At 36.3% G+C, this 72,089-nt stretch overlaps 3 protein-coding genes across 3 annotated transcripts; 1 reads left to right on the forward strand and 2 right to left on the reverse strand.

The window, feature by feature from the left end:
• The first annotated feature begins 5,303 nt into the window (after window positions 1–5,303).
• Window positions 5,304–7,592, forward strand: LOC141661514 (rac-like GTP-binding protein ARAC7). The gene is made up of 8 exons (XM_074468535.1): window positions 5,304–5,541; window positions 5,683–5,770; window positions 5,882–5,991; window positions 6,271–6,334; window positions 6,442–6,506; window positions 6,596–6,661; window positions 6,801–6,907; window positions 7,248–7,592. The coding sequence occupies exons 1-8, from the start codon at window positions 5,440–5,442 to the stop codon at window positions 7,279–7,281; spliced, it is 636 nt and encodes a 211-aa protein (XP_074324636.1). The 5' UTR covers window positions 5,304–5,439; the 3' UTR covers window positions 7,282–7,592.
• Window positions 7,593–26,319: 18,727 nt separating this feature from the next.
• LOC141660495 (uncharacterized) lies at window positions 26,320–27,075 on the reverse strand. The gene has a single exon (XM_074467481.1). It carries the CDS (start codon window positions 27,073–27,075, stop codon window positions 26,320–26,322), a length of 756 nt encoding a protein of 251 aa, XP_074323582.1.
• A 9,503-nt stretch (window positions 27,076–36,578) lies between these two features.
• Window positions 36,579–37,319, reverse strand: LOC141660497 (secreted RxLR effector protein 161-like). Its single transcript, XM_074467482.1, has one exon. It carries the CDS (start codon window positions 37,317–37,319, stop codon window positions 36,579–36,581), a length of 741 nt encoding a protein of 246 aa, XP_074323583.1.
• Window positions 37,320–72,089: the final 34,770 nt, after the last annotated feature.

Genomic DNA, 72,089 nt, shown 5'->3' on the forward strand with positions numbered 1-72,089 from the left:
CAAAAAGACATCACTTATTTTTTATGTGATGTAAAAAATGCTTTTAACATCAGTGACTTTTCTGACTGATGTCTAATGTGCGATGTCTAATGCTGATTTTCTAGTAGTAAAGGTATCTACAGAATGCTGATACCATGCTGCCAAATCTAAAAATCAACTCCTCAAAAGATGACAATGATGATGATGAGCGGAAGCATGATAAATAAAAATCTTCTAGCTCAAATCCAAGTCAATCTTCAAGAGCAACTGGCAGCAATGACAGGAAGCAAGATGAGAAGAAAGGTGATGACAAGAAGAAAGGGGATGAAAGGAGAAGGAAGAAAAGACAAGATGGCTCAGAACCACAACAACAAACCCTAAAATCCAAAGCAATCAAGCTCAACCCTCCAAGCCAACTAACTCAAGAACCAAACCACCTCAAACTTCCAAGCCTAAATTCTTATACAAACAAACTGCCAACACCTTTCTGAAAATATCAATCACCTCAAACCAAACATCTCTAAAGAAAATCTCAAAGCTACCTTCTATTAAGCCACCAATCAAACTTCACTATAAATCTGTTGGGAGAAAACCAAAAAAAATGCAAGTTACTGAGAGGGCCATCTGGAACTGCTTTAATCAAAGTGATTTTCTACCTCTAACTGGTGCATCTCAGATGAAGACTACTTTCAGCAATTAGCTGAAGAAATGGTCAGAGTTTGAGTTGTATCATTAAGGGAAGTAAAAATCTACTATCAGGATGGAACCTTCACATTTCTTGGAAAAGGCTTAATGGACATATTTTCACCCATAGAGATCAAAATAGTGATAAGATTACTGAAGAATAAGAATTCTACAACTAAAACATAGAGATCTGTTTTAGCTAAATGGTTGGTAGAAAGGGAAGAAAGAAGAGCAAGAAATAAGGCTGAAAGTGAGGAGAGAAAAAGAAAGTACGTTGAGGAGATAGATATGTATATTCAAAAATCTGAAGATCTCAAATCAAAGGGGATGGGCAGAATTACCAAGGATGGATAATTTCTCAACATCAAAATTGGCAAATTCTCAAGAATTAGGGTTGGTTTCTTGAATGGTTATTCATTAGCAGATAAACTCAAACTTGTTGAAGCTCTAAGAGGAACACCAATCATAGAAGAACTGGAAGTACTTGTAAAGTTAGAGGACCTCATTAGAGAAGAAACAGGAGATGAGAAATTTGATTAATGATTGTATCTGTTAAACTCAAGAAACTTCTTATGTATAAATGTTATATTTCTGTCAATTTGTATGTAAAGTCTAATTGTTCATTGTAGTTTGGGGTTAGTATTGTTACCGGGCATGAATTTGTGATAAACAGTCTTATCACAAATTGGGGGAGATTGTTGTGCAAGACATGCCTTTACTATAACAAGACTAAGTCAAATTGACAGCCCTAAGTAAGTTGTATGATAATCTAAGTTTGCATTCTGTATTGTATTATTTGATTTTGTAAAAATGTAAATAGATTAGACTGAAGTATTTTTCCAATAAACAGTCTCAAGCCTAAGAATAAACTATGAAAGATGATCATAAAGATCATACCTCAGAGAAAGTGTGAAGAAGCTTGGAGTTGAATAAATCTGTTTTGAGAAAAATATTCTAAGTCATGAAATCTACAAGTCACAGATCAAGTCATATAGAGAAGTCATTCGAGAACTCTATAATGACTTATCGATAAGTCAAAAATGGCTTATAGAGAAGTCTCAGAGATATCGACAAGTCAAAATAAGATATGAAGATTGGAGATATCGACAAGTCTTTTTCTATATTAGAGAACCCAGAGATATCGATAAGATAAAATGAAGATATGAAGATTAGAGATATCGACAAGTTAATTCTACATGCAAAGACTTGGAGACCTCGACAAGCCAAGCTCATTCGAGAACTCAGAGATCTCGATAAGTCAAGATCATACTCGAGAACTCAGAGCTCTCGACAAGTCAATCTCTTATATAGAACTCAGAGACTTCGATAAGTCAAAACAACTATAGAGTAATAAGAGATCTCGATAAGCCTTTATACTTATCGAGATGTCGAGTTCTCTATATAACAAACTGGAGATCTCGGCGTAAAACTCAAGTACAGATTGCAGACCAGTTAAATATCCAAGATTATCAATCAACAAACAAATCAATCACTGATTTGAAAAGTCTACAAAAAGCAGCTTGAAGAGTACAAGATCAAATGTCAATATTAAATGAAAAAATAAAGTCACAGAAATGCACGATTTGCAAAGATACACTAAGCCAGATATATAAAGTTTTAGTTAACTTAAAGTACGGTTTAGTACATGCTATTGCATGCTGTGTAAAACATGTGTTTACTATTCTATTAATTAAACATTGGATGCTTTGTTTTAGTTGTAACAAAATAGATCTAGAAAATTTTGTAACTCTCAAGAAAGAAGCTGAGTTATTGATCAACCTAGAAATTTGTAGCAAGACATACTTGATTTTAATATAAAATTAAGTGAGTTTTGAAAGATAGTGTGTTCATGTGCATGTTTTATTATTCCCGTTGAAACATATTATCTCTACAAGTTAGACAACTTTGTTCACCACTTCCATAATAGTTTAAAAAGCTTAAAAATAATCTAAAACACATTCACCCCCTCTGTGCTGTATTCATTACCTAACAAACTTTTATTTGATTTTAATTCTGTTTATCGTGAATTAGTTCAATAAATTTTTAGCCTTGACGAATAGTATATACTATTTTTTTATCTTGATTGTATTATTCTAAATAGCGAATTGGCAGTTCATTAATATAATTTTTTAAATTCAACCAATTATACTTAGTTTGTTTTTAATTTAATTTTATACTCGACCAATTAGTATAATTTTATTTTATGTAAGATAAAGAGCGTATATTATTTTATCTTATTTCGATGTCATTATACTGACAAAGAAACTATCTATATATAAATTTTGAAAAATGTGTCATGAATAACATAAATATAAAATTATTCTCGTATATTATATAAATCCAAGTACTATACAAACCCATATACAGCACCGACCAACTAACTACCAATTTTTTAATGTTTTGGTGTGACATGCATGAATATTTTATTATTTATTTAAAAAATATTTATAAAAGTTCAAACAAAATAATTTACTGAGTTTTGTTTGATTTTATATCGGCACTATCGCGAGTTCTAAAAATCAGATTTTGACGATTATACATTCCACACAAAACTCACGAAATAATGTTAATTCACCGATGGTTTAATAATTTTGTCTAAATAAATATTATTCAGAATTTAAAGAAAAAAATTAAATTTTTTATTGTTCTTATATGTAGTTTAGGATACCTACTTATTTGGTTTAAATCATAGAAAGGGTAGGATATTTTATTCAAATTAGAATACCTATTTATCGTTGTTTATAGAATATTTTTTTATTTTAGATTCAACGACTATGGTAAATTTGTTTAAAAATCTAACGGTCCATTTTAAATTGGTAGTACATGAATCATAATTAACAAAAAATTGGATAACATCCCCTTATTCATATTATATAATAAGGATATAATTAATATTGTAACACTCTCCCCCACTCGAAAATAATTTATGGATAGAATAGTGAATTACATGCGCCCATTTTTGTGGTAATAATTTATTTTTTAAGTCTATAATAAATTTCATAAAATATTGGAATTGGTAGGGAATTGAACCTAAATTCTTAAAGAAATTTCAATATACGTGTCGAGCTGGAACGTCCAAATGCCCTCATTTCAAAAATATTCTAAGGACTATGATCTCAGTTACCAACTCTTAAATCCTACTTGAAAGCGATTTAGGATTATATTTTTTACACACTCGTATAACTTTGCACACACCATTTTTACATAATTCTATTCCTACAATTTTTTTCCAATTTCTCTCATTCTCGTGTAGGAGATGTGGCGAGAAGCAAACCTTTTCCAATTTTATTTTGTAGGAAATAGGATAAAATTAGGAGTTATTGATCTTTTATTTAGAAGATAGGTCCGATTGTTGGATGTACTTTTTTAGTATCAATCCCTTAATATGGAGGATAACCTTAAATTTAAAATTTATGAGATTGTCTAGTCAGTATCCACGGATATATGATAAATTTTGAAATTTATAATTTTGGTAAATTTGAGTTGATGTGATTGTGAAGAATGTAAGAAATCCCCAGCATAAAAGTGTAAGTGAATTAAAATAAGTAAAATTTATAAAATTTTACATGTATTATATGTCATCCAAAAATGGTAAATTTATTCTGGGGATAACACCCTAACCTCCGCACAAAAGAAGCAAACACGTTAATCCCTCCGAGTTGAGGGGATGAAGAAAGCAGTTTAAGCACAAACGGTATTTGAAACTACAAAATAATGGTAGTAATTAACTATACAACTTACTAGAAGCAAATCAAATGAAAAGGGGGTTGTTTTCTTTGGTGCCGTTTGAGGAATGTTGGGGCCCATGATTTGTTTGTCCATATTCCTGCAATTCAAAAAATGTATTCAGGTTTGTTAGGTTTCAAAATTTAATGAGGGCAGAGGATTTAAAACTCCTGTCACCTTTTCTTTCACCCACTTACCCTTTCTTTGTTTCTAACACCAACCCACTACTTTACTATTTTCCATACATTTTATATTAATCAATTCGTTAAACATATCAATTGTCAACAAATTTAAATTCATACTCCCTTCATTTCAAATTACTTGTTATATTTAATTTTTATAGGAAATTTAAGTGTCTAGATCGCATTTTTTTCTTTTTTTTTTATAAATAAAATTTAAGATTTTAAATTTTTATTTACAATTTTTTTTTAAAAAATAATTAAAAAAAATATACAATCAATTCACCATAAAATAAGTGTAAAAATCAAATAAAACAACTAATTTGGGGCTGAGTGAGTAACAAACAAACAATATTTGCTTCCAAGCAAATGACCCTTATTTTTAACATATTATTTTTAAAAAAATTGACCACCTCTTTCAGTGGAGTTTTGCTTTTTGCATAAATGAGAATATATTAGTGCTTGAAATTGAAGGGAGTAATCAAAATCCTTAATTCTATATAGATCAACAGATGTCGCTGTGTTGTTTGATTTTTTATACTCTAGTTAAATTCTTTCAACTTTTCATAAATAAAAATTTATTCTTTTATTATTCTGAAAAACTGAAAATTATATATTAAAACTGATATAATTTTTATAAATATTTTCGATAATATATTATATAAAATTTTCAATCAAAATTATTTAATTTAATCACAAAAAGTAGCGACATATAAAATTATCACTCTCGTCTCGAGTCTCGAGTCTGTCTCTGCCCAACTACATCTGTCATTTTACCTGCAATATTTGGGGGGTTTACAGTTTGAATATTTGATTAAAGCAGCAGGCTTAATTTAATTTAAGTTGAAGTGTGTAGACTCAAGTTACAGCGATGATGAGTGCTTCAAAGTTCATTAAATGTGTAACTGTTGGAGATGGAGCTGTTGGGAAGACTTGCATGCTCATTTGCTATACCAGTAACAAGTTCCCCACTGTAAGTTCCAGTTCCGGTTCCACTACACTAATCCAAAGCGCCGCCAGCTACTTGGCTATCGATGAATCCTCGTTACATAATTGTTGAAACTAAGTGTAGGTGTTAAAGTTCCCCACTGTTTTTTTTTTTTTTGGTTTGCAGGATTATATTCCAACGGTGTTTGATAATTTCAGCGCGAATGTGGGTGTGGATGGAAGCATTGTCAACTTGGGCTTATGGGATACTGCAGGTGCCTTTTCATATATATATATATATATATTTTTTTATTTTCAAAGTTTTTTCCATTCCACGGTTTGAATTGGGTTGGATCTTGTTTGATTTATTTTCCGTTGGTTTACAGGCCAGGAAGACTATAGCAGGTTGAGGCCATTGAGTTATAGAGGCGCTGATATATTTGTTTTAGCTTTCTCATTAATCAGTAGGGCAAGCTATGAAAATGTGCTCAAGAAGGTACCCAGCCTATTGCTTTTGCCTCCATTTCTTGCACTCTGCTTTCACTTCAACTTCCCCTATTTATGCTTATTCGGTTCATAGATTGGTCCTTTCTCTAACAATTTCACTTCCTTTGCTATTATTTCACTTGATTAGTTTACGTTATATTGTCTTGTCATCTAATCTTTGCTTCTTCTTTTTTTACTTGTTTATATCATATCATCTTCTTATTCAACCCGGAGATTTGTTAGTTTATTACATGTACATATAGCTGAATTGTCGCGTATCTTTTTCCAGTGGATGCCAGAGCTCCGTCGTTTTGCACCCAATGTACCCATTGTTCTTGTGGGAACAAAGCTAGGTATATCTTTAACAAGTTTTTAAAAAAAAAATCGGTAAGCCCGTTTATGGTTCCATGGAGTATTTGTATATGTCAATAGATTTATTCACACTTTGGTATTTCCATAGATGTTCGTGAAGACAGAGGATATCTGGCTGATCACATGGGATATGATGTTATAACAACTTGTCAAGTCAGTTCAACTTTGAATGTTAATTTTGCCTCACAGACTATTATGGTTCATATAGCGAAAGATGTTTTAAGTCTATATCATCATTATAGGGGGAAGAGCTGAGGAAACAAATTGGTGCAGCAGCTTATATTGAGTGCAGCTCTAAGACTCAGCAGGTACCAAAAACAGCCGGATTTACCATTTGATGGCTATTGTTGTTTTTGCTTAACCTTTGGCGTTTTGAAATACTACAAACTCACTATAGTTTACTTAAACCCAGTCCACAGTATATATGATATTTTGATTCTTTGCCAGAATGTCAAAGCTGTTTTTGATACAGCTATCAAGGCTGTACTCCAACCTCCAAGGAGGAACGAAATTGCAAGGAAGAAAAGACGTAGAACCTCTGGTTGCTCGATTGTGTAAGTATCTCACATCTGTTCAAAATAATAATAAAAAAAAAATTGCCTTTTAAATGCATTTTCCAACTTATTGTGCACCTGAAATTTGTTATCGTTTCCTTTTAAGATAACTTTTTTTATATCTTGAAAAATATTACTGTGGAAGGACTCAAATTTAAAAAGAAGGCCTGAGTTTCATTTCAATCATTCTTAAATGATATGATACACATTAGTGGAAGTGTATACAACAACATAAAACTAAGTTATTTTCCTGATTAGTAAATGGAAGTTTTTAACATCATGCTGCAGTCCCTTGATCTTAGGCTAGAGTTTTCCCTTGACCTCTATTTTTTTGCAACAGCCGGGGAATTGTATGCGGAGGTTGTGTTGCGTAACAAAAACTGTTTCCAGGTGGACCTAAAACAACGGACTTTTGGCTTCCTCTGCAAATGTTAAGTTGTTCAACAGATCCAACTCACTTCTTTCTAAGTAAGTGTATCAGCGAATCAGTGTATGCATATATTGTTGCTGATTTGTCAATTTTGTGCAAGTTTAGCCTAATTCTATTAGCGGATGGAAAAGACGGAGGGAATTATTCATTCTCTCTGTCACTATGAATTCATATATGTTGGTAATATGTGGATGTTGATAACGCTGTCACACTCTTTGCTACTGCTACTAAATATGTGATGTTTTTAGCTTTTCACTGCCTAGGCTCCTAGCTTTCTAGTAGAATTCCTTTCTTTTTTTTGCTACTACCGTTCAATTTCTAGTAAACTATTTTTATTTTGATATTTTTTTCCAAGTTTCTCTTATTTATCCTATGCGGGTATCCTGCGGCATAGCTTAAAGTGTTATATCCAAAGTTCCAGTTTCCACGGACATAAATATTTAATTAATTTCCAGCTATGAATGTTTCCAAACATACAAATATTTTACTTAGAGGGTGATGAACGGTTTTTGTAACATACCATACCGCGGTAGAAGACCGTGGTACATGTGAATATGGACCTCCATGCACTCAAGAACCGAACTTTACAACCGTAGTACAGTGGTCTTTTACAATTGCATGATATGCTATACCATATGTTTGCGGACTTGTTGTAGAAAGGACCCCATAAAATAGCTAAAAGCTATTATAGTGAAGATAGGCAAATTAAAATTTATTTCTATAACCTAAACCGAAATCATGAAGTGGAAGCAAAGTTTCCAATTAAGGATTAAAGAGCAGGTGTGATTGGGTCCATTACAGAAAGTCAGAAACTCGTGAATTTGATTCCCCCCGCCAATTAGGGATCAATGAGCAGGTGTGATTGAGTCCATTACAGAAACTCAGAAACTCGTGAATTTGATTCCCCCTTTCCCATTTTAATCCCAGATAAATGTATTCTGTAATGAGTAGTTGTCTGTGACACAGGACCTGGAGAGAATCTGTGAATTGGCTACCAGAGTTAGTGGTTAGACATACTGGATTATAACCAGGTAAAGAATCTGTGTCGAATAATTTTTATCTCGATCATCTATCAAGTCCTCTCTTTGTCAGGGTATAACCTGAAATACCTGCCTATCAAATCCCTCAGGCTGCTTCTCTATTTGTAATAGGTGGACAAATTAGGACTGCAGCCCTTTGCTGCGCAAACTTTGTAGCAGAACTATTAGTTGCCTTCTTGGACATTTAGCTTAGTATCAATACCCAGGCTGCATGAAATTGATAAAATCTGTTATGTTCTCCATTCAGGGATATTGGGTATATCATTTGTTTCTTCTTATAGTTGTCAGGAAATTACAAGTAACTCTGACTAGATTACTTGTGGGCTGGTTCCAATAAAAACATCTTACAAGATTTGCTTGGAAGAACTGTTCTAATGAAACTTGTTTTAATAATTTGGAATCACATCTCCGGTGTTTGGGAGTGTATCAATACCAGATCCCAAGGGGCCTGGTCACTTATCTTATGGTCACCGTCGACCAAAGTTGCATTGTTCTTGCCGGACGGAATAAGTTTCCGGGCATTTCGACCGGATTGCTGGTCATATAGACTGCTCTGGCCCTATACTCCACCACCCACTCACTGTTTATAATATTTGGAAACAACGGAGTGTCAAAATTTATGGCCGAGGTTGCCACTTTCCAAATCTGTTATTTGAAAAGTATGAATCTTAAAGTTTCCCTACAGTATTTCTTTTACTGGTTTTCTTTCTCTCTTATTTTTATCTATCTGGACCTTGGTCCGTCTTGGTAGGGAGTTTCTCTCTTTTCCATGTTCTACATTATTTATTTATTTTATTTATATATTTTCAAATTAGCAAAGTAATAGGAAAAAAAAAACCATAGTACTGTCGCATTGCAGCGGAGAACAAGAAATTATTTCAATTTTTTATTTGGGTATGAACGAGTAATATGAACGAGTAACCAATTACAACATTAAAATCTGGCTGATAGGCAAGAGGGGGTACACAGGAGGATTTTAATTTTCTGCTTATAATAGCTAGGATCAAGGTGATCATTAGTTACTGATCATTTTAGATACTCCTTGCCACAAAAAGCTATTTTATGGCACCGCCTTCACAATTGACATGCTACTTTCTAATGTTAGGGCATCTCCTACCCTTGCAAATCCAAGTGTTTTCCAAAATTTAGAGTATCCAAAGTGACATTTGCTTCTCCATATTTGCTTGGGATTTTTTGTTGTGAAAAACCTTATTCTCTAAAATCCTCCATGTAAATTCCCACCTTCTCAATCAACTAAAAACTTCCACTCACATACATTATCAGTTTTGAATTATTGCTAACTATTATATAGGATACAATTAGAACAATATATCTTTTATATAGGATATGAGTGGAACAATATATATTTTAAATTTTCCATAATTTACAAAATTATTATTAAATATTATTTTAAATATCCTTGTTAGCTCCATGTACACCATAACCAGGAAACACTATATTGATATATGTTATATCCCAACTTTTCTTTCTTGCACAAGCCACAATTCTGAATTAGCTAAAATCATCTCCAATAGGCTCTTTATACAAGCTCTTAGAGCATCTTCAACAATCTCCCTATTCTAGCTCTTACTCAAATTTTGAAGAGAGAAGAAAAATGTTGCTCCAACATGCTCCTAGTGACTCTTCACTCAAATCACTAAGAGTCTCTTCTCTCTCCTTGATTTTAAGAGTCAAGTTACATTCTTAACTAATATTATAATATATATTCATAACTATACTCTATTTATCTCTCTGCTTTCTTTACATTCTTATGGTTTCAAAAATGTTTTTAATAATAAAAAATGAATTTAAGAGTAAATATAAAGAGTATTGTTGGAAATGAACACATACTAAATCACTGGGAGTCAATTGTTTATATTATTTATGAGGAGTGAACTAAAAGCATCTCCAACAGTTTCTTAAGTCACTCTACAAATATAATATAAAAAATAGATTCTTAGCAACTTAATGTCTATTTATCTCCGACACTCTTTATATTCACTCTCTAAACAATATTTTAAATTAAATTATTTTTATTAGATAGGTGTACAATACAAAGTAGAGAGAGAAAGTGGGTGCTTGCATTAATTTATAATATAATATTATTCCTACTTAAGAGCAAGTTGTAGGCTCTAAAAAAAGAGCAGAGAGAAGAGGCTCTTAGATAAGTCTAATAGTATGCTAGTTGGTTCCTTATAAATTATATAGAATATTGACTCTTAGCAATTTAGGATGATTTTGTATTTCAACTCCAACAATGATCCTTATACTCCTTCTTTATTATTATTATATTAATAAATTTGAAAATATATGAACAAAAAGTGGAAGAAAGTGTTAGAAAAAGGTAAAAAAAAGAGAAAAAAAATGAATTTTTTATCAATAAAACTGTTATACAGAAGCACTAAAAGTTCCTTAAAGATAAAGAATGAAATTCATGTCTTCGTGATTTAGGGAAGTACTAAGACATTGTTGGAGTGTCATTCTGTGCCAATTTTTTTATAATTGAACTTAAAAACTAATATAAGGAAGCTGTTGGACTTGCTATTAAGATTTTAAAGAGGATCTCTTGGAGCTCAAATTTTATTCATGCTCTCTATTTTACGAGTTAAGAGCTTATATAAAGAGTTTGTTGCTCTAATAGCCTGTTGGAGATGCTCTTAAGTCAAAAAATGAAGAGTATTGCTCAAATTCAAGCTCCAAGCAGTGTTGTTAAAGGCGTGCCGGCGCAGCTAGGCGCAACGCCTTCAATGATGCGCGCGCCTAGACCCTTGAGGCGAGAGGCGCATCGAGGCGAAAGGTGCAACGAGACGCAAAAAAAGTCAAAATATTAAAAAAAACAGCCCTAAAATCCAAATTGTTTTAAGCCCATAAGTGTTAAAAAATCCATATTATCAATAATAAAAAACGTGAAGACATTTCCTTATATATACATGTATATTCTACTTCGTTTCTTCTCCTTTCTTCTCAGTAAAGGTGTGTGTATCATGTATATATATTGTGTGTGTATACAATTATATATACATATACACATATTGTGTATATTCTTATGGTTATAGTGTTATACATGCTAATATATCATGTATATGCTTCTTCTTTAGTGTTTCTAGTTACATACTAATATATATGTACCGGAAAAGTGATAGTAAGAAAACTTATCCAACATGGAAGTTGTTTTAAGTTTTCATATTCCTGTTGGTGCTGTTTTTGCAAAATTCTATAATAAATAATTCATTTTCTAAATAAATTTGTTTCATTTTGATGAGGCGCGCCCTCATCGCCTAGGGTCCCGGACCCTAGCGCCTCAGTACGCATCTCGCCTTTAATAATATTAGCTCCAAGAGACTTTTAGAAGTTTTTTAAATTTTATAAGAGCATATTCTCTCTCCTTATTGTTAGAGCAAGTAAGTAGCTCTTAACTTATATTTTATTAATAAAATTTTCTTCTCCACCAATTATTGCACAACTTTGTGTATTATCGGAATTGGTAATTAATAAATTATAGATAAAAAGCTAATATAAAGAGCATTGTTGAAGTGGAACACATCAACCGATCTAATAACTTGCTCAGAACCATATTTTTTTTATAATATTTTGAAGAATGAATCTCTCCGAGATGCTCACATGCTATTATGTCAAATATAGCTCATATAGCTCACGTCTCACTAATTTCTTTATTATTTCACTACTCTCATGTAGGTGAAGATGCCGGCTGTTGTAAGAGAAAAATGGTACAACACTTTTTGGAGGAAATCGCTGAAATAACGGGAAGTATGCCTGATCGAGGGCCTATTTGTGATAGTTGTATACGCCCGACTTGCCGGAATCCGGTGGCGAGCAAGGCTGTGTTTGGACTGAATTTGCAAGGTTCCCGAGAGGTGGTGACTGAATAATTCCTACTCAGTCATAGACGTACTCGAGAGATCTCACGGAATGCTTCTACTCAATTATTAGTAGAGAAACGTGTTTGTGTGTAACCCCACAAATGGCCTACATATCCTATATTTATAGGAATCAAGTCCGCATGTAGTTCTAGTTGCTATAGGACTCCTCATCAGATTGGCCAACCACGTTTTTGCCCAAGCTTAGGGCTGTTCTTGATCCTTATCCAGCTAGGTTTAGGCTAGGATAAGAGAGTCCTACTACTAATACACCACTAACCTTTACTTATCCATGTAATTATTGTATTTATCAACCATATATATGTATATTCCCTACATGCATCAAATAAATCCGTTTGTAAGTAGTTGTAAGTCACTAGGAGTCGTTTCCTTCTTGTTGTCCCATTGTAGAGTTCGTTTTTGACTAGGACACTACTTCTGCAGGCCTCTTGCTACTGTTAGAATAACCCCAGTTAAGCAGCATGCCCTGAAGACCCTGGTGTCTTGGCATACCTCAGAAACCCTAGGGTATTTGGCATCCTCAAAGTGTGCTTCTAGCCTTCCTTCGCTAATACCCCTTCAGATAGGCAATCACCATATTCCCTATACCCCTACAATAGTAATCCATACGTGTCTAATACCCCCTGTTCTGCCATCCGCAAGGCCCAGTTCTCCCTATGGGCCATAAATCCGGCCCATGGTTGATTTTAGGCACAACAACTACCCCCCGATTCCCTATAGTCATTGCATGCTTGGGGAACCTTAACATTTCTCATTGCTCAGCCCTATTTTTCATAAGATCTTGTGGGATTCACTGTATGCAGCCTCATAGGATCTCCCTCACGAGCCCATGACCATATCCTTGATAAGAAACTTAAATTAGCCCCACCTAACCTCTTTACAATTTCCTATCATGTTGTAGGCTTTAGGGTATTCTGTGTATAACCCTATACACCTTGGGCTAGGAGGTTTTGGGATAATTCCCTTTTATTCTCTATGCCCTAGTTTTCGTGCCAATCACATAACTTAGTCTCGACAATTCCACGATGTTCCCTTGATTTTACAAGAAAATTTGAATTTGCATCCCTATTAACCCATAATCCCTTTCAATTTAGAGTCCTTGTAACATTTAAATTCTTGATTTAAAATTCAAAAATATACTAAACAACTCCTAATCCCACTCTTTTTCATAGGAAATAGCTAAATTAAAAATTAAAAACCCATCTAGATTTTCGTAATCCATTAATCAATTTATTTAAGTGGTTATTTCCCCCACTCTTGCTAACCTTTCCACCTTCTCATATATATATAACCCACTCGTCCCCCTCCTCCTTTTTCTTTCACAAATACAAAAACAACGCAGGAGAGAGAGAGGGTGCAGAGACAAGAAGGCCGATCTCCGTTCGAAGCTTCAATACCCTAATCGAGCTCTCCTTCTTCTCCGTTTGAAAGGTACAAACCCTTCATCTCTCTATTTTTTACACCCTTATGCATATATATATATGCGTATGTATATATCCATGTACTCGCCTAGCTTGACTGAAATCTTAACTCTTAACATGCTTAGTATCGATTTGTTGCCCAACTTGATGTGCATGTTTGAATCCGTAAGGTCGTTATTTGCTTCACCGCGCATTTTAATGTAGTGAATATTGGCCGGAATCGGCCTTATTCTCCGGTGACTCTTCACCTTCCTCCGTCCCTATCCCTTAGTATATGTATATATATCTCTTTTTTTACATGCATGAGCAAATCGACTGTTGATTGTGTTTGTGATCTCGTAATCATCTATTTCATATCCCGTATATTCGTAATTATGGATAACCTCGACCGATCTTCATACCCTATATTGATATTTGGCTCGTAGACTTCTAGGTCCTTTGCTCAGGGTGTAATTAGGGGTATACCCCTCCTGGGGTTAGGCCAGCTTCCTTAATGCCCCATAATTCGGGTGTATTCGAATACCTTTTAGACCCCTAGGACCCTGTAGTCTATATCCATTATGCATGCCTGCCTTCTCGGGTCCTTACCAATCTTGATACCCCTATATCCTTCCCTCATTAGTCACACGGAAGCCCCTTCTTCACGTTGTGTAAGAAATCTTAGAGTGGATAACTTACTCTATTTTTTCTTTCGCAGATGTCTACCTCTAGGGCTTCCAGCAACTCTAAGGGTTCAACCATGGGCGGTGTATTCTCCACTTCTGAAAACACAGCCAGTGATGCCCTTGTTCCTGTCAACTTATCCCAAGCCTTCCTATCTTCAGCCTCTACCGTAGGTGGCCGAACTCGCTCTAAAGTGAAGGTACTTGACCCCCTAAGAGCCCAGATATCCCTAAGGACAACCTCTTCTTCCAAAGGTAATAGCCCTGTTGACCTGGCTTCTTCTGATGAGGAGGTAGATTCTCGTAACCAGAATATCCCTGTAGGTAGGACAAAACTTTTTACTGAGGAGACTGAGTGCTTGATTCCTGACGAACCCTCTGATAATGAGATTGCTTTAGCTGCTGGCTACTCCCACGGGGATGATGCCAATTCCCATATAGACCCAAAACCATACGATTTCCTGAAACCCTCCATGACTCTGGTGACCCTTGATAGCCTGTCAGACAAGATAGTCCTTGGGTGCACTCTGGTGGTACCTCAACGCCACGAAAGGTGCCAGAATTTTGCCAACCTTCAATCATATCAGTCTGTCCCAAAAGCAGTGATATCGGCCCAGTTCTTCAAGCAGGGCTTCTCTCTCCCCTCACACCCATTTTTTGTTGAAATTCTCAACTTTTACGGACTAGCCCCTCACCAGCTAACACCCAACTCATACCGCACAACTGCGAGTATGTACATTCTTTATCACCAAGAGTATTTGTTGGAGAACTAGAAATAAATCAGTAATTGATATTACTGATATGTTAGTGGGAACAAATCAATTAGTTTCCTGAAATCCCTGGGATTCATTTCTTGTGTGTTAAGAATAGAATATCTTGTAGTAATTAGCAAATTTGTATAGAGAGTGTTGTATTCCTGTACCAAGCCTATATAAAGGCTCTTTTACTATCAGATTAATACATCAGACCTATTATTCTGATCTACATGGTATCAGAGCAACCCTAAACAACCACCTACAACCCTGTTTTTTTTCCTACCCTGTAGTTAAATTTCATCTTCTTCCTTTAAGCCATGTCTGATGAATCATCTGAAATTGTTCAAACTATCACAAAAACCAACACTCATTAACCCCATGTTGAGTCCTACCCTGTTCAAATCACTTCTATCCGATTAAATGGAGACAACTTTGTACGCTAGTCACAGTCGGTTCAGATGTACATCAGGGGGAGAGGCAAAATTGGGTATTTGACTGGAGAAACAAAAAAACCAACATCTACAGATCGAACTTATTCAACCTGGGATGCTGAAAATTCAATGGTGATGACCTGGCTTGTAAATTCAATGGATGAAGATATTAGTTCTAACTACATGTGCTACTCCACGGCAAAAGACCTTTGGGATAATGTGACTGAGATGTACTCTGATTTGAAGAATCAATCCCAAATTTATGAATTAACTTTGAAGATTGGTGAAATTTGACAAAGGGAAGATACCGTAACCAGGTACTTTAATTCCTTGAAACGCCTTTGGCAAGATTTGGATTTGTTTAATGATTATGAATGGAAATCTACTGAAGATGCTGAACACAACAGGAAAATCGTGGAAGCATATCGTATTTACAAATTCCTTGCAGGTCTTAATGTTGAATTTGATGAGGTTAGAGCTCGGATCATTGGCCGGACTCCTCTTCTCTCAATCAGTGAAGTGTTTGCAGAGGTACGAAGGGAAGAAAGTCGTCGTCATGTAATGCTTGGAAAAAATATTATTTCACAAGCTGAAAATTTTGCCCTTTCTAGTGTTGATATTACAGCTCACAAGGCTGTTGTACATCAAAAAAGGACCGAAGAAAAGCCACGAATTTGGTGTGATTTCTGCAACAAACCACGCCACACTTGTGAAACCTGCTGGAAAATTCATGGAAAACCACCAAACTGGAAAAGTAGTAAATCTGGTGACCAAAATAACCGCTTTCCAACATCAAATAAAGCAGAGAGAAGTCCCTTTAACAAGGAGCAGATTAGTCATCTTCTTAAACTGCTGAAATCATCCAATTCTTCATCTGGTATTCCTAGTGTTTCTGTGGCACAAACAGGTAATATTCCCAATGTTTTTTCTAGTCATTTAGTTTCCACTCCATGGATTATTGATTCAGGAGCTTCTGATCATATGACTAGTTCATCAAATTTATTTCATTCTTATTCCCCGTGTTCTGGTTCTAGTAAAATTAGGATTGCCGATGGTAGTTTCACACCTATTGCAGGAAAAGGTCTTATAAAATTGACTCAAAGTATAGATCTTAAATATGTACTCCATGTTCCTAAACTAGCCTGCAATCTTCTCTCTGTTAGTTCACTCACGAAAGAATCTAATTGTCGTGTTGTTTTCAATGATTCTTATTGTGAAATTCAGGACAGGAACTCTGGGAAGATGATTGGCAGTGCTAAGTTGATTGATGGACTCTACTATTTTGATGATTACTTCAAAAATAAACATGCTCAGGGCCTAAGTACTGTTAGTTCAATTTCTGTTCATGATAAAATAATGCTTTGGCACTTAAGGCTAGGACATCCTAGTTTTATATATCTTAAACACTTGTTACCAGATTTATTTAAAGGTTTTGATATTTCATCTTTATATTGTGAGAGTTGTTGCATTTCTAAAAGTCATCGCAATCCTTATCATTTAAAATCATATAAACCTTCAGAACCATTTTTTTAGTTCATAGTGATGTTTGGGGACCTTCTAGAGTTGCTAGTTTAACTCGGAAAAAATGGTTTGTGACATTTATTGATGATCACACTCGTTTGTGTTGGGTTTACTTGATGAATGAAAAATCTGATGTTGCAAAATTATTTCAAGATTTTCACAAAATGATCGAAACTCAGTTTCGAAGAAAAATTGGTATTCTTCACACTGATAATGGAACTGAATATTTTAATAATTTCTTGGGTGCTTTTTTGAAAGAAAAAGGAATAATACATCAGTCTACCTGTGTTGACACACCACAGCAAAATGGAATTGCCGAAAGAAAAAATAGGCATTTACTTGAAGTTGCACGTTCTTTGATGTACTCTATGCATGTACCGAAGTATCGTTGGGGGGATGTTATTCTTACAGCTACCTATTTAATCAATCGAATGCCTACATGTGTACTCAAGTATAGCACACCTCTTGATTGTTTCAAAAAGGAATTTCCACTCTCACACATGTATTCTGATTTGCCATTAAAAAATTTTGGATGCATTGTTTTTTTTCATATTCCTAATAATCATCAATCCAAGCTTGATCCTAGGGCTGAAAAATGTATTTTCATAGGGTATGCTTCTAATAAAAAAGGTTATAAATGCTATAACCCTCAAACTAGAAAGATTCATGTAAGTATGGATGTTTCTTTCTATGAGAAGCAACCTTACTTTCAAAATTCATTTCAGGGGGAGAGTGGGTTGAAAGAGCAAGATAATTTTTTGAATGTTTCTCCTAATTCAGTACCCAACTTAATCGTTTCCACTCAAGAAGAGTCATCTGTTTTTAAAAATCAGGAACAAAGTGGTACAAAAAATATGTATGACAGGGAAAATACTAGAACTATAGTGCCAAATACTATTTCATCTGAAACAGGGGGAGAAACACTACGACCTAATCCTATGCTTCTGGTTTATACTCGAAGAAAGTCACAAAATCAGGGGCAACCAACTTTTCTTAGCACTGATCAATCTCAACCTTAGGGAACTGGACCTCCAATTATCACAGGTAATTCTCATTCTCCATGTGCTCCAGTGTTACCTAATAACCATGAAACATCTGATCTTGATATTCCTATAGCCATTAGAAAAGGAACTCGTGCATGCACTAAATATCCCTTGGCTAAATATGTTTCAGATTCGAAACTTTCTTCTAACCACAAAGCATATACTTCAAAAATCTCAAACTTGTTTATTCCAAGAAATATTCAGGAAGCTCTTTATGATCTTAATTGGAAATCAGCAGTGATGGAAGAGATGAATGCTCTTAGGAAAAGTGGTACATGGGACACTGTTAGTTTGCCTAAAGGTAAGAAATCAGTTGGGTGCAGATGGATTTTTACCGTAAAATGCAAGGCTGATGGTAGCATAGAAAGGTATAAGGCGAGACTAGTGAAGGGTTTTTAGCACATAAACGCAGCGAAAACGTAAATTTAATCTTAAAAAAAACCGAAACCCTCCGCAGGATCCATGCGAAAAATAATATTTAATTCGTAGTTCAGTATGTTTAACTTAAGAACCTTTACGTTAATGGAAAGATGGAGGTCTTTAATATCGATCCAAGAACGATGAACGGAGATCCTTAGCAGCTGCTACTCAAGTGTGAAGCACTCCACCGGTATCCACCAAGAAAACGATGTAATGAAGGAGGAGGAGATGGAGAGAATTAGGATTTTTGTAAATCTTTTTGGTTGAGACAAAAATAGGGTTTATAATAGTATATTTATAGGCAAAATTTTCAGCTGAAAATTTTTCCATAAAATATTATTATTATTAACCCTTTATTATTCTCACTAATAATTAAAACACCTTTTAATTATTAATCCTTTTTCTAAACTCTTTAGAAATAATTCTCTCACTTGATTTAATTTCCAAAAATTAAATTCTTAATTAATAATATTAAGAACCTTTTCTTAATTAATTTATAATTAATTAAATCTCATTTAATCAATTATTAAATTTGCCAATTAATTATTTATTTCATAAATAAATAATTATCAGCCATTATTAATTAATTCCTCCGCCATTAAATCATTCTTTTTTATGGTGCCGGTATTAGAAATAAATAATAATAAAACTATTTTATCATTATTTATATAAATTCTCTAATTCATTAAATTATGATTAATTAATTAATCATATTTATTCTACATCGTGAGGGATACTTCTCAGCATATCGCGACTATCCAGATAATACGAATTCACTGCTTAGAATACCAAGAACATATTCAGTGAGTCGTTACCGTACAATTAATTCCTTCTACCCTGCAATGTCACAATTAAATACAAGGCATGGAACTTGTGTCAAGCCTATCTTATTTAATCACTTGCTTTCCCATTCACTATGCTTAGTTCTATTTAATGTAAATTAGAAAATCCTTTCTAATTTCATTCACTCTGGCCAGAGATTCCTGAACTAACATAAGTGGATCAACATTGAACATTCTCTTCCTACACTGGAAGGGGTAGATCCTTTATTGATCATACACTATCTTTGTGTACAAATTCCTATACCCAGTAAAGCCCTTATAATTGTCCCTTGAGACTAAGAACTAAACCAAAGCATAGTTCAGTGTACAAAAGATGACTATGATGACCTCAAGTCTAAGGATACTTGTACAACTATCACTATACGTGAGTGAACTCCATCAGTTGTTCAGCTGTGTGAGTCATGTTCAGTGAACTTATTCTATAATAAGCACCTACATACTAGCTATCGTGTCACCACACAAATGTATATGAGAACAGACATCCTTCATAATGAAGCAAACATAGTATGTACCGATCTTTGCGGATTATTAATTACCAGTTAGTAATCCTACGACCAGGAACTATTTAAGTTTAGAGTTATCATCTTTTAGGTCTCATTATTATGATCATCACAATCCATAAAAAACTTTACTCTAAACTGTGGTATATCTTATTTAAACATTTAAATAGATAGAGCCCTCAATAAAAACAAAACAAGCCTTTTATTAATATCAAAGAAATCAAAACAGATTACATAAAAGTTATTCCAAAATCCTCATACATGATTGGACTTAGGACATATCTCTTTCAACTAGTGGCCCGAGGGTTTACTCATACACATGGAATTGACTATCAGGAGACGTTCGCTCCTGTAGCTAAGGTAAATTCTATTAGAGTTCTGTTGTCTTTGGCTGCAAATTTTGATTGGCCGCTACATCAACTAGATATAAAAAATGCGTTTCTAAACGGAGAGTTAGAGGAAGTGGTATACATGAAATTACCACCAGGGTTTGAGAAAGAAATGGGTTTAAACAATGTATGTAGATTAAGAAAATCTATATACGGTCTCAAACAATCTCCTCGTGTTTGGTTCGGAAGGTTTGGAAAAACAGTAAAGAGTTGTGGTTATACACAAAGCCAAGCTGATCATACTATGTTTTACAAACATGGAAAAGAAGGTAAGATAGCAATTTTAATTGTGTATGTCGATGACATAATTTTAACAGGAAATGACAGCGAAGAATTAAACAAACTTAAAGTTAAATTGGCCGCTGAATTTGAGGTTAAAGATTTAGGCATGCTTAAATACTTCCTGGGAATGGAGTTTGCAAGGTCCAAAGAAGGTATATTTGTGAACCAACGTAAATATGTTCTTGATTTTCTTAATGAGACGGGAATAACAGGTTGTGCTCCAGCAGACTCCCCTCTTGAACCCAACCTGAAGTTACTACCCTCCAAAGAGGAAGAAATTCTAGATAAAGGACGATATCAAAGATTGGTTGGGAAATTAATCTACTTGTCTCATACTCGTCCAGATATAGCTTTTGTGGTGAGTTTAGTCAGTCAGTTTATGCACGCTCCTGGACAAACACACTTTGATGTTGTTCATAGAATCCTCAGATACTTAAAAGGATCACCAGGTAAAGGCTTATTGTTTCGGAAACATGGTCATTTACAAGTGAAAGCTTATACTGACGCGGAATGGGCTGGAAGTTTAGTGGATAGACGTTCTACATCAGGTTACTGTACGTTTGTTGGAGGAAATCTTGTTACTTGGCGTAGTAAAAAACAAAATGTAGTAGCAAGGAGTAGTGCAGAGGCTGAATTCAGATCAGTTGCTCATGGTGTGTGTGAAGTTTTATGGATTAAAATGTTGCTTGAAGAGTTGAGAGTTGTTCATCCACTGCCTATAAAGTTGTACTGTGATAATAAAGCAGCAGTATCCATTGCTCACAACCAAGTACTTCATGACAGAACGAAGCATGTAGAAGTGGATAAGCATTTTATCAAGGAAAAAATTGAATCTGGACTCATATGCATGCCATACATCAGCACTACTGAACAAGTAGCTGACATACTTACAAAAGGGCTTCCTACAAGACAATTTAACAAACTTATAAGCAAGCTGGGTATGCAGGACATCTTTCATCCAGCTTGAGGGGGAGTGTTGGAGAACTAGAAATAAATCAGTAATTGATATTATTGATATGTTAGTGGGAACAAATCAATTAGTTTCCTGAAATTCATGGGATTCATTTCTTGTGTGTTAAGAATAGAATATCTTGTAGTAATTAGCAGATTTGTATAGAGAGTGTTGTATTCCTGTACCAAGCCTATATAAAGGCTCTTTTACTATCAGATTAATACATCAGACCTATTATTCTGATCTAAGTATTCTGAGGCCTTGACAGCATATGGATTAGGCTACTTCTACTAGTTAAAGCCATCGGCTAGGTCTAGTGGGTTTTTCTACCTTACCTTGTGAAATGTTCATCATGGCAAGTACATGACAGGTTGTAGACAAACGATGGCAGGTTAGGCCAATCAGTTTTTGTATTGTTATTATTGCCCCTCGTATCGTACGACCTTTAATGACTCCCCCTATATGCCTGTTCAATCTCCCTTGGAAGGAGAGGAATTAGCTAGAGCCCAGGGTATTTTGGAGAAGTATAAGGGCCTAAAGAATGATTCTGGTCTTTTTACCCCTGAAAATTTATGTGATTTAAATTTTGGTTTACCCAAGGAGCACGCGACTCCTAACCCAGGTATCATTCTTGCTGGAGAGACCCTTCTTCCAAGGGGCTCTACCATTTTCTTATATAGTCCTTTCTTTACTTAATTTCTTATGCTTGTTGAGAAATATATGTTCCTGTACCCCCTCCACATGCATTCTTAACACATTTCTCTTTTACATGCCATTTATTTCCCTGTCTATTATGGCTAACGTGTTTATGTTGCATTGCAGACATGTCTTTTGTGAAGAACCCCACAAGCTATGATGACCTTTTTGGACAGGATGTGAAGGATGAAGCTGCTTTGAGAGCTACCCTCGTGTCACATGCTCCCCCTCGCCAGGTTTCAAAAGATCACTCCTCCGGGCTTCCCAGCAAGAAGGGTATTCGCCCTCCTGACGATCTCCCTGCCAGCTCTGGTTCCCGATCTGCAAAAAGGCTGAAGCCTTCTCTGGAAGACCCCCCATCTCACAGTTCACCAAAAAAGTAGAAGTTCTTTGAGATAGTGGGGAATCAAATCCCAGAGATCGCTGTAGCAGAGTGGGACAAGCTGAGGTTGGTGGAGGCTGCTCGTGACCGGTCCCTGGCTAGTGCAAAGGCTCAATTATTGGATATGAAGTTTGGGGAGCAGATCGCGGAGGTGGCTAGCAGCGACAAGAAGCTAAGGGAAGAGATTAAACAGCTTAAGACCAGCTTGTCAGGGAAAGAGACCGAGGTTAAAGGCCTTGAGTAGATTGTGACCAAATTGAAGTTGTCTGAGGCTAGTTTAAAGAAGGAAAATGGGTCTCTATCCAAATCCCTACAGGTGTGTCAAAAAGAGAATAAAAGCTTATCCAAACAGGTTGACAGTTTAAGTATTCAAGTTGAGAGCCTATCTGGTGAGGCTCGAGTGGCTAGGGAAAAGCTGGTCTTTAATACTGGCCGTGAGGATGGTATTAAGGACTGTGTGAAGACAGCGTATGAGAAATTCCCTGATATCCACTGGGCTGAGCTAGGAACAGAGGCCGCAGAAGTTCTGGAAGAGGTGAAGGCTCAGAAGGCCAAAGAGGGGTATGTTCCAAAGGTTGACCCCGTCGAGGGTGTGATCAAGGCTGCTAGTGAAGAAGCCTCAGACACCCAGATCGTGGAGCGGACCCTTAGCGTGAAACCTTTGGTCATTGACCCCCCAGCTGTTGAATCTCCAGAAAAGGACGTCGAGGAAAAAGAGCCTTCCCCTGCTGCTGACGCGTCTGGAGCTACTCCAACCCATGAGGGTTAGTATTTTTTAATATTTTCCTTGGCTAGACCATGAACTTTAATACCCCGATGTGGGGTGGATTTTATTGTTTCCTTAATTTTCATTATCTCAGGCCTTTGTGCCAAGACTTGGTTTCATCTAGACGAGGGTGCGGGCACCTCTGAATGCCTCGCAGGTTGTAATTTTTAACGACTTGATCCACTCTATGTCGCTTCTATAATTAGATTATGTGCCATCTTTCCTTAAGTGTTCCCATGCATACTCTAGGGTATTCCCTAGTAGTTTAATATCAACTTGTGATATATGCATTGAGATCAGTCTTAAAATAACCAACCTGTTAGAATTTTACACATACCCTAGCTATATTATTCTGGGCTAATAACCCATACTTATTCCCGTATATCCCCTAGGCATATTGCCGTAGGAATACATATTCCACTTATCATAACGAGCCTAAGCCGCACCTTATGCCCGTAGACCATAAATAGGATTTTGTTATCACCATATGATATCACTCCAAATTTTTATTAAGTTATGATTTCTTGTAGTATATTTTGAGGGTAATTTCCTTACCTTTCCGTAGGTAAATTCCTTACCTTTCTGTGGGTAAATTCCTTACCTTCCATGGTTAAATTCCTTACCTTTCCATGAGTAAATTCCTTACTCTTCCTGTGGATAATTCTCCATAAATAAGCTCAGCTTTCAGGGGTAATATTGTGCAATCATTTTTCCATCTTGCGTACCCCCGAGCCTTAAACATGTATATGACCTGTCTCACTAGATTTCATATAACATGCACTATTACAATATTCTCATGTCCGTCCTTAGTGTATTCCACACTTATCCATTTCCTGGGTGACCAATATATCTATATTTGTTTTATAGAATTCCAAGGTATCCATATATCCCCTGGGCTTTCCCACTAGCCCTTGTGTTTCCTGATTAACAGGTCCTAAAGTTATTCCACTTCATGTTAGAGACAGGTTTTGAAGTATCCTTACTTCATTTTGAGTCTTACGCATTCCCGGCTTTCCCAAGCCATATGCAGCCCTTAGCCATTATCCGAGATTCGTATAGCCCTAGTGTCCCCAGGTTCTCCGAATCCGTTCCGACATAATCCATGTTAAATTCATTTTTATCCATTCATAGCATTCCATTTTCAATAAAACATTAAATTTTTAATTTTCCTTGTAGCCATCCTATTCCAAGGCTATTCAAAATAAATGTATATGCCTATACACTTTTATTCCAAGTTATCAATTTTGCTTAAAATTATCCCATTTCAAGGTCAGACAAGATAAACGTATATGCCCATATATGCATGCTACTACCCCCCGAGTTCTTTAGCATCAATAATTTTTATGGTGAAGAACTAAAGCAGGAATTATCATATCAAAAAACATTCGCATTCCTCAAAGCAATTTTATTCTAAGTAATCATGTTATATTTGTTTTAAACATATGGGCTTAACTGCGATGATTGCTCAAAAACAAAAATAATAGTCTATATGCCAGAAGTAGATAACGTAAAAACAAGTCATGATTTATTAAGGCAATTTTCCTGAACGTGTTTCCCCCGAAGGTGTACATGCACTACCTCCTGGCTGTCTACCGAAACAGGTTAATAAGCTAAATGAATAATCCCTAAAACATAATAGCCCTAACTAATGGGCTATCTTTATTTATCCTATAGCCTGAAAGAGGCCTATGAGAGAATTACCTTGATTGGTTTACTGATAGTACTTCTTCAAGAGTTCAGCATTCCACGCCCGTGGAAGCAATTTCCCGTCCAAATTTTCCAGATGATACGTGCCTTCCCACAAGACAGTTTTTATTTTATACGGGCCTTCCCAATTTGCCCCGAAGGCTCCATGTCCTGGAACCCTCATGTTGGGCAATACCTTCCTTAGGACGAGGTCCCCAACCTGCAACAGTCAGGCTCTAACCTTCTTGTCAAAGTACTTATGGGTCCTTTGCTGGTAGGCAGCTAGCTTCAGCTGGGAGGTAGCCCATGCTTCTTCCACAAGATCCAAATACAGCCGATGATTAACCTCATTATCCATGGGGTTATAATTATCACGCCTGAATGACCCAGAGCCTATCTCCACAGGAACCATTGCCTCACATCCGTAAGCCAAAGTGAATGGGGATTCTCCAGTGGTTGTCCTGGGTTTAGTATTATAAGACCATAACAACATGGGCAGTTCTTCTGGCCAATACCCCTTCTTCTCCTCTAACTTGGCCTTGAGGGTATGCTTGATTATCTTATTCACCGCTTCAGTTTGCCCATTGCTTTGAGGGTGGTAGAATGCAGAGAAACCCTTCTGGATCTTTAAGTCATCACAAAGCTTTCACATTTCTTTACTGTCGAATTGCTTCCCATTGTCCGAGATCAACTTATAAGGGACCCCGAATCTGCACACAATGGCCCGAAAAACGAATTCCTTCAGCTTGGCTGCCGTAATTGTAGCCAATGGCTCAGCCTCTACCCACTTGGTAAAATAATCAAAGGCTACTACAGTGTACTTTACCCCACCTTTTCCTTTAGGTAATTCTCCAATCAGGTCTATCCCCCAGACAGCAAAGGGCCAAGGGATAGTTATTTGCTTCAAAGGTACAGCAGGGTTACTATTTAGGTTAGCAAACCTTTAGCATCGATCACACGCGCGGGCGAACTCATGAGCGTCTTTCCGTAGAGTTGGCCAGTAATATCCCTGTCTCAATATCTTATGGGCAAGAGAAGTTCCTCCAGCATGGTTCCCGCAAATACCCCCATGTACCTCCCGCATAATGTAGTCACATTCGTCTCCAGCTACACACCTCAAAAGAGGCCTGTTAAAACCCCTTTTGTACAGATTTCCATTATAGATAACATACATTGTTGCCCTGTACTTAACCCTCCTAGCCTCATCTTTGTCCACAGGGAGTGTTACTTTTGTGATATAGTCCAAAATGGGAGTGACTCACGACTCTTCCCTTTGGACTTCTACCCCCATGACCTCAGCCTGAAAGATGCTGCTCTTGGATCTCCAGGGGTATTACTCCCAACAGTGTAGCCTCCCTTTGAGATCCTAGTTTGGCCAAGGCATCTGCATCCGCATTTTGTGTGCGGGGAATTTGTTCCAGGTTAACTTCCTTGAATTTACCCATCAGCTCTTGTGCATGCCTCATATATAGGTCAGTACGGGGGCCTCTAGCCTGAAAGCCTCCTTTGATATGTCCAACCACTAGCATCGAATCACTAAACACATTGAGATTCTCAACCTTCATCTCGAGGGCCAGCTTTAATCCTGCTATTAGTGCCTCGTATTCAGCATCGTTATTGGTTGCCTTAAAGCCAAAGTGAATAGAACTTTGAAGTTTATGCCCTTCAGGGCTAACCAGCACTATACCCGAGCCTGCTCCATTCCCATTCACAGCCCCATCAACATATAAAGTCCACCAAGGTGAGCAGTTTTCCATGGGGATTTCCATAGGTGTTGATTCAGTGGCGCATTCATTCCCACTTACTTCATGCGAAGAGGGGAATTCCAGGAAGAAATTGGCCAAAGCTTGCCCCTTAATAGCAGTCCTGGGCTTATACTCCACATCAAATTGCCCCAGCTCGACAGCCCATTTCATCATCCTTCCCGAAGCTTCAGGTTTGTGCATAACCTTCCTTAGGGGAAATGAAGTTCTGACTTCCACCCGATGTGCTTGAAAATACGGCCTCAACTTCCTTGAGGCTAAAATTAGGGCATAGGCCAATTTTTCCATATTCGTGTACCGGGTCTCAGCGTTCAATAGTCTCTTGCTCACGTAATAGACAGGGTATTGCACTTGCTCATCTTCCCGGACCAATACTGCACTGATTGAATAGTCTGAGACAGCTAAGTACAGCAGTAGGGTTTCCCCCTCTAAGGGCTTAGACAACAATGGGGGATTCCCTAGCTGTTCCTTGATTTTGGTGAAGACCTTTTCACATTCGGCTGTCCACTCGAAGTTCTTTTCCTTTTTTATAGCTGAGAAGAACTCCTTGCATTTGTCCGATCACTTAGAGACAAATCGGTTTAAGGCCGCTATCCTCCCCGTAAGGCTCTGCACCTCTCGAATGTTCTGAGGGGATCTCATTTCTAATAGCGCCTTGATTTTAGCGGGGTTTGCCTCAATACCCCTGTGGTTCACTATGAATCCCAAGAATTTCCCCGACTCTACCCCGAATACGCACTTCTGGGGGTTTAGCTTCATCCTGAATTGTCTTAATATGTCAAACATCTCTGAAAGGTGTATTATATGATCCCTTATCATCTTCGACTTTACTAACATATCGTCCACGTATACCTCCATGGTTTTCCCAATTTGATTCTTAAACATCATATTGACTAGCCTTTGATATGTAGCCCCAGCATTATCCAGACCGAAGGGCATTCCAATATAACAATATAGCCCTCTGTCAGTAACGAAGGATGTATGTTCTTGGTCGGGCTCATACATAGGGATTTGGTTATACCCCGAGTACGCATCCATGAAGCTTAGAAGGGCGTGACCTGCCGTTGAATCCACTAGCTGATCAATACGAGGCAATGGGAAGCTATCTTTTGGGCAGGCCTTATTCAAATCAGTGAAGTCCACACATGTACGCCATTTTCCATTAGGCTTCTTAACCAAGACAAGATTCGCCATCCACATGGGGTATAATGATTCCCTTACTAGGCCGGCTTTCAATAGTCGGTCGACTTCATCTTTCAGAGCCGAAGCCCTTTCTCCACTCATAGCCCTTCTTTTCTGCCTTATAGCCCTCTTGTCGGGGTCAATATTCAGATGGTGACACATGACTTTAGGATCCACCCCTATCATGTCAGAATGACTCCATGCAAAGACATCCAGGTTCTTCTTCAAGAACGATGTCAGGGCTATTTACAATTCGGCACTTAGTTGTTTTCCAATTTTGAGTTCCTTTGTCGGATCAAAATTATCTACCATAACTGAGACGGTGTCTCCAGCTGCACCTGCCTTTTCACTCGATTCCGGAATTCGAGGATCAAGGTCTATTTCCACCCCAGGTTGAGCCTCTTTAGTTTCCTCTTTCTCGGGTAAAACATCACTGGCATCAAGGTTTTCAAAATCACTGTCATTGACCTCTTCAACTACCCCCTCCACCGGGGATTCTATAACTTCTGCGATTTTCCCAATTTTCGGGGCCTCCAACAAGAATACTTCTTTATGGGTACCTACCCCCTGAAAAGAGGCAACATCCGTGTATGGCTCCTCACCGGGATGTTGCACAATCATAATTGCATTACAAGATTCCCTTTTTGACTTCACTTTCCACTCTTGAGGGGTATTTCTGTTTTTCTTATTAGCCGGCTCCAAGTATCGGTAGCACTCTTCACTTGAACCCCCATCAAACAGATGCCTACTTGCTCGCATAGCCATATGCAGAACTCTACTGTAAAAATCCTTAGAGTCTGCATGGCAGCCCTTTACCCATCCAATTCCATTAGGGGTAGGGAATTTTATAGAGAAGTGATGAATAGACGTAATAATTCTCATTTCCCTTAGCAGGGGTCTGCCAATAATCCCATTATAGGAGATATCTTCATTTACCACTACAAACTCGGTAATTCGCGTGGCTGTCCGAGGCTCTTCCCCCAAAGTAACAGGCAATTTAATTCGCCCCAACACCAAGACGGGGGGACCAGTAAATCCGTACACATCATTATAGCAGGGTAATAATTCACTATCTACTAGCCCCATTTTCTGGTAAGTGCTATAGGCTAGGATGTTGACGGAACTCCCATTATCCACCAACATTCTGTATACATTAGCTCCTCCAATTAAAGCGTTTACGACTAAGGCATCGTTGTGGGGGTGATGCACGTGTCGGGCGTCTGCCTCTCTGAAGGTTACGTCGGCTGATTCCCCCTTAAAATACTTGGGAGGCCTCTCTGATAGATTACAGACATTAGTGAGGATTGGCCCCCTTGCCTCGTTAGCATAACTCTTCATGGCATTTCGGCTTGAGCCCCCAATGTAAGAACCTCCGATGATAGTATGGATGCTTTTGGCCCTTACGGGTCTCTCGGGGTTTCCTTTTTCTCCTTCCTTTTCTGTATTAGCATCTTTATACCTTTTAGCTTCTTCAGCTACAAATTCCATCAGAAACCCTTTTCTGATCAGATCCTCTATGTGGTCCTTCAAGTGACGACATTCCGTCGTCTCATGTCCATTAGCATCATGGAAAGCACAATATCGAGCCATATCCTTCCTTCCAGGCGGCCCATTTCGGGCTGGTTTACGGAAAATGCCACTTTTTTCCCCAACTTCAAAGATATGCCCTATTGGGGCCGTTAAGGGGGTATACTCCGTATACCTAGCAGCCTCTCTTTTGGCGGGATATTTATAACTTGCGCTCCTTTGAGAGCCAGCGGTATTCACCGTAATTGGAGCTTTCTTATCATCCTTTTCTGATGTCTCCGTCTGGTTTCCACTATACGGGGTCGTCCCATATGAGGTTCTACGAGCATACCCCCTTCCTTTGGGGCTATAGGACCTATTCCTTTTATTTTTACCCCAATTTCCTGAGCCTCCTGGGTTATTTTCCCTTTTGAGTTTAGCCAGAGATTCCTCCACCACATTATGGGGCTCTGCCTTGGCATAGAAGGCTGCTAGAGTCCTTGGCTCTCGCCGCTGAAGTTCTTTCCAGAAATCCGTTCATGGCTTAACCCCGGCTATCAATAAGTCTCTTCTGAGGCTTTCCTCACTTTGGGTACTTCATCGTTAAAATGCTTCAGGTACTCTTTCAAAGTCTCATTATCCTTTTGCTTGATATTTGCCAGCGTATTGGCAGGTGGGGCGTATGCTACCGATGCCCGGAATTGGGACAGGAACATTTCGCTCATTTGCCTCCAAGACCTAATTGAATTAGCCGAAAGCCTCTTAAACCACTGGTGGGCGTTATCCCTTAGTGCAGCAGCCAGTAGACGGCACTTAGTCAAGTCATTAATTTGGTATACCTCCATTTCCGTGTTAAAACGGCTCAAATATTCCACGGGGTCTGTGATTCCACTGAACTTTAAGTCCCCTACCCCCTGTAAGAACGCGGAAGAGGAGAGTCTCTCACTCTTCTGGTAAAGGGGGATGTAACAGTCAAACTAGAGCGTGCATGCTTTTCGGCCTTTAACCTTCTCAGGGCTACCCTCAAGTCTTTCACCTTATATTGCTTGTCTTCCCCATCCGAGAAGAGACTACCCTCAGCATCTGAGTTATCAGTGGAATCCCCACTGGAGGGTATCACAGAATTATGATGAGAGCTAGCACTGCGCTCCTCCTCTTCCACAACCGGGGTCTTCACTGAACGGGATATTCGATCCTGGGTATGAGACCGAGAACCTGATTTCTCCCTCTGAGAAGCCCGAAAGACTGTTTTTTCTCTTTGAGACCTCTTTGAGGCTGACTTCTCTGTTTGCTTTCGCCATTCAGCTCTATCTCGCGTCTCCATCAGCTTATAACGCAGGTCCTTGTTATTCAACTTTTCCCCCTTCCTATCAAACACGCTGATGCTACGCGTGGGGGACCCCTAAGACTCGCGATAATCCTCCTCATCGGTATCCCAATCGGGATTTTCCTGATCAGTTTGAATGTCAGAAAATGTTGGTTTCTTCTGATCATCTTCCAGGTCCTCTTCTTCATCATCAAAGTTAAGGCGAACCGACGAGACTTGAGCCTTTTTAGCTTTTTAGCCACTACCATCATATTTTCGCCTCCACCTTTTCATTCTTAGAGACTTCTTCTCCAAGGAAACAATCTTTTGACTCATCTATTCGATCTTCCTGAGGAGCTCCGAATTCGTAACTCCTCCATCTCCTTCTTCACGGTCATTATGACTCTCGCTTAGTGTTCGTTCATTACCGGAACTTCCCGACATCTCTCCTCTCTAGAGATTAATTCAAGCACGATATGCCCCTCCTTCTAGCGCCAGAAATGTTGTGAGAGGAAAATGGTACAACACTTTTTGGAGGAAATCGATGAAATAACGGGAAGTATGTCTGATCGAGGGCCTATTTGTGATAGCTGTATACGCCCGACTCGCCGAAATCCGGTAGCGAGCAAGGCTGTGTTTGGACTGAATTTGCAAGGTTCCCGAGAGGTGGTGACTGAAAAATTCCTACTCAGTCATAGACGTACTCGAGAGATCTCACGGAATGCTTCTACTCAATTATTAGTAGAGAAACGTGTATGTGTGTAACCCCGCAAATGGCCTATATATCCTATATTTATAGGAATCAAGTTCGCGTGTATTCTAGTTGCTGTAGGACTCCTCATCAGATTGGCCAACCACGTTTTTGCCCAAGCTTAGGGCTGTTCTTGATCCTTATCCAGCTAGGTTTAGGCTAGGATAAGAGAGTCCTACTACTAATACACCATTAACCTTTACTTATCCATGTAATTATTGTATTTATCAACCATATATATGTATATTCCCTACATGCATCAAATAAATCCGTTTGTAAGCAGTTGTAAGTCACTAGGAGTCGTTTCCTTCTTGCTGTCCCATTGTAGAGTTCGTATTCGACTAGGACACTACTTCTGCAGGCCTCTTGCTACTGTTAGAATAGCCCCAGCTAAGCAGCATGCCCTGAAGACCCTGATGTCTTGGCATACCTCAGAAACCCTAGGGTATTTGGCATCCTCAAAGTGTGCTTCTAGCCTTCCTTCGCTAATACCCCTTCAGATAGGCAATCACCATATTCCCTATACCCCTACCATAGTAAGCAATACGTGTCTAATACCTCCTGTTCTGCCATCCGCAAGGCCCAGTTCTCCCTATGGGCCATAAATCCGACCCATGGCTGATTTTAGGCACAACACCGACTATTAGATTAAAAGCGAAAAACTAATTTCTCCACTCAACAAGCTTATCTTAAGCGCTTACCGCCATAAACTGGCAAAATCAGGCATCCTTAGAGCATCTCTAAACACATAGAACCCTAACTAAAAATTATTAATACATATTATAAATAAAAAATATAGAGATTATATATATAAAAAAATCATCTATAATATTATATTCCCCTTGTCTATAAATATAGAACCTCTCGATGTTGGCTATATTTGTTGAACCACTACATACCTGTAAGAAATCTGTAAAAAATTAATCATTTTTATTACCATATAAAAGTAATATATTCTATTTATAACAATATAAAATTTTAATAACATAATATTTTTAAAATATAGCTAACCAATATAGCCAATACCATCGAAATACAATGTCTTACAGGTTCAATAAATTTTACATATTTTCGTACATGTCCAATTTAGTTAACCAATTATAACTAACACAATTGGAGATACTTTTATGCTGTTATGCACAGAGCCATATATTTCCAACACAATAACTACTTATGCAACAAATATTTTATAAAGCAGATTTGTTTTATTTAACATTCTAAAGCACAGGAAAGGTGCACATTTCATGCATATTTGAAATGTTAGTGTATACTTGCCTACCAACAACCATAGGCTGCCTTCGGCTCTGCACTGTATGCCCTAGACAACTGCCAGAGTTACAGACTCCCCACACTATTAATCTGACGAAGTAAGGCCACCATGACGGACTTTGGATATACATGCAGTTTGTGTGCAAAAACTTTAGACACCCCTCCGCTCATTCCACCGCCCAAAATCACTTAAAAAGAAACATGTTGTTTATTTCTTCTACATACAGTTATCTACGGTTAGAGATGCACTAAAGGCCCACCGGGCCGGGATTTAACTGGATCTTAAAAAAGCCGGGCTTTGACCGGACCGGACTTTCTGAAAATGTCAGATCCCGTTTGGGTCCTCGAGACGAGCCTCGCCGGGTCGGATCGGGTCGGGTCGGCACAGGCTTTTTTGAAATTTAAATCGAATCGAGTTTTATTAGAGATTCTGAAGACGACATATGTTAGCAACTAGATCATCGTAAAAATGTATTAGGTTGCATGAAATATTTTATGCAAACATTACTTCATTAAAAACACTTAAGTTCGGCAAAAAATAAACATGTTTATAGAATAATATGTTTTATCAATGTTATCCAAATATATATAGTGTACTTACAATATCTTTTTTCATTAATCCTGCAAATGAAGTATATAAATAACACGAATATGTAAATATATATATGTTTAAATTATTATTTATACTAACTTAAAACCCGTGTGATGCACGAGCTTTTATTATAAATTAGTATAAGAGGTTAACTTAAATATCGATTAGATTAATATAGACTTTATATAATTATATATATATTTTTATAAAAATTTAACTTGAATTGAATTCGTAAATTTGTTTGTTTAATATCAATTACAATAATATAGAGTTTGATATTAATTAGTTTAAATTTCGTAGAGGAAATTAACTTCAATATCATTTAAAATTAGAATGGATGGACCGCCCGACCGACCAAACGATCAATCAAATTTTTAATGTTTTGTCTATTATAATATAGTATAGATAAACAGTTCAATAAATATTATAGGTGATAGTATATATACTATATAATAAAAAATATTAAGGATATTTTTGTAATTATCAAAATTTTTAATATTTTATTTATTATATAATAATATAATATAAGTATAGATGGCATAGGAGTATAGAACGAAGAATAGCATGTTACTATCACATTAGTTATTGATTTACTTTACACGACAGTATAGTTATTGATATTTAGTTTCTTTTAGTTTGCTTTTTCTCCCTGCTTCAATGATGAAGATCGAAGTCACGTACGTGTGAAGTGATGAAAAGATAATTATTAATATAAATTAATGGAATATACTTTAATATTTAAGGGTAACTAAGTAATCTCATTAATTAAATATATTTTAATATTTAAGGATAATTAAGTTATTTCAACAAGTACTGACCAATCAACAACCAAACTTTTAATATATTTTTTTTATCGTAGCTAACCCGCAGCCGCTACCCTTCGGGTGCGCCCTTGGTAAACCCTTCGGTCTCACGCAATAGCCTGCAAATCACTTGAACCAAGAAAAACCGCAATTAAGCGACAGACTCTGACTACTATAAATTCATAAATATATAAAAAATATATTCAAATAATCAGATTTTAACCGGGTTTTTAATTGGGTCGGGCCAAAAATCGATAGGGGTGTGCATTCGGTTAAAACCGAACCGAACCGAACTTTGAACCGAACATTTTTCGGTTAACCGAAACCGAATTAAGGGAAAATACACTACCGAAAACCGAACCGAAATATATTCGGTTTGTAACCGAACCGAAATTAATATTTCGATTATTACCGAAAATCGAAATTAAAAACCGAAATACAATAAAAAAATTAGAATTATAGAAAAAATTTCTGAAAAATTGAGTTTTACTGAAGATTTATGTAGTGGCCGGAAGTTAAAGTTCTTGCTACTATTATTTATTGTAAAATAAAAAAGGCTACAAATAGACAATCTGAAATCTATACAAGAATGATACAATTATCGATTACAAAAGAAAAACGTGTAGATAAATGGTTACATATAATCATATGGTCTTCTGGAAATAAAATAAATATCCAAGCCACATCCTCACATACCCAAAACAAGCATCTATTTGTAATATCAGATTTCAATCATCGATCGAGAGGTGAGACCGAGAGTTAATTTGAAGTTGAGAGTAGTATGAGAGTACCCAGTTGTGTGTACTGAAGGATGACTATCACCCTCTATCTGTATAATGTTTTTACTATTATTAATATTAATACTATTTTATAATACATAAACTATTCGGTTATATATTCGTTTTTTCGGTTAACCGCGGTTAAAAACCGAAATACCGAAAAACCAAATTTTAAAATATATTGTACCCTATGTTATATGCTATCTTTGTGGTGTCGAGTTCACTTAAAAATATTCAGTGGACTACCATCCTTATGTGTGTTTTTTGTGCTTATAGGAGTTCAAGGACATGAGAGGGTTCACCTGTTAACCGATAGGTCAGAGATGTTCTACAAGATTTGTTTCCTGCTTGAAGGTACCACTTTGTGCAGCTCGAATTCTAGCCTATCTGCATGAAAATTCATGTCTATGAGTCAGTCATGCACAAAGACTTCAAGTCAAGCAACATATAGTTGGAACCTGATTTTAAACCAAAAAATTCTGATTATGGTTTAGCTCGAACTGGATCAGATGAGGAAAATAAACAGGTCTCAATTCGTGTCAAAGAAACTACCAGGTATAATACTATTTCCTCTTTCACGACCACTCTACTTAAAAAAATTTCAATAATGTTTCTTCTGATATGTAATATTCTTAAACTGCATTTTCTCTATCTAAGCCTGAGACAAGGTCCTTGAAAAATTCTGTAATCTTTAAGATTAAAATTCCCTCAGCTCAAGCTCAACATATTTTTTTAATATTCTCTTTCCTCCTTAAAAGATTAATCTTAAATCTTGGAATCTGATTTTGGCCATGTAAATAGCTTAAATTAGTTCAAGGTTGCTTAAGAATCTACTTCAAAAATTTAGCACCAGAAGTTTGATTCAACTGTTTAGTTCCACTAGCTTAAATTTTTTCAGAACACTGGTATTAACGGGATAACCCTGAAGGCATCAGGCCATATGCCTTTGTTTCTTATTACTTATGACTTCAGTGTAAGGTAAAATGTACCACATTGTAGACAATTAGGATTAAGGTACAAATTTGTGTTTCTTGAACAATTTCCAATGTTTTTTAGGGTTCTTCTATAAATTAGAAAGGCATATAAATAGTCAAATATATAATAATGTTGAACTGGTATGTAGTATGCATTTTGCGTAGGAAAATGGACACATGATGTAAGGATTTTTTTTTTCTTTTTCCATGAACTCAAGAACATATAAATGAAGGTCATCTTCCTAAATAAGTAATTTTTTGATTGTCCTATCTTTTTTTATTGCATACTTGATTATGGATATAGGGTTTTAATGTGATTGTATAAACTGAGAAATCAATTGCGTGGAAAGTCTGATATTTTTAAAGGATGAATACAGGGTTACATATATAGGCTAACCAATATGTGGTAGCTTGCTCACCAAGATGTGAAGCCTTAAAACTAGGGATTACAGCAGATTTCCTACCATTACACAATTACTGAAAATATACTCCTACAATCTCTCCACGCCTAGATAATCAAATCACATACACAGAATAATCCTCACCACCTGCTACAAATAGAACTACTAATATTGTAGTAAAACATATAATTAAATTTAGATTATAATTCCAACAAATTCCCCCTTAATCTAAATTACTTTAATTTCTTCCAGACTTTTTACTCCCAGCAACATACGCATCCGTTCGAATTTAACTGTGGACAAAGCTTTCGTTAGCACATCAGCACGCTGCATCTCTGAACTTATATGCTTGACAACTATTTCCTTCCTTTCGACACACTCACGAATGAAATGGTAACGGGTATCAATGTGCTTGCTTCTACCATGAAACACCGGGTTTTTTGCTAGATCAATCGCCGACTTATTATCAATATATAGAATGACTGGTCCTGTAGGCTCACTTGTTATCTGACTCAATAGTTTACGCAACCAGATTGCCTGACAAGCAGCTGCTGTTGCAGCCATAAATTCTGCCTCGCATGAAGATAGAGCGACACATTTTTGTTTCTGAGATACCCATGTGATGACACTTTCATCCAGGTAGAAGGCCATACCACCCGTACTCTTCCTATCCTCAATGTTTCCAGCAAAATCACTATCTGAATAGCCTGTTAACACATTATTTCCACTCGACTTTGAATACAACAGACCAAAATCTATCGTGCCCTTTACATACCTTAATATACGGTTCACAGCATTCATGTGCATCTCTGTGGGTCGTTCCATATGTCTGCTTACGATGCCCACAGCATACGCTATGTCTGGACGCGTATGCACGAGGTAACGAAGCCCACCTACAATGCTTTTGTACTGACTTGGATCCACAGGATTTCCTCTTTCATCCTTGGTGATCTGTTCCTGCGGTTCCATAGGATACTTCACTGCTTTACACTCGAACATACAGCACTTTCTTGGCATATGCCTTCTGTTTTAACTCAATGTAGCCAGTACCCTGTATGACCTCCATTCCCAAGTAGTGAGATAGTCTTCCCAAGTCACTCATTTCGAACTTATCATTCATCTCCTTCTTGAACTTGTTAATAGCTGAGATGTTTGTTCCGGTAACTAGTAAATCATCAACATACACTCCTATTATCAATGTATCACTTCCTTCCTTTCGAGTATACACGGCATGTTCATACGGGCAACGAATGAAACCCAAACTTTCAAGATACTTGCTTAGTTTTGAATACCAAGCACGTGGAGTTTGGCGTAGCCCATAAAGTGCTTTTACTAAACGATAAACCAAATGTTCCTGATTTTCTTTCACAAAACCCTCCGGTTGAGAAACATATACCTCCTCTTGTAAGTCTCCATTAAGAAATGCAGATTTGACGTCCAAATGATGTATGTCCCAGCTGTTTTTGGCCGCCAATGCAAGTAACAATCTCACTGTCTCTAGCCTGGTGACAGGTGCAAAGATTTCTTCGAAATCTACTCCATGTTGTTGTACATATCCCTTTGCCACTAAGCGGGCTTTATGTTTCACAATCTTCCCAGCTGGATCCTTCTTCAGTTTAAATACCCATTTTAGCCCAATAGGTTTGCAGCCAGGAGGCAGAACTGACAACTTCCAAGTTTCATTTTTCTCAATTGCTGCAATTTCATCCTTCATCGCCTTTTCCCATTCAGGTTCAAGTGCTGCCTGTTTATAGTTTACAGGCTCTTCGATGCCCATCAAAAATAACTCATCACCAGGTTCTATTGCTTCTGTTTCGTTGTAGATATCCACCAAAGGTCTATATCGCTTTGGCTCACTGCTGAAACTTGATGACCCAGAGCTGGAGTCAGACTCTGAGTTTTGACTTGGCCCAGTACGTGTCACGGGTGTAATTTCTCCTGAATGAGTTTCACCATCATGTGTGCTCCCGGGTGTAACTTCACCTGAGTGGGTACCATCACCATGTCTACTTTCAGAATGCGATGTATGAGATTCACCAGCACTTGAATGATCTTCTTCCCTCTCTGAATCAAGACTTGTGATTATAAAGGACCCACTAGATTGATTAGAACCTTCATCTTGCTGATTCCACAACCACTCTTTCGTCTCGTCGAAGACAACATCTCTACTTATATGTAATTTTCCACTCCTCAGATCATACAACCGAGAGGCTTTGGTGCCAGATTCACGACCAAGATACACAACTGCTTTACTTCGATCGTTCAATTTTGTAGTATGCACACTTGGTATTTTCATGTATGCTATACACCCAAACACACGTACATGCTCCAAGCTCGGTTTCTTGCCTTTCCAAGCTTCGTAAGGTGTCTTTCCTGACAAGGCTCGTGTTGGTAGACGATTAAGAATATACACAGAATGTCGTACAGCTTCTCCCCATAGTGTAGATGGTAGTTGCTTCTCTTTTAATATACTTCTTGCCATTGCTACAACAGTTCTGTTTCGTCTTTCCACAACTCCGTTTTGTTGTGGGGAGTAAGGTGCTGTAAAGTGTCTAACAATGCCTGCTTCTTCACAATATGTTTTAAAATCATTTGACAAGAACTCTCCACCACGATCTGTCCGGAACACTTTGATCTTGTTTTCAGTCTCTTTCTCAACCATAATTCGGAATTTTTTAAACATATTTAAGGCCTCATCTTTATTTTCCAGCATGTATGTCCACATCTTTCGACTGTAGTCATCTACTAACAACAGAAAATACCTGTTACCAGCCGTAGTAGGAGGTGAAATTGGTCCACACAAGTCTCCATGAATTAATTCCAACTTCTTAGCAGCCTTGAAATCAGATTGACGAGGGAACGACTTTCTCGCTTGCTTTGTCATTAAGCAGCCTGAACATGCTTCCTTGGGTTGAACAAAACTTGGTAATCCATGTGCCATCTCATTCACATTCATTAGTTTCATAGCTTGGTAGTTTACATGACCAAGACGAGCGTGCCACAACCTAGTTACTTCTTCAATTTTAGATAGTAGGCAATTCGGTTTATTTGTTTCGATGATAATTTTGTACAGCCGATTCACGGACTTTTTAACCTTCATGAGTAGCTTCCCTTGTTTATCACGCACCCACAAGAAATCACCACTTAGTGTCACCTGATTTCCTTCCTCGGAGAGTTGTCCAAGGCTTATGATGTTGTTACATAGTTTAGGAATATAATACACCTCGCTTAGAGTCCTTTCTTCTCCATTTTTGCATTGCAGTACAATAGAACCTCTCCCTTTAATTTCTACCAAAGATCCATCTCCAAATTTCACTTGCCCCTGGATTTTTTCATCTAAGCTTGAAAATTTTGATCTCTGGCCTGTCATATGGTTACTCGCGCCATTATCCAGATACCATACATTCGATTCATCTCCAGTTGTCTTTTGTGCATTTAATTGAGGTTTGATCTCTTCATTCATCAGTACTACATTGCTCTTTTTCTCTCCACATTTTTCAACCAACAACAACGCTGGCTCATCATCTTGAGTCTGAACCAGGTTTGCTTCTGCACTCTGTTCTTTCTCTCTCCTTGGCTTGCGACATTCAGCAGCATAATGCCCAAAGTTACTACAGTTAAAGCATCTGATCGTGCGTCTGTCTCTGCCTCCGCGTGTATTTTATCTGCCTCGATATCTAGAGTTCTGGGGCTCCGTTCCCCCTTTGTTTGATCTCTTCATCCACTCTTCCCTAGTGAGTAGGAGTTGCCCGTCCTTGTTTTCCCTCTTCGACCATTCTTGCTCTGTGAGTAAGAGTTGTTCTCCCGTGTTTTCTACATGTCCACGGAGTCGTTCCTCATGGGCCTTCAATGAACCTACTGCCTCTTTCACCGACATTTCCTCCACATTGCCAAATTGCTCAATTGTGGACGCAATTTGCAAAAATTTTGAAGGAACTGCGCGAAGCAGTTTCTTTACCACATATGATTCCTCGATCGTCTCCCCAAGTGCCCTGATATTAGTTACCAGGCCATTGAGTTTCATACAAAAATCATCCAATTTCTCTGAATCTTTCATATTCAATCCCTCGAATTCAGCCTTCAGAGTTTGTGCGCGTGCCTTCTTGACTCTATCCGCTCCCAGACATAAGGTTTTAATAGCAGCCCAGGCTTCTTTTGCAGTGCTCTTGTCCGCCACCGATAATAGTATATCTTCAGGGATTCCTTGGTATATAGCAGCCAAAGCTGTTTTGTCAGTTTTTTCTTCGATCACCGCTTTGTCGTCTTTAGTTTCAACAGCCGTCCATACTCCATGTGCCTGCATAAAAACCTTCATCTTCAGGGCCCATACGGTGTAGTTACTTTTTGTTAACATAGGGTACGTTAAACCAACTGTGTTGTCCTTAGTCTTGCTCATCTCCATGGCGTTTGGCTCGTGTTAGAACTGGTGGCTCTGATACCAGATATAGGGTTTTAATGTGATTGTATAAACTGAGAAATCAATTGCGTGGAAAGTCTGATATTTTTAAAGGATGAATACAGGGTTACATATATAGGCTAACCAATATGTGGTAGCTTGCTCACCAAGATGTGAAGCCTTAAAACTAGGGATTACAGCAGATTTCCTACCATTACACAATTACTGAAAATATACTCCTACAATCTCTCCACGCCTAGATAATCAAATCACATACACAGAATAATCCTCACCACCTGCTACAAATAGAACTACTAATATTGTAGTAAAACATATAATTAAATTTAGATTATAATTCCAACAATGGATGCAAGGAGCTAGGCGGATACAGACGCGATGAACCATTAGATTAATTAATGAGCTTATTAAGATGCCTGACAGCATGCATTTCAAATTTTGGTTTAGCAAATTTTATTAAATTGAACTGAGCTAATCTTGAAGTGTTCAAAAGCTGTTTAGGGTGTACAAGGGCAACAATCTTATGTAGGCATATATTTTTCTATGAAAGAAAAGATTTGTAAATATCGTTTGGATCTATACATCTCCCTAATTTTTATAGTAATGTGATTAATGATGTTCATCCTTTAAGTATTTTTGGGCATCAAAAGGTACCAGAATTCCAGTTTTAACGTCGGGGCTCTCTTTCTTTGAATAGTTCATATCACCAAACACATTATATGAGTTCTTAATTGATAATCATATGTATCAGTTAGTTTTTTCAGTTTTCATAGCTCAAGCATTTTCCATTTATATTGCCTAACAATATATTTTTATAATATCACTTCATGTATCAATTATAAGATTGTTTGGGATATTTAACATTGAGATGGGAAATTAAAAAATACTACATAAAATATATTTTTTATACTTCACTGTGACATTAAAAATGTATCATAAAAATTAAGAATCAGCTAATTAATAATATGTCTTCTGCATAATTCCTCAAAAGAACTACTCAAATGTATCAAAATTGAGCTAATTTAACAATGAAAACTGAACTCTCACGGAAGGGGTGAAGGGACAAGTCTTAACTGTAATTTCATAAAAAAATTACCCCAATATTAATCAACATTTTTTAGAGTTTTTATATAAACACTTTTTCTATAAAATTATCAATGAATTTTTTATGTAATTATTTTACTTTTTATCGGAACCGCGCGAAAGGCGGTTTTTTCACCTAGTTAATCATAAAAGAAAATGCAATCCAAAACCATAAAAGAAAATACAATCCAAGAGAGATAGAAAGAATAAAAAAGCAACTTTTTTGATAAAAACAGCGTAAACACAAAATAACCATCACCTTGAAATAATCTCAAACACCAACCACGTTTAACATAATTAAACCTAAGTTTCGATATTGTGTTACAATTCAAACTAATCATAGGGCTTTATATATTATTAAATATCAGTTAATTAACAAGAATTTTAAAAAAAATCACAAGTTAATAATAAGAAAGGGTAGATCCACATCCACCAAACCAAATACACAGTTTTTCAATCACACCCGATTCTCAAGATTCCAACAATTCTCTAAATAATTGAACTAACTAAACCAAGAAGAAAACAGATTAAAACATAATAACACTTGCAAAATACCAGACCATCATAAAATATAATTGGAAACTAGCAAATTCCCCGCATCATCCTTGAAAATGTACTACATTGGCATATAATTCTACGTGGAAATAAGCATTTCACGGGGATCAGAAATATATAAATGCATTGAATATTAAACAAATGTTTACGCATCAAATAGCTCAAACCTTTATTTCATACACCCAAATTATTATGAATCTTTTCCCCAAATTATCCTTCTTTAAGGCTCTTAATTTTTATTCCGCGACAAACTCACAAGCCCCATCAATTCCCAATACAAAGGTACAATTTTCAAGAAATTGATCTTTGTTTATTACTGAATTCACAAAGTAATATAATTGTGCAATTCACATAAAATGGCAACAAAAAAGTGTGGCAAGAATGGGGATAACTTAATGCATCACAAGTGAGCGCTAAAATGGAGCAATTATATGTAAAACGACAGTCTAAGCTCTTGAGACCTATTTGTATCCAATTTTACTCATTTCAACAGGAAACTCGGTATCCCCTCCAATTGTTCACTCACTCTAGTTTCTAATCACTCCCCTTTCTCTCATTTATTTCTATTCCGGTAACAATTAAAATCACAAACTGTTAAAACAATAAATGATAAATACATTGCAAACACAACTGGAACAATAGTAAACCAAAAAACTAATATGAAAATCACGAAATTCTATGGGAGTATCAAACATTATTATACCCTAAAAAACATAATTCAAATGCGTGTCGGGTTACAAACTCTAATTAAAAACAAATTTAGTATCCAAACAAGGCGCTAAAATAGAAGAGAAAATATGAATTCAAAACAGAAAATTAAAGTTTGAGATCCATAATGTGACGGCCTCAATCCCAGGGTCAGGGGCTGACGTCACCAAAATATAATAAACTACAACATAAACTATTAAATAAACTTTATTATAACACACGACCCCAAACCAGGAGCCGATACAGGTTCAAGTATTATTTAGGTTACAAAACAACACTAACTTATTCAAGATCCGACATCCTAACTTATTACAGCAACTCATCAGACATCAGGGTCTGATACAAACTACCTCAGAGGAGCCGGGACCGGAGGGGGCTGACACTCTACGCTGACCTGGTCTTCTAAACATCTGCAATAAATAAGTACAAAACAAGATGCAAGGGTGAGCAATCCATTACTCAACAGTACCTCTATATGAATAACCAGTAAAACAGGATATATAAAAGCAGTATAGGAACAGATATCAAAACTAGTTTATGAAAAATCCGTAAAACAGGTATAAACTGGATATCAAAACTAGCATGCTCTGCAAAATAATATCATTTGTAGTGTGCTGTGTCAAAATACCAGAGTCCAATTTTAGCATGCTATTTCCTTTCCAAAACCAATGTCCATTGTTGGACCCATAAATTATCTGTCCCGTTACGGGGACCATAAACCATTTGTTCCGTTACGGGAACCATTAAACCAAAGTCAGATATAAAAGTGGATGAATTCTAGGGACAACTGATCAGTCTATCCCACCACAAATTGTTCCGGAACTCAAAGTCTAGCTAGGTCTCGGTTATGCTGGACTAAGCGGCCTACCAGTGCACGCATCCGACTTAGCCTCTTACGCAACCATGCTGGGCCGTTACCTAATAACGGCCTCTTACACCACTGACCATCCAATATCTGATTCGTGTTTATCCAGTTTTCAAAATCAATTAAACCTATCTCTTTTTAAACGATTACAACACATGTTCAAAAATTCTTTTTAATTTTAATCACAAACTAGAGATAGGCATTTTCAGAAGTTACTTTTTCCCGAAACCATCAGTTAATAAAATATATTTAAATACGGGAAATACATAACTTAAAACGTTCTGTTCTAGTACATAATTTAAATCAACAACTATCCATATATACTGAACTGTAAAAGATTAGTTCAGGGGTACTAACACTAGCTTGACTATACTTGACTTTGAAAGGAATATGTCCTAAGTCCAATCATGAATTAGGATTTAGGTATAACTTCCTGTGTAATCTGTTTTGATTTCATTGATATTAATAAAAGACTTGTTTTGTTTTTATTACGGGCTCTATCTATTTAAGTGTTTAAATAAGATATACCATAATTTAGAGTAAAGTTTTTTATGGATTATGATGAGATCATAATAGTGAGACCTAAAAGATGATAACTCTAAACTTAAATAGTTCCTGTTCGTAGAATTACTAACTGGTAATTAATAATCCGCAGAGATCGGTACATACTATGCTTGCTTCATTATGAAGGATGTCTGTTCTCATAGATATTTGTGTGGTGACACTATAGCTAGTATGTAGGTGCTTATTATAGAATAAGTTCACTAAACATGACTCGCACAGCTGAACAACTGATGGAGTTCACTCACGTGTCAGCAGTTGTTCACATAGTGATAGTTGTACAAGTATCCTTAGACTTGAGGTCATCATAGTCATCTTGTGTACACTGAACTATGCTTTGGTTTAGTTCTTAGTCTCCAGGGACAATTATTAGGGCTCTACTAGGTATAGGAATTTGTACACGAAGATAGTGTATGATCAATAAAGGATCTACCCCTTCCAGTGAAGGAAGCGAATGTTCAAGGCTGATCCACTTATGCTAGTTCAGGAATCTCTGGCCAGAGTGAATGAAATTAGAAAGGAGTTTCTAATTTGCATAGAACTAAGCATAGTAAATGGTAAGCAAGTGATTGAATTAGATAGGTTTGACACGAGATCCATGCCTTGTATTTAATCGGGACATTGTAGGGTAGAAGAAGTTTATTGTACGGTAACTATTCACTGAATAGGTTCTTGGTATTCTAAGCAGTGAATTCATATTATCCGGATAGTCGTGATATGCTGAGAAGTATCCCTCACGATGTAGTATAAATGTGATTAATTAATTAATCATATTTAATAAATTAGAGAATTTATATATAATAATGATAAAATAGTTTTATTATTATTTATTTCTACTACCGGCTTAATATTGAACCTACAGGGTCACACCATAAAAAGAGAATGATTTAATGGTGGAGGAATTAATTAATAATGGCTGATAATTATTTATTTATGTAATAAATAATTAATTGGCAAATTTAATAATTGATTAAATGAGATTTAATTGATTATAAATTAATTAAGAAAAGTTCTTAATATTATTAATTAAAGGATTTAATTTTTGATAATTAAATCAAGAGAGAGAATTATTTCTATAGTGTTTAGAAAAAGGATTAATAATTAAAAGGTGTTTTAATTATTAATGAGAATAATAAATGGGATAATAATAATATTATTTATGGGAAAATTTCAGCTGAAAATTTTGCCTATAAATATACGATTATAGACCCTATTTTCATTCGAACCCAAAAACCCAAAAGTTTTAGAAAACCAAATTCTCTCCACCTCCTCCTCCTCCTTAACGTCGTTTTCTTGGTGGATACCGGTGGAGTGCTTCACGTTTGAGGAGCAGCTGCTAAGGATCTCCGATCGTTGCTTTTGGATCGCATATTAAAGGTTAGTAATCGATCCCTATGCTTTTACCACGATTTATATGCTTTTATTTGGATTTAGTATGTGTGAAAGTGTTTTACCATGCCTCCGCTGCGATTAAAATCCAAAAATGGTATCAGAGCATAGGTTGTATGCATATAGATCTGTGGTAAAAATTTCAGAATTTTATGTGCTTGTATGAATTAATTATGATTTTTACAAGTTATATCATGGATTAATTTAGTCTGATGAGAAATCATTTCTCAGAATAATTTTGAATTTTGATCTGGGTTCTGAAAGGAATATGTCCTAAGTCCAATCATGTATTAGGATTTAGGAATAACTTTTATGTAATCTGTTTTGATCTCATTGATATTAATAAAAGACTTGTTTTGTTTTTATTACGGGCTTTATCTATTTAAGTGTTTAAATAAGATATACCATAGTTTAGAGTAAAGCTTTTTTATGGATTATGATGAGATCATAATAGTGAGACCTAAAAAGATGATAACTCTAAACTTAAATAGTTCCTGGTCGTAGGATTACTAACTGGTAATTAATAATCCGCAGAGATCGGTACATACTATGCTTGCTTCATTATGAAGGTTGTCTGTTCTCATAGACATTTGTGTGGTGACACTATAGCTAGTATGTAGGTGCTTATTATGGAATAAGTTCACTGAACATGACTCGCACAGCTGAACAACTGATGGAGTTCACTCACGTGTCAGCAGTTGTTCACATAGTGATAGTTGTACAAGTATCCTTAGACTTGAGGTCATCATAGTCATCTTGTGTACACTGAACTATGCTTTGGTTTAGTTCTTAGTCTCCAGGGACAATTATTAGGGCTCTTCTGCGTATAGGAATTTGTACACGAAGATAGTGTGTGATCAATAAAGGATCTACCCCTTCCAGTGAAGGAAGCGAATGTTCAAGGCTGATCCACTTATGCTAGTTCAGGAATCTCTGGCCAGAGTGAATGAAATTAGAAAGGAGTTTCTAATTTGCATAGAACTACGCATAGTAAATGGTAAGCAAGTGATTGAATTAGATAGGCTTGACACGAGATCTATGCCTTGTATTTAATCGGGACATTGTAGGGTAGAAGGAGTTTATTGTACGGTAACTATTCACTGAATAGGTTCTTGGTATTCTAAGCAGTGAATTCATATTATCCGGATAGTCGCGATATGCTGAGAAGTATCCCTCACGATGTAGAATAAATATGATTAATTAATTAATCATATTTAATAAATTAGAGAATTTATATAAATAATGATAAAATAGTTTTATTATTATTTATTTCTACTACCGGCTTAATATTGAACCTACAGGGTCACACCATAAAAAGAGAATGATTTAATGGTGGAGGAATTAATTAATAATGGCTAATAATTATTTATTTGTGAAATAAATAATTAATTGGCAAATTTAATAATTGATTAAATGAGATTTAATTGATTATAAATTAATTAAGAAAAGTTCTTAATATTATTAATTAAAGGATTTAATTTTTGGAAATTAAATCAAGAGAGAGAATTATTTCTAAAGTGTTTAGAAAAAGGATTAATGATTAAAAGGTGTTTTAATTATTAATGAGAATAATAAATGGGATAATAATAATAATATTTATGGGAAAATTTTAGCTGAAAATTTTGCCTATAAATACACTATTATAGACCCTATTTTATTCTAACCCACACAAAACCCAAAAAGTTTGGAAAACCCAATTCTCTCCACCTCCTTCCTCCTCCTTAACATCGTTTTCTTGGTGGATACCGGTGGAGTGCTTCACACTTGAGGAGCAACTGCTAAGGATCTCTGATCGTTGTCTCCGAATTATTTTTAAAGGTTAGATTCGATCCCTCGAATTTTTATTCTTGATCTGTATGCTTTTATTTGGATTTTTATATGTGTAAAAAGTGTTTTGCCATGCCCCCGCTGCGTTTAAAATCCAACAGGTTCTACAAGTGTTGTAGATCGTCTGGGTATTTTTTTCATAATTTTATGATGTATAGATTTTTTATTATGAATTTTTGAAGTTCTTGCAATTAAATTCATAATTAAATAAATCATATATATATATATATTATTTGTAAGTATATATATGTACATCTGTTGCTTGTTTGCATAATCTGTGATGCACGGAAGCAAAGAAAAGAACAGGTACGGCGTTCAGATGTTAGGCTCGTTTTCCGAGGAAAAAGCGGCGGCTGCTGCAAAAGAAAAAAAAAAGGGTGTCGCGCATTCCGGGAATGCGTTACACCCTGTGGCGCATTCACGGAATGCGTTACACCTTTTAATTGGTTAAAGGAGTTGTAACGCATCACCGGAATGCGTTACAGGGCTTGTAACGCGTTCTGGTAATGCGTTACAGCCCGACTGTCCACATTAAAATTGATTTTCTGGGAGTTTCGTAACTCCGTTTTAGGCGTGCAATATACCGTTGGATTCATTTTTCTGAGACGGATCTAATGGAGTGATCAATTTTAGTTTATATTAAAGTTTTGAACTGTTTATATTTCCGAAAGTGTTTTAAAGCTATTTTTTAACTGTTTTAACTGCTTTTAAATGCTTCATGTGATACATAGAGATGTATAATGCTTAGACAAATATGCAAGATGATGTAACATGCCTACCTTGATGTTTATTCATGTTTATATATGTGATATATGCTTAGTTTATCATGCGATGATAGATTTAGGTGAACATAAATGAACATAAGGCGTTTGTTAGACAACCTAGTATAGTGAAATTGTTTCATAACCTTAATAACAATATTATGAATACAATCACGAGATTCTTGTGTTTGTGAAACACGTAATTGAATATGAATTTTCAATATGAGAGAAAGGATGATTCTGTCAACAACAGATTTCTATCTGTAAGAAAGGGTTATTAAGTGACGCCTCTTGACAATGCTCCACCCGATCTGGGAATCATCTGATTATTGATTTGAAATATTTAATTTAAAAGGAAGAATCTCTTTATAATATGATTATGATTGTAACGTAATATAATCCCTCTAAAATTAAATAATATCAAGTAGTAATTGGCCAATGATACAACGAGCTTGTGTCGGTCAAAGCCTTCCAACATGATAGAAAGTAGTTCTTATTTTTGAATCATTGTAGGTTCGTGCTACAGCCGAGGGCTTTGATTTCGAAATAAGAAATACTTGTCTATTACATAGAGATGTGTACATTGAATAAGAATCTAAAGGTCGGTACGTGCCACAGCCGTGGGCCTTTGGGGACTGATTCAACTGTACGGAATGTTGGGTTAGACTTGACTTAGAATATTGAGTTTGTTGTGCCACAGCCGAGACTGAATTATTCAAAAGGCTAAAGTTTGATTAGGGAATAACATAAGATGTAATTGACAAGAGTTGTCTGCCTATTGAACATTACATGGCGGTTCGTGCTACAGCCAGGGTTGTGTAATGGAATGTAGGATCCCTATTCCCACTAGCATTATGAATGCTTAATTTTTCACGTAGGGGGTTGAATAAATTAGATAAACTAGTGGGAGCCACTTATGAATAAAGACCCGATTCATATAGTGTTTTAAAATGAAATCGAATATTTGCTAAGTGTTGTTATGTGTTTATCATTTACAGATTTACTTTGTACGTCATGTCTTCTGCACTATCACTCAGGAGCATACTAGATGCTCACAAGTTGACTGGTCCTAATTATGCTGACTGGCTTCGAAACTTGAGAATTGTTCTCAGGATTGAGAAACTGGAATACGTGATTGACTCACCTAAGCCTACTGAACCTGCTAGCGATGCGCATAATGATGAACATGTTGTGTATCGTAAGTGGATAGATGATGCAAATGTTGCTCAATGCATCATGCTAGCTTCCATGAACATTGAGCTACAGAAGCAACATGAGCATATGGATGCTCACACTATCCTCATGCATCTACAAGAGTTGTATGATGTGGCGGGGAGGACAGCTCGATATGAGATATCGAAGGAGCTGTTCGGTTGTAGGATGTCTGAGGGATCATCTGTGAATGACCATGTACTTAAGATGATCAATTTGATTGAACGTCTTGGACAACTTGGTTTTGCCATGGATGGGGAGCTGAGCCAAGACTTGGTCTTGCAATCGCTTCTGAGTTCGTTCTCGCAGTTTGTTGTGAACTTTCACATGAATAAGTTGGATGTCAGCCTGCCTGAACTCCACAACATGTTGAAGACTGCAGAATCGAATTTTCCCCCTAAGAAGAGTTATGTTCTTCTAATTGGTGAAGGTTCCAATCCTAAGAAAAGGAAGAGGAACTCTTCCAAGAAGAAGAAAGTAGGTGAAGAAAAGCCGGTTCCACCAAAAGCTGAAGACCCCAAGAGCAAAGTTGTTTGCTTTCACTGTAACAAGGTGGGGCACTGGAAGAGGAACTGCAAGGTTTACCTTGCAGAATTGAAGAAGAAGAAGGGTAGTGAGACTACCGCTTCTGATTCAGGTATGTTCATGATAGAAGTGAATATGTCATTAAATCAAATTTCTACTTGGGTATTAGATACCTCCTGTGGTTCTCAAATCTGCAATTTGTTGCAGGGACTAAGGAGAAGTAGGACTCTTGAAGAAGAGGAGGTGATTCTACTGATGGGAAATGGAGCAAGAGTTGCTGCTGAAGATGTAGAATCATTTCATTTACATATGCCTACGGGCAAGACTATTGTTTTAAATAATTGTTATTTTGTTCCCTCGATTGTGAGGAATATTATTCCCATGTTAGACTTGGCTGGATTTTCATTTATTATTGAGAATAATGAATGTTCTATTCTTAGAGATAATATTCTTTATGGACGTGGTGCTTTAAATAATGGTCTGTATATATGTGACATAATTTACTTCAGATTGAACAAACTAATAAAAGAAAAGGGATGATGAAAATCTCACTTTATAGTGGCACTGCAGTCTCCATTTAGTAGATATGGAGAGAGGACTGCAAATTTGCTAGGAATGGTACACACAAATGTATGTGGACCAATGTCTAAGCAAGCCATGGGTGGATTTTCATACTTCATTACTTTCATAGATGATAGATCTAGATTCAGATATGTGTTTGATGAAACACAAGTCTGAGGCCTTTGAAAAGTTCAAAGAATATAAGTATGAAGTGGAGAAATAAACCAAACATAGTATTATAATTCTTCGATTAGATCGAGGTGGTAAATACTTGAATGGAGAGTTTCTGGATTATCTCAAAGTAAATGGTATAGTCTCCCAGTGGACGCCTCCAGATTGGTATCTGAAAGGAGAAATCGAACTTTGTAAGACATAGTTCGGTCCATGATGAGTTATGCAAATCTTCCAGTATTCCTATGGGGTTATGCATTGGAAACCTCAGCATATTTATTGAATAAGGTGCCTTCCAAATTTGTTCCTCAAACTCCGTATGAGATATGGAAAGAAAGGAAACCGAGTCTTAAACACGTTAAGATTTGGGGATGTCCAGCTTATGTCAAGAAAGTTGACCCAGATAAGCTGGAATATCGATCCGTAAAATGTAGTTTTGTGGGATATCCTAAAGAGATTTAGGGTATTACTTTTACACCAATCATCGGGTGTTTGTCTCCAGACATGCTACCTTCTTGGAAAAGGATTTTATCCTTGAAGGAAATAGTGGGAGCAAAATTGAACTTGATGAAGTTCAAGAAGCACAAACTACTACGGATCAAGTGGAAACACCTGTTCTGACTGAACAACCTTTTGTGGAACAGCCCATTCATAGAACAGGGAGAGTGTCTCGCCAACCTGAGAGGAAATATGGCCTTGTCATTAAGAATGACAATGAGTTGTCGATCATTGATGATGACGACCCTGTGACCTATAATGAGGCTATGAGTAGTGTTGACTCAGAGAAATGGCATAGTGCCATAAAATCCAGAATGGAATCTATGTATACGGTATACAAAAGATAGATTATAGCAGATGGCCAGGTGGAGACCTATAAGGCCAGGCTTGTGGCAAAAGGATTCAAACAAAGGCAATGGATTGACTTTGATGAAACCTTTTACCTATAGCCCTGTTAAAATCAGTTCGGATTTTGCTTGCGATTGCTGCTTACTACGACTATGAGATCTGGCATATAGCCAGATGGTTTTCTTTCCAAGGGAAATGAAAACCTAGTGTGTAAGCTGCTGCGAACCATATGTGGTTTAAAGCAAGCTTCTCGAAAGATGGAACATTCGTTTTGATGAGACAATCAAAGAGTTTGATTTTATCAAAAACGTAGATGAACCATGTGTCTACAAAAGGGTTAGTGGGAGCGCGGTAACATTTCTTGTATTGTATTGAATTAGAGTTGACACACATAATAACATAGCAGACCCACTCACAAAGCTACTTTATGAAAGTAACTTTGGTCGTCATAAAGACAAGATGGGTATTAGATACCAGAGTGATTGGCTTTCGTACAAGTGGGAGATTAAAAGGAATATGTCCTAAGTCCAATCATGAATTAGGATTTAGGAATAACTTCCTGTGTAATCTGTTTTGATTTCATTGATATTAATAAAATACTTGTTTTGTTTTTATTACGGGCTCTATCTATTTAAGTGTTTAAATAAGATATACCATAGTTTAGAGTAAAGCTTTTTATGGATTATGATGAGATCATAATAGTGAGACCTAAAAGATGATAACTCTAAACTTAAATAGTTCCTGGTCGTAGGATTACTAACTGGTAATTAATAATCCGCAGAGATCGGTACATACTATGCTTGCTTCATTATGAAGGATGTCTGTTCTCATAGACATTTGTGTGGTGACACTATAGCTAGTATGTAGGTGCTTTTATAGAATAAGTTCACTGAACATGACTCGCACAGCTGAACAACTGATAGAGTTCACTCACGTGTCAGCAGCTGTTCACATAGTGATAGTTGTACAAGTATCCTTAGACTTGAGGTCATCATAGTCATCTTGTGTACACTGAACTATGCTTTGGTTTAGTTCTTAGTCTCAAGGGACAATTATTAGGGCTCTACTGGGTGTAGGAATTTGTACATGAAGATAGTGTATGATCAATAAAGGATCTACCCCTTCCAGTAAAGGAAGCGAATGTTCAAGGCTGATCCACTTATGCTAGTTCAGGAATCTCTGGCCAGAGTGAATGAAATTAGAAAGGAGTTTCTAATTTGCATAGAACTAAGCATAGTAAATGGTAAGCAAGTGATTGAATTAGATAGGCTTGACACGAGATCCATGCCTTGTATTTAATCGGGACATTGTAGGGTAGAAGGAGTTTATTGTACGGTAACTATTCACTGAATAGGTTCTTGGTATTCTAAGCAGTGATTTCATATTATCCGGATAGTCGCGATATGCTGAGAAGTATCCCTCACGGTGTAGAATAAATGTGATTAATTATTTAATCATATTTAATAAATTAGAGAATTTATATAAATAATGATAAAATAGTTTTATTATTATTTATTTCTACTACCGGCTTAATATTGAACCTACAGGGTCACACCATAAAAAGAGAATGATTTAATGGTGGAGGAATTAATTAATAATGGCTGATAATTATTTATTTATGAAATAAATAATTAATTGGAAAATTTAATAATTGATTAAATGAGATTTAATTGATTATAAATTAATTAAGAAAAGTTCTTAATATTATTAATTAAAGGATTTAATTTTTGGAAATTAAATCAAGAGAGAGAATTATTTCTATAGTGTTTAGAAAAAGGATTATTAATTAAAAGGTGTTCTAATTATTAATGAGAATAATAAATGGGATAATAATAATATTATTTATGGGAAAATTTCAGCTGAAAATTTTGCCTATAAATATACTATTATAGACCCTATTTTCATTCGAACCCAAAAACCCAAAAGTTTTAGAAAACCAAATTCTCTCCACCTCCTCCTCCTCCTTAACGTCGTTTTCTTGGTGGATACCGGTGGAGTGCTTCACGTTTGAGGAGCAGCTGCTAAGGATCTCCGATCGTTGCTTTTGGATCGCATATTAAAGGTTAGTAATCGATCCCTATATTTTTACCACGATTTATATGCTTTTATTTGGATTTAGTATGTGTAAAAGTGTTTTACCATGCCTCCGCTGCGATTAAAATCCAAAAGACTTCAACTACGGGGTCCTTCGACTCGAACCTACGAAATCGAAACAACCTAGGTTAAATGACCGATTATGCTTGACTTTTCCTCACTAAACTAATTACCCAACGATACAATTCCCGACTCGTATGCATTCAAATAATAATAATATACACGCAATAACAGTGCACATAGCAACCAGAGTTCAATTTGTATTAAACGAGATATATACACTCGATTCGTAATTAAAGGTAATTTTTAGAAAAATTTGGACAACGACTCCTCTGTTTATAAACCTACCCGTTGAAACATCAATCGATGATAATTGCCAACAAATCAATTCGAACTGCCACTTAAATAAATTTATAGTCCCAAAAATAATTTATACGAGTTGTTTATTTATTTAAAATATTTAGGACTCAGAACAGGGTCATCACCGTCCACCGTGCGCTCGTCAAAGAATTCATCGCACACGGCGGCAAAACTTATTGGTGCCCGAAAATATACGGGTGTCCGAATAAATTTTACCAATTAGAATTTATCGCTCGCTTAATTTATAATTTAATATCACGAATTTTAATCAAGAATTTCCGGCAGCAAAAAAGGAAATTAAAATTAAAAATTATAACAGTCCAGACCAACTGTACACACGGGCCCAACAAAAGCCCAACACAAAAATCCAACAGCCAGACCCAAATTACAGGCCCAACTGCAAATAGAACCAGCCCAAACCAACAACCGGAGAAAACAAGAGCAAAAACATGGCGCCACATGGCCACACGCGGCCGTCGGTGCAGCATACACACACACACATCACAACTCACACACACATACGCACACACAGGCACACACATATACACATATATATATATACATATACATATATATATATATATATACCGAACACAACCACACCACCACCACCACGCCGGAAACCGGCGGCAACGGCAGTAAAACATGAAGAACACGGAGAAAAAACAGGAAAAACGGGTGGCGAGAATAATTACCGGAAAAAGGGAGTAGCAAGGCCAGAGAAACGAGGGAAGGGAGAGAGAACAGAGAGGTAAAGAGAGAGATGAGAGAATCGAGGGAGAGAGAGTAGAGAGGTGAGAGACAATCGAAGGAGGAGGATGTGAGAAGAAGAAAGGAAAAGAAAATACACTGCCCTAATATTTGCTGCAAGGCCGCGTGTCCAAAATTAAGGACACGTGGTCATTTTAATTGGATTGGACTGAATTATACTCCGAGTTATAAAATTAACGATACATATCGCCTGCGAAAAATTAATCAGAAAAATATCTAAAATAGTCTTGAATAATCACAAATAATTTTGGAGTTACTAAATTAAAATTTCCATAATTTTTAAAGTATTTTACAAACACACATATATCCGCATTTAACGAATAAACGAAATAATGTGCGAAGAAAATAAATCCCGAAAATTAGCAGAATAATTTTAAAATTCTCAGAATATTATGAACTTAATAAAATATGAGTTTCATGATTTTTGAAGATTCCTGGAATTTAATATGGATTTTTACAATTAAACTAAATCAGAAAATCATTTAAGAATAAATAATTAATAGAATATTGATTTGTAAGTTTTATAAAATCCCAAAAATAATTATTGAAATTATAAAGTCATAAAAACAATTTTAGAGATAACCCAAATAATTTTTGAAGATAGGATTGTCATAAAATCACTTTAAAAGTGAAATAAAAACAAAATTGTGCAACGATTAATCATAAAAACATACCATGCAATCCAACAATCGTATATAAACAATAATAAGTCAGACACAGGGACTATAATTAATACAAAATTATTTGTTTACTTATTTGCGTAATAATTACATATTTAAATATTAGAAAAATGACGAGTCGTTATATCCTTCCCCCCTTAAAAAGATTCTGTCCCCAGAATCTTAACTAATTAAACAAGTGAGGATATTTGTCAAGCATATATGATTCTAACTCCCAGGTAGAGTCTTCTACCCTAGGGTTTCTCCAAAGTACTTTAACTATAGCGATAGATTTATTCCTAAGTACACGCTCCTTACGATTTAATATCTGGATTGGCTGCTCCACATAGGACAAATCTGATTGAAGCTCGATTGGTTCACATTCGATTACTTGATTTGAATTAGGGATATATGGTTTCAACATGGATACGTGAAATACATTATGAATATGCTACCATTGCGGAGGTAGAGCTATCTCGTATGCAACTTTTCCTACTCGTTTCAAAACTTCGAATGGTCCTATATACCTCGGGCTCAGCTTACTTTTCTGACCATATCGAATCAATCCCTTCCATGGAGAAACCTTTAGTAATACCATTGATCCTATTTCAAAGTTTATGTCCTTCCGATGTAAATCTGCATTCTTCTTCTGTCTGTCCTGAGCGGCTTCCAATCTTTTCCGAATTAATACCACTGCCTCTTTCGTCTGCTGTACTAATTCAGGTCCTAACACTTTCTTTTACCCTACCTCATCCCAATACAGAGGTAATCTACACTTCCGTCAATATAAGGCTTCATAGGGTGGCATTCCAATGCTGGCATGGTAGCTGTTATTATAAGAAAATTCTATCAACGGTAGATGATCATCCCAATTTCCCTTGAAATCCAAAGCACATACTCTTAACATATCTTCGATCGCTTGAATCGTTCTCTCACTTTGGTCATCAGTTTGAGGATGATAAGCGGAGCTCATATTTAACTTAGTTCCTAAACATTCTTGAAATTTTATCCAGAACCTTGAATTGAATCTTGGATCTCGATCTGATACTATAGACACAGGTACCCCATGCTTGGTGACTATCTCATCCAAATATATTTTAACTAGCTTTTCCAAAGAATACCTTTCATTAATCGGAAGGAAATGCGCTGACTTGGTCAATCTATCAATGATTACCCAAATGGCATCGTGATTTGATCTTGTCTTCGGCAAACCCACCACGAAATCCATTGCAATCTCTTCCCATTTCCACTATGGAATCTCCAAAGGCTGCAGCAATCCACTGGGCCTTCGATGTTCTGCTTTTACCGTCTGACATACGTGACACTTACTGACCCAATCCGCAATCTCTTTCTTCGTTCTTGGCCACCAAAAGTGCTTCTTTAAATCTTGGTACATCTTTGTGCTACCAGGGTGGATATAAAACCTAGAGTTGTGCGCTTCGTGCAATATTTCATTCTTTAATTCCGCTACATTAGGAATCCAAATGCGAGAGGAAAACCTAAACAAACCTTGGCTATCCTTTTGAATACATAACTCTTCTCCTTCCAGAGTATTCAAGTCCTATTACATAACTCCTTCTTGACACATTTTAATCTTTTCTATCAACGTTGGCTGGAAAGTAATCTTGTATAGCTGCTCCTGACTTCCATTTGATACTCAAACTTCAATCTCCATCTTTTCTAAATCTCGGGCTAGTTCATCCGCGATACGAACCATATTTGATTTCTCTTTTCTACTTAAGGCATCAGCCACCACATTGGCCTTACCTGGATAATAATTAATCGAACAATCATAGTCCTTAATCAGTTCAACCACCTTCTTTGTCTCATGTTTAAATCCTTTTGGGTGAATATATACTTTAAGCTTTTATGATCTGTATAGATATCATATTTCTCTCCGTACAAGTAATGACGCTATAACTTCAAAGCAAACACTATAGCTGCCAACTCAAGATCATGAACTGGATATTTCTGCTCATGGGGCTTTAACTTCCTAGAAGCATACGCGATAACCTTATCATGTTGCATTAACACACAACCTAATCCTTTGAGAGAAGCGTCACTATAGATTACGAAATTCTCCGTTTCATCTGGTAATGCTAACATTGGTGTCGTCACTAGCCACTTTTTCAACTCTTGGAAACTTTCTTCTCATTTCTCAGTCCAAACAAATCTCTCATTCTTTCGGGTCAGCTTGGTCAACGAGGTTGCAATCCTGGCAAAGTCCTTCACAAATCTTCGGTAATAGCCTGCTAATCCAAGAAAACTTCTAATTTCTGTAGGGGTCTTCGGTTGCTCCCATCTGGATACCGCTTCAATCTTCGCAGGGTCTACCTTAATATCATCCTTACCCACTATATGACCTAAAAATTGAACTTCTTCCAACCAAAATTCATATTTTGAGAACTTAGCGTATAGCTGTTTTTCTCCCAGTCTTTGCAAAGCAATCCTTAGATGTTCGGTATGGTCGTCTTTGGTCTTTGAGTAGATGAGGATGTCATCAATAAATACACTAACAAACTTATCCAGATACTCCTTATACACCCGGTTCATTAAATCTATAAAAGCTACTGGCGCATTAGTCATTCCAAATGACATCACTAGGAACTCATAATGGCCATACCTGGTTCGAAAGGCAGCCTTGGTATATCTTCAGGCTTGATCTTCAACTGATGATAGCCCGATCTTAAGTCGATCTTCGAAAAGCAACATGCTCCCTTAAGTTGATCAAACAAATCATCAATCCTAGGTAGGGGATACTTATTTTTGATGGTTAACTTATTCAATTCTCGATAGTCAATACACAATCTCATGCTTCCGTCCTTCTTTTTTACAAATAACACTGGCGCGCCCCACGGAGATACACTTGGTCTAATTACCCCTTTATCCAAAAGTTCCTGAAGTTGTTTAGCTAGCTCTTTCATTTCTACTGGGGCCATACAGTAGGGTGCCTTTGAAACTGGTTCTGCTCCCAGAATTAGATCAATAGAAAACTCAATCTCCCGATCGGGTGGTAATCCTAGTAACTCATCTGGAAACACATCTGAAAATTCACTAACTACTGGGATCTCCCCCAACCTGGATACCTTCTTCTCAGTGTCCACGATATGGGCTAAGTACACTTCACATCCTTGTTTCCATAACTTCTTTGCTTCCAGCATCGAAAGAAATTTCTTTTCCTGCTTCTGTCCATGATAAATTATCCTTTTATTATCTTCCGTATATAACAAAACTTTTTTTTTCTTACAATCAATATTTGCCTTATAATGGGACAACCAATCCATTCCTAGAATCACATCAAACTCTCCTAATTGAAAGGGTATTAAATCCACTGAAAAGAAATGCCCACAAATTTCTAGTTGACACCTAGGACAAAACTGGTTTACTGAAACTTTATCCTGATTAGCCACTTCTATAGACAAGGGCTCATTTAGATCCTCCAACATCAAATCCATATTACTTACACATTCTTTAGATATAAAAGACTTAGACGCTCCTGAGTCAAATAAAACTTTAACATGCACGGAATTTAGAGAAAGCGTACATGCAACTACATCTAAATCCTGAGCATTAGATCTCTTAGTCATCTTAAAGGTTCTAGCTCTTGCTGTGCTAGTTGCTGGTCCTTGAGATTCACTCCCTCCTACACTACCTTGAGTAGCTATCTTGCAGTTTCTGGAGATGTGCCCAACCTTACCACACTTAAAGTAGGTGAATTCGAAGTTTCCTGTGCTACACTCTGAAGCATAATGACCTTTTTTATCGCATTCAAAGCACTGGACATCCTTCCGGCACTGACCACTATACTTTTTACCACATAACTTACAATCCACAACTGGCCTGGTTGACTGAACTGGGGCAGAGGCAACTGAGGTGACACCGGTACTCATCTGAGCCATGCCTTGCCTTCTAAATCTCTTATTCCTATTCCGGCCAAACTTCCTTGGGAACTTCTAGCTAGACTCCTCCTGGTCTGCATTACCTATACCACCTTCAAACTTTCTCTTCTTATCACTCCTTTCCTTGGAGGCCAACTTCTGATCACTCTCAATCACCAGGGCGGCTTGAACTACAGAGGTATACGTCTTAAGTTGTAGGGCCACCACTCCACTACGAACTTCCGGCTTCAGTCCTTGCTGAAATCTCCTAGCTTTCTGAATTTCAGTGTTCACATATCCAGGGGTAGTCGGGCCAACTGCGTAAACTTGGCCTCATACTCATCCACACTCTTCTCTCATTGCTTCAATTCCAAAAACTCCACTTCCAACTGACTTTGCAAGTAATTCGGAAAATACTTTTCTAGGAACAACTCCATAAATCTGACCCAAGAGACAGGGCCTTCTCCTTCTAATGAACGCACAGATTCCCACCAAAAACTTGCTTCACCTTTGAGAAAGTAACTGGCATAATCCGACTTAGAATCATCACTGACCTGAATAAGGGTGAAGGCTTTCTCCATTTCCTTAAGCCAAATTCTAGCAGCAACCGGATCTACCTCGCCCTTAAACTCTGGGGGTTTAACTGACTGAAAAGACTTGAAGCTAACAGTCTGGTTTGACTCTCTTGGCTGGGGTTACTGTTGGAGCTGCAGCTGTTGTTGGATTTGTTGGTGTTGTTGTATAAATTACTGTTGTTGTTGCAGGAATTGTTGTTGCTGTTGCCGGAATTGTTCTTGCTGCTGAGTCATCTGATTAGACTGTTGGCGCAGCAAATCTAGTAATCCATCCATGACTGGCCCCCTTCAGAGTTCCTGCTGGAGGAATTGGACGGGAAATTTTTCTTGGGAGGCATTCTCCCGAAACATGACAAAAAGGTTTTATATGAAAATTGTGCCCCAGGGTAGCAACATTTTTATGCATCAGGAGAGTGCGGTCACAATTAAATATTCCATTCCTTGTTTATTTGGGGTCCACCCATGATACATAACTAAATTTAACAAAACCAACCACAAATACAACAATAACAATAACAGCAATAAGAAAAGTGCAATAAGATAAAACCAATTTGTTCAATCACCACGCATCTCGTTCTCGCGATCTACGCTCTATCGGTATCTACACGAATGCTTGAACTCAAGGATTGGATGTGTACTAGCACAAACTCGTTTCTTCTTCTTGCTCTCTCCATCTTCTCTCTTGGTGGCTCGGGTTTTTGTAAAAGTCTTCCTTAATAAATCAGCCACACAAGAGATATTATATAGATAGTAGAAAAACGAATTATAACTCTTAACTAATTAGGAGTTATTATTAATTTGAAATTCTTATTTGTATTATAATTAAGTCTCACTTAATTATTTAACAAATAAATTTCATAATTAATATAAGTAAATTTGAATATCATTATTTATCTAATTAATGAAGTCAAACTTAATTAATATTATAAATAATTCAAATTACTTTAATTTAATTTAAATCCAAATTAAATTAAATAATCCTTCAAGTATTTTTGTGTGTGACCCTATAGGTTATTATTACATTGGCAACGAATTTTAAATCTAATTTAAAATCGTAAACAATGAACGACATCTAGTAATACATCATTGCTACCCAAGTAATAATAATTGAATCGGTGATCGATTAAACCTTTCATGAATAATGTACAGTGTAATATAATCCCTTTAACCAAATATTATAGATTAAACTAGAGGCATGTAATGTGTCATCCTCATCATATTTTAATCCAAGTTTCCTTGATCAATGAGTAGACTATCATTTCAAATCAACATTTGAGTGTGTCCACACATTTCATAGTATAGCTCACACAAGAGGCCAATAATATCACTCCTAAAATAGGAGGGCTAATCCCATCTAGATCATTCATATTTCTTATACGATTCATAATATACCCAATGTGCACTTTTATCATTACCTGGTCAAAGATAACTTTTTATGGAATCAAAGTATATTAATTCTCATATAGAAATATAATGACTTCAGGTCTAAGGACCATTACATCATTATCACTGTGAGAATTACTTATGACACAACAGACATGTAGAATCTCACATTGGGTTTGTCCAACACCATGTACATATACATATGCCTGTGTTTTTGACTTTAGTATCATCATACCTATGATCAATGAGATGTGATCATCAATCAACAAACACACCAGTCTTAATGCAGTATTATTGTCCCTTAATAATAATACTCGACTAGGGACCTTTAGAAATATTGATACTATTCTTATAATCTCATTTCTAAGTCATGTACTTAGAGATATAGAATTGCATACCATATTCCATGGACATTTATTAATCTAACATTTATATCGCAGTAAATTAAGAATTAATAAATTAGAAAAAGAATAATCGATAGAACATAAACATTAATAATCCTAATTTCTTAAACTAAAACATCATAGTGTTGTCTCTGGGGCACAAACACTAACAATCTCCCACTTGCAGTATAGCCAATCACCCATGTATCTAATACTCATGAAACTAGTATGACCATCGTGCTTCTGCTGTGACAAAGCCTTAGTCAGTGGGTCTGCAACACTATTATTATTATTATGCAGTTTACATTTATATCTCCTTGATCATTAATCTCATTAATAAGGTGATATCTCCTAAGTACATGCCTAAACAGTCTCCTTGGCTGTTTCAAAAGTATCAGTATATTCGGCTTCCATTATAGAATCATCAATGTTCTTGATGTGAACCATTCCAGCTAACATAACTTATATTTAGACAAAACACAAAACAGACATAAACTCGTATCATCCTTGTCTGTCCAAAAATTAGGTTCAGAAACTAGTATCAGTGTAACCCTTTACAACCAATTTCCTATCTTCTCCATACACCAAAAATAAATCTTTAGTCCTCTTTAAGTACTTAAGAATATTCTTGAAAACTATCAAGTGACCCTCACTTGGATTAGACTGGTATCTGATCGTTATGCTCAAAGCATACGAAACATCAGGATAAATACATATCATTGTACACTTTATAGATCGAATTGCTGACGCATCTGGAACTTTCTCAAACGGCCCTTATCATCTAATGATTTAGGGGGTAATTATCTTTTGAGATCACTATCCCATGAGACATTGAAACATATCTTTTCTTTGTCTCTTGCATCATAAAATGATGTAATACTTTTTCAATATATGTACCCCGACTAGGTCGATTAATATTTTCAATCTATCTCTATAGATCTTGATCCCTAATATATAGGTAGCATCGCCTAAGTCTTTCACCGAGAAACTATTTCTCAACCATGTCTTAATAGCCTGTAGAGAAGGTATGACATTCCTTATTTGTTATATGTCATCTACATATAATACTAGGAATTTCACATGGCTCCTACTAACCTTCTTGCAAATACATGGTTCATCTTCATTTTGAATAAAGCCAAACTCTTTGACCATTTCATCAAAATGAATATTCATTCTCCTTGAGGCTTGCTTCAATCTATAAATAGATAGAAGCAACTTACAAACTATCTTAGCAAACTTTGGATCGACAAAACCCTCAGGTTGTATCATATATACATCCTCTTCAAGGCTCCATATAAGAAAGCAGTTTTGACATCCATTTTCTAAATCTCATAGTCAAAGTAAGCAACTATTGCTAACAAAATCCTAAAGAACTTGACCATAGTAACCGATGAAAAAGTCTCATCATAGTCTATACCATGAATATGTTTGAAACTTTTTGCCACTAGTCGCGTCTTATAACTCTGTACTTTATGATCCATGTCAGTTTTCTTCTTGAAAACCCACTTGCACCCTATAGGTTTTACCCCTTCGAGTGGATCAACTAATAACCTGTGTTTCTTGGACAAGAATACTTTCTACATTTTGATGTACATCTTGATCTTATTCCAATTCTGGTTCAATTTTATCATGTGGTTCTCGATCTTCATCGAGATGTATTATCCTCCCACTGATTTTCATAGAAAGTAGTTCTCCCTCAAAAAATACAACGGCCCGAGCAACAAACACTTTGTTCTCAGAAAGATTATAAAAACTATACCCTGGTCTCACTTGGTTATCCCACAAAATAGCATCCATCGAATTTTGGTCCAAGCTTGTCAGAGGCTAAACGTTTTATAAAAGTTTCACGTCCCCAAATTTTCATAAATGATATGCTATGACATTTATCACTCTATATCTCATACGGAGTATTTTGAAACATTTTAGTCAGAATTTGGTTAAGTGTATATGCAGCCGTTTTTAGAGCATAACCCAAGAAACTGAATGAAAGATCCGTTTCACTCATCATCGATCGCACTCTGTCCAACAAGGTACAATTTCTCCTCTCAAAATCTCTATTCCATTAAGGTATTCCAGAAGGAGTAAGTTATGATACCTTATCACACTCCTTCAAGAAACACTTGAAATTGAGGTTTAAATATTCTCCTCCACAATCTGATTGTAAAACTTTTATAGTTTTCCCTTGTTTTTTTTCTACTTCGGCCATATATTCTTTGAACATTTCAAAAGAATCGATTTTTTTCTTCATAAGAACCACATTAATATGGCTTAATGACAATGGTAGAGGTAATGTTTGATTTAAGTCATCTTAGAACATATAAATTGTTAACTAATTGTGCAACATTATAGGGCTTATCATTAAAATAGAATAAATAACTATTGTTTATTTAATTAAGATGAAAACCTTTCTTGTCCTGACAAGAAATTGATTTAATGTATCCCCTACAGTCAGGCACGTAATAACAATTTATCAAGTTCTCAATCTCGCCTATATGGGCAAAATCAGGTATCGAGTTCCTTCAACTTGAGCAACAACTTTTGCTCCAATTCTAACCCGATACCTGAAGCTTGACCATTGCTAGTCTTCTTCTTTAGATCTTCCAAACAAGCTCAATAATTTAACTTCCAATCATCCAGTTATTTCCACAGAAATGACAATCATCTCCTTTAGCAACACCACTATCAGGCTTCAAAAGCCCTTTGGGATTGGACTTTGGTTTGACACCGAATAAGATTAAATCTTCACTTTGCCTATCCACTTTTCTTTCCCATTTGCATTCCATGTGTATATCATCAATATGAACGTAATTCATGCCTTTACCGTGTTATTTTCAGCAGTTCAAAACATGCTTAACAACTTAGTGAATGTTCTGTCTATCTCATTCCGTTTGTTCTTAACAAACTAAGAATAGAAGTTGTTCAAAGATTGTTTGATCAAATCAAGCTGAGTCTCCAGACTATTCTTGAAACCCAAAATATCAAGGTACATATATCTATCATCTTTAAAACATGTGGTCCAACAGGATATCATTCTCCCATTAATGCAAAAGTATGGTGCCTTATTATTGTCAAATCTTTCTGACGTATAACGACTCGTACATTTTTGTAATATTTAAATATGTAATTATTGCGTAAATAATTAAATAAAAAATTTTGTATTAATTATGGTCCCTGTGTCTGACTTACTATTGTTTATATACGATTGTTGGATTGCGTGGTGTGTTTTTATGATTAACTGTTGCACCATTTTAATTTTATTTCACTTTTAAAAAGTGATTTTATGACAATCTTATTTTCAAAAATTATTTGGGTTGTCTCTAAATTTTTTTTATGATTTTATAATTTTAATGATTATTTTTGGATTTTATAAAACTTACAAATCAATATTCTATTAATTATTTATTCTTGAATGATTTTCTGATTTAGTTTAATTGTAAAAATCCATATTTAATTCCAGAAATCTTCAAAAATCATGAAACTCATATTTTATTAAGTTCATAATATTATGAGAATTTTAAAATTATTTTGGTAATTTTCGAGATTTATTTTATTCGCACATTGTTTCGTTTATTCGTTAAATGTGGATATATGTTTGTTTGTAAAATGCTTTAAAAATTATGAACATTTTTATTTTAGTAACTCCAAAATTATTTATGATTATACAAGACTATTTTAGATATTTTTCTAATTAATTTTTCGAAGGCGATATGTATCGTTAATTTTATAACTCGGAGTATAATTCAGTCCAATCCAATTAAAATGACCACGTGTCCTTAATTTTGGACACGTGGCCTTGCAGCAAATATTGGGGCAGTGTATTTTCTTTTCCTTTCTTCTTCTCACCTCCTCCTCCTTCGATTGTCTCTCACCTCTCTACTCTCTCTCTCTCTCTCTCTCTCTCTCTCTCTCTCTCTCTCTCTCTCTCTCTCTCTCTCTCTCTCTCTCTCTCTCTCTCGGTTCTCTCATCTCTCTCTTTACCTCTCTGTTCCCTCTCCCTTCCCTCGTTTCTCTGGCCTTGCTACTCCCTTTTTCCGGTAATTACTCTCGCCGCCCATTTTTCCTGTTTTGTCATCGTGTTCTTCCTGTTTTACCGCCGTTGTCGCCGGTTTCCGGTGTGGTTGCGGTGGTGTGGTTGTGTTCGGTATATATATGTATATGTATATGTATATATATGTGTATATATGTGTGCCTGTGTGTGCATGTGTGTGGTGTGAGTTGTGATGTGTGTGTGTGCTGCGGCGACGGCCGCATGTGGCCATGTGGCGCCGTGTTTTTGCTCCTGTTTTCTCCGGTTGTTGGTTTGGGCTGGTTCTATTTGCAGTTGGGCCTATAATTTAGGCATGGCTGTTGGATTTTTGTGTTGGGCTTTTGTTGGACCCGTGTGTGCAGCTGGTCTGGACTGTTATAATTTTTAATTTTAATTTCCTATTTTGCTGCAGGAAATTCTTGATTAAAATTCGTGATATTAAATTATAAATTAAGCGAGCGATAAATTTTAATCGGTGAAATTTATTCGGACACCCGTATATTTTCGGGCACCAATAAGTTTTGCTGCTGTGTGCGATGAATTCTTTAACGAGCGCACGGTGGACGGTGATGACCCTGTTCTGAGTTCTAAATATTTTAAATAAATAAACAACTCGTATAAATTATTTTCGGGACTATAAATTTATTTAAGTGGCAGTTCGAATTGATTTGTTGGGAATTGACGTAGATTGATGTTTCGACGGTTAGGTCTATAAACAGAGGAGTCGGTGTCCAAATTTTTCTAAAAATTACCTTTAATTACGAATCGAGTGTATATATCTCTTTTAATACAAATTGAACCCCGGTTGCTATGTGCACTATTATTGCGTGTATATTATTATTATTTGAATGCATACGAGTCGGGAATTGTATCGTTGGGTAATTAGTTTGTTGAAGTCAAGTAGAGTCAAGCCAGTGTTAATACAAAGCTTCGTAAGGCAAGTACCCCTGAACTAATCTTTTACAGTTCAGTATATATGAATAGTTGTTGATTTAAATTATGTACTGGAACAGAACATTTTAAGTTACGTATTCCCCGTATTTAAATATGTTTTATTAACTGATGTTTTGGGGAAAAAGTAACTTCTGAAAATGCATATCTCTAGATTGTGATTAAAATTAAAAAGGATTTTTGTACGTGTGTTGTAATCGTTTAAAAAGAGATACGTGTAATTGATTTTGAAAACTGGATAAACACGAATCAGATATTGGATGGTCAGTGGCATAAGAGGCCCGTTATTAGGTAACGGCCCAGCATGGTTGCGTAAGAGGCTAAGTCGGATGCGCGTACTGGTAGGCCGCTTAGTCTAGCATAACAGAGACCTAGCTAGTCTCTGAGTTCCGGAACAATTTGTGGTGGGATAGACTGATCAGTTGTCGCTAGAATTCATCCACTTTTATATCTGACTTTTGTTTAATAGTTCCCGTAACGGAACACATGGTTTATGGTCCCCGTAACGGGATAAATGATTTATGGGTCCAGCAATGGACAATGCTTTTGGAAAGGAAATAGCATGCTAAAATTGGACTCTGGTATTTGATACAGCACACTACAAATGATATTATTTTGCAGAGCATGCTAGTTTTGATATCCAGTTTATACCTGTTTTACGGATTTTTCGTAAACTAGTTTTGATATCTGTTCCTATACTGTTTTTATATATCCCATTTTACTGGTTATTCATATAGAGGTACTGTTGAGCAATGGATTGCTCACCCTTGCATCTTTGTAAGTCATATGTCATAGCCTATTTGTATATTCGAGGATTCAACTCAACTCAAATAAGAATGTAATAAGTAAATAGTTGATCTACCGTCAAAAGAGATCTCACAGAGTAATATATGTCAAAGGATTCAGAAACAAGGTTCATCTACATACTTGAGGAATTAATTCACTGGAAGAAGTTCAAGAAATTGATCATGCCTCAATGATATAATTCAAGAGTGTGGATTTAATCAAGTGACAGAGATCTCGTCAGAGTATCATTAATTACAAGGATTTAATCTGAAGAAAATCAAAGTATCAAAGTCAAGACATGAAGAAACGTCACGGAAGTTAGTCACTCATAAACCAGACAGTACATCGAGTGTCAACGTTGAAGTGGTGGAATTGATTCATAATTCTCAGTGATTTTCAGAAGATATTCAGAAGATTGGTTGCTGCTCAGGGTTAGTATTAATTCTCTATTAATTAATTAAGTCATATAATTTAATTAAGAAAATAAATTATATCTGCAAAGATTAATTTATTTGATTAATTAAATTAATTGATTAATTAATTCAGAATTAATATTAAGGTTTTTCAGAATTTAAATTGGATTAAAATTCATTTAAATTCAGCAAGTCAAACTGATTGTACTAGTATGACAATCGGTATGACAATCAATAGTCATACCGAAAGTCATGCTAGTACAAACAATTGTCTTGCCGAAAGTTACACTGGAAGAGAATTGTCTTGCTAGTTCAATCAGATTGTCTTGCTAGTACAAACAATTGTCATACCGAAAGTCTCTCCAGTTCAACAGATTATCTTGCTAGTATAATTGGATTGTCTCACCGATTGTCATTGCAGTTCATTCTATTCTATTGTTTGATTAAAAGAAGCAGAAGCAGAACACAATCAATCATCCAGAACACAGAAGTCAAGACAGAAGCAGAAAAGAAAAACAAGAAGAAATATTTCATCTTTTCATCTGCATACTTCAAGATTAAATTTCTAGATTGTAAAGTTAAATCCAATCAACTAGAAATCTTTATCTTGTTCTTGTGTAACAATCTAGCGGATCAAAATCCCTAGAACTTAATCTCAAATTGCGTTTAGCATTTGAATCTTTTTATTACAAAAATAGAAAAAGTTCATGTCGAATTTATTCTAGATTTGTGATAATTAATTTGAGATTAATTCCTTGTAATCGATACAGTTGTTGTAACACCTTTCAAGTTTAATAACATTTTTATTTAACTTGAATTTTGTTTCAAATTTTTTATTCCACATTTATTCGATTATTCGGCACTGTTTGTATTCAACCCCCCTTTCTACAAACACATTGGGACCTAACAATTGGTATCAGAGCCTTCTGATTCACGAACAAATCAAGATCCTAGACTTTTGTGATTTTTCAACTCCTTGAATTTTTATTTATTCAAAAATTCATAATGACTTCACAAAAAGTTGGAACCGTTAAAATTCCACTATTTGATAAAAAAAATTATATCATGTGGAAGAAGAAGATGCTATTATTTTTACAAGTTGCAAATCCCAAATATCTGAACTTGTTAAAGAAGGGTCTAAAAACTCCGATGGTTATTGAACCAGAGGTGATAGTAGATGATGTTGTGATTACCATAGCTAGAACCTATCCAAAAGAGCCTGAAGATTTTACTCCTGCTGAGAAGGAAGAAGCCTCCTTGGATGCCAGCCTTCAATTAATATTAATTGATTCCCTTGATCCCTTGATGAACAGACATGTGATGAACTGTAAAAATTCCAAACACATGTGGGAAACTATTGAGGTGATTAATGAAGGCACAGAGGAAGTTAGGGAGAACAAGTTGGAGATCCTAACCTCTGAGTATGAATATTTTAAATCAAATCCAGGAGAAGGAATTACTGAAGTGTTTGAGAGGTACAATGCGTTGATCAACAACCTGAACATAAATGGGAAATATTATTCAATCAGGGAGGTCAACAAAAAGTTCCTTTTAACACCACCAACTTATCTTGAACATAGAATCACTGCCATTAGAGAAGCTAGAGATCTGAGTGAGATTTCTTTGGACAGGCTCTATGGAGTGTTAAAAACCTATGAATTGGAGCAGATTCAACAGAAGGAAGTCTACGGGAAGGATAGAATGGTCAGCACATCTACTGCACTTGTAGCTGAAGGTCAACAACAACAGCAATCTCAACAATTGGAGAGAATGGTACAGTGTTCCAAGGCTGAGGAAAATATGTTAGTAGCAGAATATGATCATCCTACTACAAATCAATCAAGTGATGATTTTTATTCCTTGGAAGAGCTGGAGCAATTGGAAGACGAGTCAATGGCCCAAATTATCAAGAGATTCTCCCATGTCAGATTCAAGAGGAATCCCAAGCTTAAGTACAAGTCCAACTACAACAAATTCCAGAAAGGTGGATCTTCATCCTCTAACACCGGCAGTGGTGGATACAAAATAGGGATGGTTGATCGGAGCACCATCAGATGCTATAACTGCAATGAGTTGGGACACTTTGCCACAGAATGTAGGAAGCCAAAGCAAGTAAGAAAGAACTCTGAAAGGGCTTATCTGGTAAAGGGAAGAAGCTGGGATGATACTGACAGTGGAGATGAAGATGAAGGAAATCTTGCTCTTATGGCTATTGATGGAAAAGCTTCATCGTCAAGAATAGAGGTAAAACTATCTGATGCTGAAATGGTTTATCATCTAAGAGGTAACTTAGATTCTGCACGTCGTGATAATGAACTGTTAAGTTTACAGTTCACAGACCTTGAGAGAGAGGTCAATGAATTAAGACTTGTGCACATTAATCAACACAAATTAAAAGAACAAGTATCTTTTCTAGAGAATAGAGTTGACTGTTATAGAAAACTTGAAACTATTCTCAAAGACAAGATCACCGGTCTTGAGACTAAGGTTAGAGCCTACTTCAATTCTTGTTCGAAGGCTAAAGAGTTCTACAGTAAGCAATCTGTTAATCAAACATCTGGAATAGGTTATGATTACAATGTTGCTATTGGAGAATTAGGCATAAACTCCCCTCCTCGTGTCTGTGCTAAAGGGAGGGAAGTACCACATGTGCTTAAGGGTATTGATGAACCCCTCTATAAACCATCAATTGCTGAACCATTTGATGCGACCTCTTCTGTTATTCAGGAAGAAATACGTGCTGAAGATCATGCTAATGAGAAGGTTGTTTCCAATTCAAGTGTGTCGAAAGTTCCAGTCAAAGTTATGAAAGCAACTGAGACTAACTCAGACACACATGAGTTGGATAACAAAAATGCCATGTCTGCCATGCATAAATTGCCTACTATTAATCACTCTCATAAAGCATGTGGTGTTTCTAATTGTATGTCTTGTGCTTTTAATATGATGTATGCTTATTTTAATGGTAAGCATATTTCTAATGATAAGACTACTCCTCGTCAACATGTGAATAACAAGAAGCATGATAGGTCTAAGACTGCTAGTCCTTCTAAGGCTAGAAAGGAGACATTTGTGCCTAAGCTTAAACAGAAATTTGTTAAGGCTGTTTACAAGGTCAAATGTTCAGTCATTGAGAAAGTTGAGGCAATTAAAATTAAAAATGTTGTTTTTCCTAACAAAGGACAGTTCTACAAGTATGTCGGGCCCAACCAAGTTTGGGTTCCAAAGAAGGTCTAATCCATTTGTAGTGCAGGGCATTAAACAGGTGTAACCGGTAGTGTGGATTCTTGACAGTGGATCATCAAGACATATGACCGGAGATAGAGCCATGCTATCAAATGTGGATTGAGAAAGCTGGCCCCCTGGTTACCTTTGGAGATAACAGCAAAGGTTTATCTGAGGGATATGGCTGTTTGCAAGCTGGGAATGTTATCATTGAAAATTTTGTATAGTGTGCTAGGTTATTATCAGGAAGCAGTATCTAACATATAGCACCAGTGACGAGACTTGAGAATATTACGACATATCAGGCACCTGCTGCATATTACACTTGGAATTGGACTCTAGTAAGATGTGTACAAGTGTACTCATGGTTGGTGAGTCAAAAGAGGAAGTCAGTGCACCACAGTTCATGGACTTTGCAGCTGCAGATCTATTGGACTATGCAATCTCTTCTTCACAGTCTCACTTCAGGTTGGTATGAACTAGTGTATTACTCAAGCAATCGTCAAGGACATGGTATGACACTCTAACAGAAGTTATAATTTTATATGAACTAGTAGAGTCGTCATATTTATAACTCTCTTATCACTAGGCACAATCATATTGTTTTATATGTGCAGTGGTATATTGATATTGCTATCATTGAACTCAAACTTCTTTATACATTAGTGATTTATTATTTCATGTAAAATCTTTTGAAATCACTATTGTAAATCATTTTCTCTCTATTACCATATGTTCTGTGATACAGGTTCAGTC

Source organism: Apium graveolens, chromosome 5 (assembly GCF_009905375.1).
Source record: "Apium graveolens cultivar Ventura chromosome 5, ASM990537v1, whole genome shotgun sequence".
NCBI classification, from domain to species: domain Eukaryota; kingdom Viridiplantae; phylum Streptophyta; class Magnoliopsida; order Apiales; family Apiaceae; genus Apium; species Apium graveolens.

Excerpts from the sequence above, each read along its gene's own strand:
- LOC141661514 (XM_074468535.1), top strand. The coding sequence starts at position 5,440 with ATGATGAGTGCTTCAAAGTTCATTAAATGTGTAACTGTTGGAGATGGA. Across the intron at positions 6,662-6,800 it reads GCAGCTCTAAGACTCAGCAG|AATGTCAAAGCTGTTTTTGA; the intron begins GTACCAAAAACA and ends ATTCTTTGCCAG. Across the intron at positions 6,908-7,247 it reads ACCTCTGGTTGCTCGATTGT|CCGGGGAATTGTATGCGGAG; the intron begins GTAAGTATCTCA and ends TTTTTGCAACAG.
- LOC141660495 (XM_074467481.1), bottom strand. The coding sequence starts at position 27,075 with ATGGAAAAATTGGCCTATGCCCTAATTTTAGCCTCAAGGAAGTTGAGG.
- LOC141660497 (XM_074467482.1), bottom strand. The coding sequence starts at position 37,319 with ATGGAACCGCAGGAACAGATCACCAAGGATGAAAGAGGAAATCCTGTG.